This window comes from Cupressus sempervirens, chromosome 4 (assembly GCF_028749045.1).
Source record: "Cupressus sempervirens isolate cs-2001-9-10 chromosome 4, ASM2874904v1, whole genome shotgun sequence".
NCBI classification, from domain to species: Eukaryota; Viridiplantae; Streptophyta; class Pinopsida; order Cupressales; family Cupressaceae; genus Cupressus; species Cupressus sempervirens.
Window position 1 is genome coordinate 710878274 of NC_143121.1, and position 72089 is coordinate 710950362.

Sequence of the window (72089 nt, forward strand, 5' to 3'; positions counted from 1 at the left end):
AGCATATGTACTGGTTAGGTATTTTATTACTAAATTAGTGATGTTGTCAAATTCACCATTTCCATACCTCTTTCACAGCTACTGGGAGATGTCTTCCAACCACTTTTGTGAATTATGTAAAACAACAGAATTATGCAATTTTGAAGAACAGGTATGCCAATATAAAATGCATTATGAAGACATTGTTTTAAAGAAACTAATACAGCTAACTTCTTGTCTACAACTTATTTTAACAAATAGCCAACACAACATGCACACAGTTCTTTGAGTAAGCTGTGGAAATTGGTGGAAATCCCTTATCGGCTATAACTATAATTAAAGAACTAATGTTTGTCAAATGCTTTCAAGAGTCTCTATCCTAAGATTAAAATTTATTTTTTCACAATTTTCGATAGTCAACTACCGAGCCTTGGAACTCTCACTGGAACAAAATTATAAATGTACCAGCCATGACAACTAAAAAGGCTTCAATATCCTACTATCTTCAAAGGCATTTAAAATATCACAAAAGTTAGAATAGATCAACCTTGATCTTGGCACTCACCTCCAAGTACACAGATGACAAACTTGCCAGTCCATAGCATCTGAATCGGAAGAATTGCTGGCTGCAAAGAGCTCTCTACCAAGGACTTTCCTTCTATTACATTCTAATAACTGGATCTATCATCTTGCCTTTGCACTCACACTTATGTTTTATACTCAAATGTACCACATTAAGATCTTGAGCTTGACATTGAAATATGCCCTACAACTAGACGAACATACACAATGGTTGAACCACACGTCTCCATCTCTTCTTATTCTTCCTCAGGAAGATGAGGACGATGGAGAATGACACTTACAAAAGAAAACATTGTAAGAATTTGACAAGGCCCTTAAATTTGAAATTTATTTGGTTGAGGACTGAAATTGAGCCAAGGTTTTCAAAGCGAGAGGAGAAAATAGAGATATGGAACAGAATTGCAGGGGCTTTGCAAACTTAACAAATCTGGCCAGATGCCCTGGTATACCATGGATACATGTCATAATCCTCATTTTCTCCTTCCTCGGCTCGTCGTGCCCTCGTAAAGCACCCACGACAACTGTGTATGGGCTCCACGAAGAACCCCATTATTAACGAGATATATGCAAGGTGATGGGAGGTGTCATTGCTGGAACTTTCCAATTTTACAATCACACTTAAAATAGTAGGTGGAAAAAGTGTTCAATTTTTGTGCTTTTACCATGATTATATTATGTATTAATGAATCTCTTTGCAATACCCAATCGCAGGCTTTCATGCTTTGGTGGGTTTTACCTGGTACAAAATATATTATTCTTTTTCATTTGACAACATTTTAAGGTAGGAATCCTCAATAAGCTTCATAATAAGGAGGCCTGATGAGATCTGATCTTATGATTCTGAAGGGAATTCGAAAAGAATTCATGGAAGCCATTAAGAATGAGTAGGTACGAGAAATTAAATTTTAAGAATGAATAAAATAGATTTTGTGATATTCAAAGCCATTTTGATGATTTTTTTTTTAATCTCAACAGTTTCTTCCTCTAATAAAAGGAGTACAGCTGCTTCAGGGAATCAAAATTTTGTTATTTCTCATTTTGCAATATTTAAGATAAAATTCGTTTTCTTTTCTCGAAAGGTGTGCTTTCCTTTCAGCCTAACTGTGGGTATTCCTTTTAATGATAATATTATTATTATTATTATGTTATCATTATTTTTCCTATTCAAATTGTTAATTGTGGTTGCGGGATCAGTCATCTTTGAAAGTGCTCCATATTTTAAAATCCTCCTTTTACCTGGAATTTATATCTCATTATGTTTTCTAGCTTAATAATTTGATTTTGATTGAGGTCCTCTTGCTTGATTCAAAGAAAATGGTCATTTGTTATCGATGCACTTGAGGGAAGCCATAAAATTGTAGGGTTTCAATCAAGTTCTTTTTCTAGAAGAAACAGTCATACTATCATTTTAATATATTTATAGTCATACATATTAAATTTTTCATATTGAGAAATCTGATAATTTGTCATTCTTTACTTAAATGTTTTTTTTTTCAATTATGAATTATGGCGAGAATTTTTTCCACTTTCAATAAAAAAATATTTTTGAACCTCTATTAATAAAAGTTTCTCTTATTTTAGTAAGCTCGATGTGCATAGAAATATAATAGAGCAAACTTTCCATGTTCTTAACTTTTGAATTCCTTAACTTATATTCCATATAATTGATATTACATATATATTTTTATTTATTAAAATCTTATTTTTTCTCCTTTTTCTAATTTTAATTTTAAAGTTTTATCTAAGCTCAAGTATTTGGGTATTGTTTGAGAAATAGTAATATAAGAAGATAAATGGCTTGATATTTACTTTAAAAAGTAAATATTACTTTAAAATATAATTATTTGTATAAATATTAATATATTTGTACAAATATTATTATATTGTGAGGTGACAAATTACCTTTTATATTATACAATAGAATAAGTTTGAAAACATGATTAGTCAAACAATGATTAAAACTAATATTTTTTTATTAAAATCTCAAGAAATTTCTATTGTTCAATCATTGTATCTCTATATTTGAAAATTTTAACTAAACTATGTGGAAGTGTGGAAAACAAAAAAACTTATATTTCAAATTGAAGAAATTAAATTGTAGTATTTTTGTTCTTGTTCTAAGTGAAAAATGAATTAAATTAGTTATCTAATCTTAACTCACTCTTTCAAATTGAATATACTGAGAATTTAAAGATTGCACCTTTTTAATTAATTTATTATCTTAAAATAATATTATAACAATATGACCTATGACGAATTTAGACTATTTTCTAATTTAATAAAACCAAAGGAAAGAAGGAAATAACATATTACATTTTAAGACTACCCTCAAGAAGTAAGAACATGCACTTTGGAAGGTATCATAATGCATTTAATGATGAAATTGAAAAGAAGATTTATGTTTAATTTTTTTTTTTACCTAGATAAAACATGTAAAAATGAGTTCAAATCCTTACTTTACCATTGAAACCATCCACTAGATAGTGAAACCTCATTGCAAGATATAACATAACAAATTACTATTGTGTGCTTCTTCTGTCATGAAGGCTCTACATCTTTTAAGATACTATTCTCTTCAATTGAACATGATTCTTAGATGGATTGCTGGAATATCTATAAGTATGTATCATATGAGTATTATATTTGAGATTCTCTAATAAAAAAAATCGCATGTTTTATAGATTTAGATATGCATAGATGTTTTATAGATTTAGATATGCATAAATAAATTTTAACTTGTAAAAAAATTAAATTAAAAAACAGTATTTTACATGATATTTATAATTCATTTTGTTCTATTTTTAATGGACTATGCATTCATACTTTCTTTCTAAATATAGCTATTATAAATGATATATTATATTATTATAAACTAATTTTAAAATTAGTGTTTCACATTACATTTATTATCTATTTGATTCTATTTTTAATGCAATCCACATTGGTTCTATTTATATGTAATAATCTTATTGGATATTCACCAATTGGATTGGGGATGTTGTGACATGATGAGGTATTGCCTCTATTTATATTTGAATTCTTTTGATATTAATTGTTTATGATAGGTAAAATAAGAAATATTATCTTATGTAAAGTAAAAAGTTTGTATGGAAATTGATGTACCTAAGGATACATGTTTTACAATTTCTATAATTAATTGAAATAAGATTTTTATCTCAATTGACAAATATAAGTTTAAATGTATTGGTTTAATGTGGAGGATAAGATTTTTTTATAGTTGTTTTGTGTTTTTGTTTCTTTACCATTAAACAAATAAAGGTAGTTTACAAATTGATTTCTAGAATATAAAAATTGACTACACTTAGTCATATACTGTAAGTAAGGTTAAGAATAGTATTCTCGTGCCTACATTAACTCATTAAAGTTTTAATGTTATTTATACAATTCAATTGTCCTAGATATTATATTTAGATACCTAATTGGAACTAAGCAAGATACTTAAAAGTAAATATTACAACTATTGGTTAAAGTTTACTATCACCATACTCTTAATTGTGTTCTTGTTAGATACATTTCTAACATATTTTCTATTTTATTCTTCTCTCATGGAAGTTATTTTATTATAAATGTGGTATTAGAGTAGGAACACTCAAAGTGCAAGAGTCCACAAATATTTTAAATGAAGGGAATAAGGGAAAAGTGCTTGGGAGATAGGAAGTAGGTATTGTGAAGGTGTAGGACAAGGAGTAAACCATGAAGGAATAGTGAAAAAGGGGATTGGTAAAAAGTGAGATATTGTGAAAATAATATGGAGTGTGTGAATCTGTCATTTATAGGATAACATAAAAATTAAAACAATAAAGGATGGTGTGTTTGCTTTATAGGATAAATTAAAGATGAAATCATGAAAAACTATTGATATGTGTAGCCTATGCATTTGGAATGTTGAAAAGAAGTACTTGGAAGTGAAAGATGTTAAGATTTGAAGATAAGAAAAATATCTTAGAACTGAAGGCTTTGAAGTTTATATATGAAAAATTAGAAATGAGAACATGAGAATTAGATTCATCAAATTGAAGAATAAAAAGAAAATTCTAGATGTTAATTAATGTTTTCTAAGTTCATCCTATCAAGCTAAGATCTAATATTTTACTAGGACTTGCATAACAAGATGCAACATTAGAGGGATAGTAGTATATTGGAGGTACAAATGAGAATAGTAATAATAATTTAGAAAATCAAGATTTTGATCATAATAAGATCTACATATAGAACCATAGCTTAAATTACATCTTAATTCTAATACGACACACGTTATCTTTAACCATAACCCTAATTGAATAAGACACAACCACCAATAATAAATATTTTCTTAGAATATCATATTAGACATTAAAATTATCTCAACATCATCAAATTTTCATATGACATGTAGGAGTATCTAGAATCACAATTGTGAGAAACAATTTTTTTGTTTAGAGATGTCAAATTAGATATTGTGCATTTGAAAACTATTTCAAGTTCCCCTCCAAACCTTGACTTAGGGGACCAATCTATTCTACTTGAAAACATTTAGTGCGGAAGACAATTTGATGGCAACCAATGGACTCAAGACGCCCAATTTTCAATCATTCCCTTTCTGCTTAGCCATCACATGATGTTTTCTCTCGCAAGGTGTTCCTTTCAATCTAGATCACGATCCAATGACTAGAAGTTTTTGTCCCCAACTTGATATTCCAAAGACACAACCAAATTGGAAGAAAACACTTTCAAAACTCCATTTATTTATAACAATAAGTTCTTAATAAACAAACAAGAATTGCTTGATAGCCACTACACCAATGCCTAAGTCTCCTCTCATTTTATTGATGTCGGGAGGATACATATATTCCGTGAGAAGAGTTATTACTTCTTCTTTTTTTAATGTAAATCTTTAATTATGCTTTCAAATCAAACACCTACAGGCATATCCCTTGCACCTCCTTTGGGTGCAAGTGCTAGTTATATAATATTTTATCTTTCGTTTCAAAATTGTCTGCCTGTGGGAACAATTGCTAGTTATATTTCGCTTGTAACATGTAATATTGAACTTCCGGATGATTTGATGTGCAGATGGATCTTGTAGGCACATTAAAGTCCACATACATATAGAGCGATACAATTTGTTTGTGGGGCAAGGTACTCCACACAGAATGGTGTGCTGCACAGCATTTGGTTGGTTTTGTTCTTTTAAGATTTATACTTCCAACAGCATTTAGACGATCCTCTTTTGTTTTATCCATGTACTCAGAATTAATAGTAATGGGCGGCTAAGAAGAATCTTTGAAACTTGTCTCACTCAATTGCCTTTAATTTACAGACAGAAAAATCGATGCATTGATGCTTGTCTAGCATTGCTGGATGCATAATACATATTTTCCTATTGGTGATTTGAACTGTCACATGTCGTCTAGTTAAGAACTTGACATTCTGAAACAAATAACGGTAAGAATGTTGTGTTGTAAGCAAAGAAAGTAAGCGTCGCATGGTTTTTGTTACATCAACGAGGATGTATTTTTTAATGAGTTACCAAAAAAGATTTGACAAGGAAAAAACAGATAAATTGATGTAAATTTAAAATTCACTAAAACATTTTTTGATGATATACAAAAAGATTTCACTAAACGACCAGATGAACAAGAACCTTGATCCAACTTAAGAGTCGTTCACTTGAAATATGAAAAACTATCACAACATATATAATAAACATTACGTTGATTCAAACAGATGCAAACCATATTATATTAAATCTCAATAGTCACAATCCTGCCAAATACAATGCCTTACGAAGATTCAAAACCAACATTAAAGATAAGAAATCAAAACAAGTCACTGTAAGATTGGTTGCTTCATACTCGCAATCCACAATCATTTACCTATTGGATGACACAACCTTGAGCAAAACAAAATACCATAGAGCACAGATCCAAGTGCCTTAGTTTCCGAACCTGATATGCAGACTACAAGGATCTTGTCTCCTTCTTGCAGGATATTCACTTACATCAAAATTCAAAAAGCTTCTCACCAGAATCTCACCTTCAAGGGAAGCAAATTGTTACAATGCAATATGCATAGTCACCACTAGAAATCCAAACAGGTAAATCTACAGAACAACGCACACCAACTGGATCTGTTGGATAAAACTGAGCCTTTTTTTGGATCCACTTGGTACCGTGGCTTATGCTTACTAGAAATTTCCATGCCATTAGATGATTTATCTTCAACGTTGAATTAACCACTTGTAATGAAACATTATAAAACTTTGAAAGATTTTTAATACCTTCTAATAAAATGAGGGCTACTTCTAAACTCGTACAACCAACTTCACGAGACTTGCAAACAAGAAAACCAATCTCATTAAACAAAGTTGGTAATGAGATACACAAAATATCCATAATGGGCGGTCAGTCAAATACAAACTTGGTGATTCACAATAACATTACAAATGAGTTCCCAAATCAAAGGCTATTGCATGGTCCAGAGACCAATAATATTTGCACGGGCCCCTTAATATCTAATCTTCATCAAGAACAAAAGCAGACAGTTCTTTGTCTATGTGGTTGCCAAAGCATGATATAAAACATGTGATGTCTTGGAGTTTAAATCAAACAGGTGACATTTTGGAGGGCAGTTGCATCTGTCCTGACAAGCCTATAAATTTTCTGTTAGTCTGTAAACAATAGCAACCCAACTTAAACTTGTTGGCGGTCAGCCTAATCAAATTGATAAATGTGGTCAACAATCAACCACGCAAAAACTTCCTGAGGCTTCTTACAACTACCCACCTGGCAATGGCTTGTTGATATCTGTATTACGTTTTGGTTCAACCATGGATGGAGGGCCTTGCCAGCCAGCTGACTGGTAAGAAGCCATGTTCTGTGTTGGTTGTGTGGAGGCACTGTTAATATCTCCAGTGCTTTGGTTCATTGGACTACCTGGACCACCAGAAGACTCGCTCATAGTTCCACGAGAAATGGGACTAGCCATTGTAACTCCTCCAGAAGCAGCTGTTTTTCCCAGACCACATGAAGGCTCAGGATTGGCAGGCTTGGACTGAGGCTTCCGGCCATTTGGAATGAAGCTGCCTACAACCACCTGAATGCCAGGATCATTTGAATTAATTCATGTAAATATAATCGCAGAATTAGAAATAGCAAGAAATTGCCTTCAGAATATCCGAATAAAAGCAGCTTCTGGATTAGATTGTGTAAAACCTTAAAACAAATTTGTGCATCAACATTTTTAATCACACTAGTGATTTTTTTCAGGATGTTAGAGAGCAAGTAGAGATCAAAAAAATAACAGAGTGATCCAAAACATTAATGCTCAAAAAAAATTACACAATCTAATCCAGAAGCAGCTGTTATTCCTGTTGTATGGATTGTGGAAACTTGCTCTGTAAGAAATTGCCTTGTTGAATTTACCTGCACAGGACTAGCAGCCATTAACAAACCAGCTACTCCTCCACCTAAAACACGACCATCAGGACCTGCCAAAGAAACACTCAGGCCACCAGTCCTACTGCGTGTTCCACCATTCTCTGTAAGTAAAAATGAACCAGACAAGGAGAGTATTTCAAAGCGACCCTGCAGAAAATATAGAACATAAGGACATCGAATGGAGAGAATTTTATCAAAAATTCCTACATATCATCTTTGTATTATAGGTCGACTGCATAATATCTTTGAAAGAAAAAGATCAGATTTTATCAAATCAAAAAGTCCAACATATCCTTAATGCGCACAGAAAACTTAAGATGTACAAATGACAAAACTGACAAACAATTCAAATTATTCATAAAAAATACCCAAATACATAGAAGGTCAAATCAATCATCAAAGATTTATTGGTACATGTGATAAGTGACAATTCATATACATTTTATAAAAATGTACTCTGACAGCCATTTACAAATTGCCAAAGTATTATCCTAGGATACTCTATATGATATTATCAACGCTGGTTTGAGATGGGGGTACTTGGAGATGCCAGATTTATTTTTTATAATTAAAAAAATTTAGAAAAACTGAAAACGTTGAGTACACAAATGACAAATGTTATACAATCATTGTATCAAAGTTCCAAACTGATTACATATTGAAATTAGTTTGACAAGCAGCAAGCTAATATGCAGACAACAACAAAATTCAGGGATCTTATAACATCTACACTTCTATGCCATGACCCTCCATATCAAGGTCCTCACCTGTGATGTTCTCCAAATAGTCATCACTCTCAAACTCAAGTTCCCCTGCTGACAGAATTACAGGGCATAAATCAATAAAGTAATCCAATTCAACAAATCAATGGCTGCCACTTCTCCAGCAGGTGAAATTTGACTTCCTTATACTGAGAACCCTCATTGTTTCCAAGATCTACATGACAGAGAAGACAAAGTGAACTATGAATGTACAAAGATTGTCTGCTTTCTTTGACCCTAATTAGTTCCTCTTTAGTGAGTTAATGACCCCATAAGTACTCCAATTTCTCTCACAAGATAAAGAACTAGCTACTTGTGAAAATTATTGCCATGATTACAATTCAGGGGTTCCACCTCCATGGTCTCACCACCACCCTACAGGGTCTCTTTACTTTCCTGCCATATAAAGCTTCCACAGAAGCCAAAATACCTTGCCCACAATAAAAACTTATTCCATTGACTCTTCAAAATTGAAGCATCCTCAGTTTGGCCATCTATCTTTTTTATATCAACCCAAAATCCCTTCATTAACTCTCTATCCTGATGTGAAGCCCTCTTATTGGTAACTTGTATGTCATACCATATAGGATTAAAGGCATAGGTAGCACAATGAAGAGGCGAGTTAAATTTGTTTCATCTTCTATGTAACTTTTTCTCTATCAAAGGAGATAAAGAAAGATTTATTGCATTCGTTATCTTCTTGACTCATTTACACACACAATCTATTGCTTCATAAACTTCTCCCATGCATATCTTATCTAAATTGACGCATCTGATCATCTCATATATGGGCCTAATAAAGTCCACAACAAATTTAACGTCAGCTCAAAAATGGTTATCGAGGACCATACCTCTTATCTCAACTGCAGTATCTGATGTAGATCGTCTACAAGTAGCCCATGCATCACTAACAACCATGGAACACAAAGCTCCTTTGACATCAGAAATGTGGTTAAGAAGAAAAAAGTAGGAAGCAAAACGTGTATCAGCAGGTTTGAGAAGTTCCACCTTGACTAATTTACAATAAATGGCTTGTGTGGGGTGATTGTTACATATGAACATTTGCATTTTTCTGCCCTTCTCTATAAGATCCGAAATCCAAATGCAAATACACAAAATTCTGTGTCTCTTTTGAGTGTAGTCAATTGTATCTTACAGAATAAATTAAGGAATACATGCTCCAATTTCTCTTTGATGAAAATGAATTAACAACTTATAAGACAAAATTAGAGAATTCAGAATTATAAAATATAAATGAAACAGAGAATTTTTTGTTTCTAAAATTTATTTGTGATAAATTTTGATCAACCTTATGTTGCCTAAGTTGTCACAAAAGCTGCCCAAAGTGCAGAAAAACAGCAGTCTGTCTGTGTGTGTGCATGCACACGTGTGCAAGTATGTGTGTAAGTAGGCGCGTGCATGTGTGCGTGCATGCGTGCATGTGCGTGTGTGCGCATGCGCGTGTCTGCGTGTGCGTGCATGCGGAGGTGTTTGTGCATGTGTGCATGCAGGGCTGCATTTGTGTGTGCGTGCGTGCGTGCATGCGTGAGTGAGGCAGTGGGTGTGTGTCCTTGCGTGCGTGCGTGCATGTGTGCGGGGCTGTGTGTGCGTGCATGTGTGCGCGGGTGTGTGTTCATGCGTGCGTGCGTGCGTACAGGGGTGTGTGCGTGTGTGTCTGCGCGCATGTGTGTGCGTGTGTGTGCGTGCGCATCTGCATGTGTGCATGTGTGTGCTTGTGGACGTGTGCGTGTGCGTGTGTGTCTGTGCGTGTGTGTACGCGTGTGTGCATGTGCATGTGTGAGTGCGTGATTGTGCCTACGCACGCGCGCATGCAGGCGTGGGTGTGTGCGTGTGCGTGTGTGTGTGCTCGTGTGTGTGTGGGTGTGTGTGCGTGGGTGCGTGTGTGAGCGTGTGCGCATGTGTGCGTGTGAATGTGCGGGTGCGTGTGCGCATGCGCGTGTGCGGGTGTGCAGGTGTGCGTGTGCATGTGCGTGCGCATGCGTGTCTCTGTGTCCGTGTCCATGTGCATGGATGTGTGTGTGCGTGGGCCCTGGTGTGGGTGTGGGTGTGTGCGTGTGTGCGTGTGACTGTGCGTGCATGTGCACATGTGCGTGCGTGCAAGGGTGTGTGCGTGTGTGTGTATGCGCATGCGCATGCGTGTGAGTGTGCATGTGCGTGTGCGTGTGTGTGGGCGTGTGCATGTGTGTGAGTGTGTGCGTGTGCATGGGCGTGGGAGTGGGCGTGTGCATGTGCATGCGCATGTGTGTGTGTGTGAGAACAAACATCCGATGAGATCAATTGTTTGGATCTAGTTCTAGGCATTTAGAAGAGACAAGTAAACAAGTGCTGCTGTCAATTTCCTTAGGTGAAGAACAGGTGTACAGGGGTAAATGTAGTGGAGAAGAACATGTACTATATATAATATGCAGCAGAGAGTTTGCATACTTTTAACAGGTCATCAAACATAAAATATGATATATGTACCCATAAAAGGCATATTTCCTAACCATTTACCCAACCACGGTGCAGGATTGACAGTGTAGAGTAGCAGAATAGCAATAAATAATAATGAAGATTGAAGACACAGAGGAGCAGCACCAATTGATATATGTAACGGAGAGATAAAATAAGTCACAACAGAAAATACAATATGCATGCAGAAGAGAAGTAAAAGCAAAGCTTGATGGATGCACCAAGTATAACCAACGATTGAGTCTGAGAAGGACAAACTTATGCATTGATTGTTCCTGCAGTTGTGGAACCAGGCGTACCTGAAGATAATGGAGGGGATCAAAATATAATATGATATTTAGAACTTTGGTTGTAGGTGCAGCAATGAGATTTTGCATGTGCCAGTCTCTACAAAGGTGGGGCAGATGGGGGCAAATCAATGTTGCAGGGGGTGTACAATTATCAACGTGGGTGCATAAGAAAAGGCTGCTCTCATGCTGTACAATTGATATGAATATGAACATGATATGAAAGGATGGTGGTAAATCATTAGAAGATGGGCGGCAACCAAAGAGAGTGCACCACTTGAATATTGATAGAAGAGGCACAAGAAATGTGTATACACAAAGGTATAGATAGGTATATTAATATCCGTGTGTTACCAAAAGTAGATCAATAGAACTAAAAAACACATGGATTTAGATTACAAAAGTTGCAAGAAAAGAACCATCCTAGAAAAGCAAAACGAAGGAATGAAAATAGTAAATACTAAAAATAAAATCAAGTGGTGCAACACCTATACAAGTGGTTAAGAAACCAGTACGAATAGTCATGGGGGAGGAAAAAAATGGGAGCAAGGGCTGATTAAAAAAACTATCAAATATATTTATTGGGCCCTAAAACGAAAGAATTGCCAATGTCATCGTTGATCACTGTAAAAGAACTTGTACAAGATTTGGTAATGTTCATTGGGGATCATTGATGGTTAGGGAAGCAAAGCACTCCCCTTACAATATCTCCGAACATCCAAGGCCAATATAACTCTCATTGTGGTCATGAAATTTGTAATGTGCCTTTGTCCCTGTGTCCCAACGACCAATCAAGAAGTGGAGCCACTACATCAAGAGATGGCACAACCAGAACATTGAGGAGTAGACCCATGTTGTTGAGGGGCAGAATGCAGAGGCATCTAAGTAATAGTGGTATGTTGGAAGAAATGTCGTCTCATAAGTCTATCTGCCTTTATATTTGAAGTAGCAATATTCAAAAAGCATTTAGTGTTGTCAGTCTCCTAAATGGGTTGAAAGGAAGAGGTGATCAACATGGGGCCTCTTGGGCCCATAAGTACTCATTACAAAGATCTACATTAAAGGGAGAAGACTTACCAAAGTAAAGCGCCAAGCATCACTAGTTTGGATATCCAAAGAAACTAGAATTATGTTGCCTAAGTCCCTACAAAGGCAATGGTATCCAACCCCAAATCTCATAGTATGTGGAACATCTGAAAAATTATGTGTCTGCAATCTATACTTCCTAGAGGAAACAAAGACAACAAATCAAAACCAAGCAAAGAATATGATGATCAATCTCAACTCTTGGTTGGTGAGAGAACAACCTCAATTGAATAAGGGGAAACCTAAACCAATGAGACCAAATGGTATTGGAGATAGTGAGGACAATGAATGATAAGCCAATTGTAGGAAATGTTAGCTTGGGGTTGAGTAGGTGAAGGGGACAAAACCCGGGCGACCTAGTTGTTTTGTTTGTAGAAATACTCTCTAGCAACCAATGTGATGGCCTCCTTCAAGGGAAGGAATCAACTCGAAGTGCCCAATGTGTACTTAAAAGGAGGTAGTTTATCAATAGAGCAAAAAATAGATTGAAGGAAAAATTTACTCTCTAAATACTAACAATGTTGACAGGTAGTGGGGTCTAAATAAGGGATCATGTATAAAGATCAAAAAGCTAAATTTATGTATCTCTACCAACCTAAAACAAAACCTCCCATGGATCTCAATCAATGGATGTAGAAAGTAAAACCAATGATAGTCAAAAGGCTTATAGTAAATCGATTATGTTATAGTTATATTAAACGAGGAGATGAAAGCTCCATAATATAGATTTACAAAGACGTTTTTTCTAAAAGAAACAATCGTGAACTAAAAATGGAAATAGAAACTACCTAATAAACTAAAGACTAAGGTGACCATTAAAAAAATTATAATATTCTAATACCCTCCCTTAATGGTCATTGTCTAACTGTTGTCTTTTGGTCACAAATTTTGCAAAACATTATGCTGCTTAGATCCTCCTTGGATCTGCAAAATGTTGATGTGCAAGAAGCCAAAATCCATCTAGAAAAGAACAAAGAAAGGTGCCCCCTTCTTCAGCAAGCTTTGCAAAAAAGACAAGAGCCTACCACTTAGATGAGTCTGCCACTAACCCTCCTTGAATCAGCAAAACATCTTACTAGAAATCATCACAAAACATCCAACCTGATGTTGGATAATGGAGTTGTTCTTCCCTAGAGACAAGGACAAACACTAAGAGCAGTAAGAACGATTGGAGTAAAAGTCGGCAAACCCTCCAAACTTTGCGGATGAGCATGATCCCCAAAACGGACTGCAAAAAGCCATGATTTTTTAAGAAAAAATCAGAAAACCCAAACACGAGGTTTGAAGTGAAAATCGATCAAAACCAAACAACAAAATCCGAGACATGGATCAGAAAATACAAAGCTTCATTTGAGGAAAAATGGTAAAACCCAAGATATAATTTTTAAGGAGAAAATTATTTAACTTCCAGATAATTTGAGGGAGAAATTATAAACCAACAAAGACATCCCACGCAACTTTACAAATTACATAATCAGAAATTTTGAAGGAAAAAATTATGCAAACCCATCAGATAATTTTTTCACATAAAAAATTTATGATGATATCATGTTAAAAAAATGTGTATTTATAGAAGATTAATTACAATATGGAGATGAAGCTTATATAGAGAATAACTCAAAAGAAATGTAATCTTTCTAAAAGGCTGACAACAAGAAAATTTCCATATTATTTAGAATTAGAACTAACGAAAACTAAAACTTGCCTAAAAGACTAAAATCTAAAATATCTAAATGTGCATTAATATTAAATGCTTTATTACCCTCCAACATGATGTTGGTCAATAACATCATCCCTCCCATTTTCCTATGCATAAAAAATGAGGCAATATCAGGCTTTACAAAATTCTGATTTTCCTATCAAATATCAGTAGAAAAACCTTCAGCAAATAGCTGACACAAATCCCAAGAGAAATGCTGCACCAATTACAACACTTTGCTTTTTTTTGGAAAAAAATTGTAAAAGCCCTTTTGCAAACCTAAAACATCTTCAATTTTATATACAAAAATCCTCCAAAATCCTAACTGAAACTGAAACTCATTTGCACCATGACACATCCATTCAAAAAAACTTAATCACAGAAACCCAAAAAACAACAGCATGTGAAAAGCAGGAAATCCACAATTTTTAGAATGTCTTCACAAAAAATCTGCGAACACCAAAACTCTCAAACCAATACTCGAGAGTTCATAAAATCAAAAAAAAAGAAAAAAAAACTTCTGGAAAAGTTCCAAGTAGAAAGAGCTTCGATTTTTTAATAAAAAATTTGAAGAAAACATCCTAAGCTCTAATACCATGTTATGGTAAATCGGTGTCATAGTTGTATTAAACAAAGGACATGAAAGCTCCTTATATAGTTTTACAAAGACAATGTTTCTAAACGAAACAATCGTGAACTAAAGACGGAAATACGAACTACCTAATAAACTAAAGACTAACAAAGATGACTATTAAAGAAACATTATAATATTCTAATAAAGCATGAAGGTTGAGCGGCAAATTTGATGGACAAATGCACTGGGGAATAATTCTTTGCAATGGGCCATATACTACAACATGAGAGCCTGGGCCTTCTCAACATGAGTTCAATCAACAAACCCCAAATGCAGTCCCCAAGCTATACACCCATATAACAATTGTATTTGACAATGGTATCAAAAATATCTTAAAAGAGATACCTTGGAAATGGATCTCGAGACACTACTCCAAGAAAAAATGAGAGGTGTATCTGTTGCAATATTATAATCAAGAGGCAAGCTTCATGCTAAGGGATGGACCAGAAAATGGGATCCCCAAGCAGATGTACATCAATTTAATCTTCAAAGGTTACCTTTTAAGAAGAAAGAGTCTAGAAAGAAAGTTCTTGGAGATGTTGAGAATTGTGACCTTAATTTTACTAAGGTTGACCATAAGTTGGTGAAGCTCACAAAAATGAGCAAGAGCATCAAGTTGTCACCATAGGCTCTTAGCAAAACAAGGAAGGAGAACATCATTGAGAAAAAGTAGCATGGCTATATCACCCATGTAAAAGAAAACCATCATTAATGTTGATATGATGCCAAAGAAACTCAAACTTGTCAATATAGATGTCAAAGAGAGTTGGTGAGAAAGGAGGCCACTACTTGACTATTCAAAAATATTGATGAACTGTGAGAAGTATAAATATATAGTCTATGGAAAAGCAAGTTCCTTGGAATCAACTTAAATGTCTTCTTGACATTTATAAAGCAACAAAAGATTATGTAAGATTGATGATGACACTCCTCAATAACAACTAAGGGTGTGAAGATGTGATCAATAGTTTGGAAGTCTAGCATAAAGTCAACCTATACCCTAACTTTGAGATTTACTTCCTCCAACTTTTCTAGAAGTTGCATGTTTAACACCATGGCATAAAGTTTGGCAATCATACACCCAATCATAAAGATCATATGGATGTAATGTTGGACACATCACCAAGTGTATGAATAGGATGAATTACGGGTTGGGAAAGAGACTAAGAAAACCTGAACAACCAATAAGAAAAGCAAGGGATTCCACACTATATTTGAAGAATTCGGTTGGAAGACACTCACCAATCTACTACTTCTCTTGATGACACGAGTGAAGGAAACATTTGAGAATGTTCGTGGAAAAGACACAATGACAACATGTTGGTTAGGTGCATCATATAGAGAAGGAAAACTAAAAGGTGTATGTGGCAATTTGTACATAGGGAAGCAAATGTACAATCAGCAATTGATAGATGCCATAGAATAATGGTAAGCAACAATTTCACTATATAGGCAAAAATCTTCACCAGAAGAGTGTCCATGATATTTTCAAGCATGTTTGTTGAAGGGCACACATGTTATCACAAATAGATTGAGAAATAAAGTGCATCTATGTTACCACACAAGGAGTAATGGGATCTACACGTATAATACGGTCAATCAAAAGTAATCCGAACATGTAAACATCAAAGGCCAAATATATGGTAATCTATATAAGCTATGCACAATTATATTAGCTACACACCAAAAAGCACAAGTAACAAAGGCAAGTTTTGACAAGATGATAGTCCTTGCATAGGTTATTAAATGAAATCTGCATATTATTCCATATGATATAAATATTATAAAGGTCATGCACATTAATATTAAGGGTGCAATCTTGCATGACAAACATGTAACAAGATTATAAATTGCACCAAATTGCACATACAACCTAATTTAACCGAAGGTCAACTGCAAATACAGCATTTAATTTGATTGGAATATCATGCTCATGTGTTTCTTACATTTAAGTGTGCGTAAGTGTTTGCAATACTCTTTCCGAGTTCAAGATATGGATTTGGAGCAAAAGTCGGAATGAGTTGTCTATCTCATATCCAATCCTACATATTTGACAAACATAGTAGTGGATTACCCATGAATTCTTGCAAGATGGATTGCCTACCATACAAACATTCCATGCCACATTCCCACAAAAACACTTCACCTTCAAAGACACATTGTGACATGAGGTAGGACAGATGTAGAGTTGTTTGCAAAAAAGAGTTACAAGGTATGTATGTGGTTGTGCAAGGTTATTGGTTGGATATTGACAAGTAAACAATTGTAAATAGAAAAAGATGAGATTCAATGTCTGAATTGTTAGGGACTAGCATTCCTATGGTGCCTAATGTAATTCAAACACGATTTACTTTGTCAGATGTGCTCAAGCCTAAAAGGTCAAAGAAAGATATCGGTGAGTTGTGACGGTTTGTGCAATCTAGACAAGCACATTGTACACCAGCCAGAATGACAATGAAATGGAGAAAGCAAAACAATAATTGCATTAGTAAGGGTGGTAAGCTCACCTTGTGAATTCACTCATTTTTGTGTTGGTATAGCAAGGTACTTCAAAAAGGAATGCATAATTCAGTAAAGGGAGTACTTAAGTTATAGTTAGCATTCAGAAAGAGCAATCTCTAATTAGGACTTTCAAACAATGTGTTAAATAAAGATTAACACCTACTTTAGATGTATCCACAAAAACTTGTTTGCACATAAAGCAATGTAATGTTCTATGTTTAGTGAAACCACATGCATGGGCTTTCTAGCAAGTAAAGCAATGTTCTTTACGTAAAATGTTAGATGAGAAATTATAGTAAAAATAGGAGTTTCTATAATCATGCCTCTAATAAGTAAGAGGCTATCTATTGGTAGTTGTCGAAAATCATTTCATATTTAGTAACAAATTTGGGGGGAAATGGCAATGTGTAGTGCAAGAGACTCAACACCAACATTGGAGAGGCATATGTAGGAAAAATTCAAAAACAAGTTTCTTGAACAATTGTCTGAACTACCACCAAGAAAAGAATTTGATTTCTTCAGTCAACGTCTTACCTAGTTTTGAGCCACAAACTAAGGCTTCATATAAAATGACCAACACTAAGTTGTATTAATTGAAAGTTCATCTTAGGGAGTTGCCAAATAAAGTTGAATTAGGCCAAGTCTGTCACAATGAGGAGCACCAATTATTTTTGTACAAAAGAAAGATGGCATACTTCATATGTGCATCAATTACAAGATGCTTAAGAAGATGACCAAAAAGAATAAGTACACTACCTAGGATCAATAACCTCTTTCATCTAATAAAGGAAGTATAAGATCAGATTATGATTCATTAGAAAGTAAAGAAGAGGACATTTCCAAAACTACTTTTAGAATCCAATATGGGCGTTCTGAGCTCATCTTACTTCTTTTTGGGCTCACAAATACTCTAGCAACATTCATGAAATTTGATGAATAGTATATTCAAATACTACCTAGATGGCTTTGTCATACTTTTCATTGATGACATTCTAATCTATTTCAAAAATGAAAAGGATCATGAAGAGCTTTAAAGTTTAGTGTTGCAACACTCGGTAGAAGTATCGACCCTTTGAAATGTCCAAATAGTATTTCTATCAAAGGGGTATCATCTGGGACATATTATTCCATTTTAGGGGATTTTAGAAGACCCAACTAAATTTAAGTAATATAGGAAAGGTCAACTTCCAAGTAATGTTTACAAAAGTTCACAATTTCATGGATCTAGCAAGATATTATACTAGTTGTGTAGAGAGATCTTCAAAGATTGCAAGTCCCATTAATATTCTATGGGAGAAGGGCAAAAGGTTTGAATGGACAAACGAATGATAGCAAGCATTTCAAACATTGAGGTGCAAGCTCACAGCTGCACCAATTTTAATTGTACCTAATCTAAATAGGGAGTTCCCTAATATACTAATGCTTCAGATGGAGCTTTGGGTGAATGCAAAATGAGTGGGTAGAGGCACATGAGCCTAGGAAACTGAAATAGTATGAGATGAATTATGCACCACACAACTTAGAATTAGCAGCCACTAGCTATTATGGAAACATTATCTCATCAAGAAATAATTTGTACTCAAATTGATCGCTTGAGTCTCCAATAGTTGTTCGCACAACCTAACCATAATGCTCATCAAAAGCAATTGTTAGAGTTTGTGAGGGAATGTCTTGACATTTAAAAAATCAAAGGGAGGGGAAATAGAGCTTGTATTTCTATTATCACATCTCTTCACTTAACTTTCAAGCAACAAGTACTTCACAAACTGCAAAATGATGAACACTATACCAAGATTAAAACAACCTTAGAGGAAAATGCCACTGACCCTCAATTTGAGAGATACACATTTGAGCCAGATGACATATTAAAGTTTTAGGGAAAGACGTACGTTTCTAAGCAAGCTAGACTAGAGAAGGCATATAGTATTCCTTATTTAGGGCACCCAGGAGTGAAAAAGCCCTGGCTGATTTAAAGTCATTATGCTTTTTACTTAGACTAGAAAGGGAGATAAACTGAATTTGTAGCCAGATGTATGGAATTCATAACAGATAAGGCTAAGCATGTTTATCCAACAGGCCATTTGTAGCCACGTGGCATAGCAAAACATATATGTCAAGTCAGCAGCATGGTTTTTATCCAATGGGGACCAATGTGGAAGGCTAAGCATAATATTATTCTGGAGATGATAGATAAACACACCAAAATAGCAAATTTTATTCCTGAAAATCTAACTGTGGCTTTGATCCAAGCAAAGAAATTTGTTCAGTAAACATTCAGTTTGGCTGGGGTACAATAGAAGACCATACTTGATCATGATGCCCATATGACATCCAAGTTTTGGAAAACATTTACTGCTAGGAACGTGATTAAATTTTAGCACAGCATACCATCCCCACATGGACTGCTAAACAAAATAGGTAAACCAAATTGTGGAGGATCTACATAGAAGTATTACACGACAGAAATATAAGTGTAAAGAAGATCTTCCTTTAGTTGACCTTGCCCAAAAATCCATATCAATCCTCTCTTGGAATGGCACCTTTTGAGCATTTAAATGGCAGAAAATGTCAAAACTCCTTTTAACTAGGGTGCAATCAAAGACAAAATGGTCTACCCTGATATGCATAGCAGATGGATGACCAGATGATGGAAGGAAGCTTTTGACAAGCAAAAAATCTACACAGATTAAAGCATTCCTACATTTGTACTAAGTCTATCATCTTCCCAAAGGAAGAGATGTTACTTGTAGGCATTAGGTTAATTTTGTCTTCAAGCATTCACCATTTCTGGAGAATAATACACATTGGTGGGGGAGAGGGGGAGGGGGTTGCTACATAATCGCTTTTTCCTTCCCATGGAAGAAAATCAAATGTACTCTTCTGATAGATATAGCCCTTGGTGGCTCTTGAGTCCTCAATTCATCACTTATTCATGTTCATCTAGATCATTTCTCTTTTTGGAGAGGAGTTTTGTCCCACTAGGTTTTTTTCGTTTATGAGAGATTCATTTGTAAATGAGTACCTAACATAGCCTACTATCTAAGACCCATAATCATCATCATCATGCACCATTTGCATTTGTTTGCCTTCTCCCTGAGTTGCACTTAAAGGGGTATGTTGGTGTGAGCAGAAGTGTTTCCTATCCACTTTACACTTTTCTAGTGTGAACTAGGTGCATTATCTAAGTAGTCATTAGTTAGGCCCTCTTCACACATGTTGACATATTAAGTTCACTTGGGTTATAGGACTAGCCTCTAGAACACATGTCATGATCTTGTGTAATCCTACCAATCTACCTTGCCTATATAAGAAAGCAATGTTTTTTCTTGTTACTCTCTTGATGAAGGCATCTTTTGGTTTTGCAAGTCATCCTAAAGGATTAATTCCATTTACAACTCTAACAATCAATATCTGGCCACACTATGAGCTCCAAAAGAGAAGCTGCTAAAGCCCCATTATAGAATTATCACATTAGTCCTACGAGGAAGTCCCTAGCAGTATATTTAATCCAAAATAATTGGATACAAAATCTTGGTAAACATAGGTCTTCAAATTAAAACAAAACTGACTTGACAATGGCCAGTATCGACATGGTGTAATAGTTAAGTTGTGGTGTTGGTCTTGCCATCGGGACTCAAACCCCATTGGCATATTATTGTTGAATGTTAATATCAGGGATGAGATCCCCTGTTTGTGACCTCACTGACTCATAGCTCAGAGTCAAAAGTGTTTACCATTTGAACATAATCCTGACTTGACTATGGCAACTTCCAGGATGCTTTATATGGAATCCTCACTAATTTTGGCTTCCCACAGAAAGTATGGTCAGATTCAGCTGACTGGCAACAACTTCAAGTTAGCAACAAGTCTTGTGAACCTTGATTAGAAATGTCAAAGGTGTAAAGGTGTGAAAGGCTATTTCTAATTGTATCAATATATACTGGGCATTGTGAAAGGAAGTCATCACTTGAAATTCACAGCAGCACCGATAAAGATATTGTCAAACAACAGAAACAATAGCCAAAGAAATATCAACAATCTTATCAGTGATATTTCATCATAAGTTATCTAAAAATACAAGTTACCGAGTTACTTGATTGTGATCCCACAAAAACAAAGTAAAACATGATTGATCCATGAAGCAAACAACAAAATTATTTTGCGATTCACATACAAAATAAGAACAAAGATATCATGACTCAAAATGGCACTTTTATGGTCTGCAGAGAAGAGGAGTTGCCCTCTGGTAGAATGCGGAATGTTTTCACATATTAACCTTTCATATTATAAACCATGTTTTCACTTGTAACTTGCCTACCGGTATTTCCGTTAACATATTTTAAGAAGTCACAAATTTAAACAATTACGAACTGAAATTGAAAGAAAAAAAACAGAATATGTTATTGGCTAACAAACCTCGTATGTCACAGTACCACCAGAGATGGCAGACTGTCGAAGAGTCACGTTGGAGATTGCACCATTTGCTGAAAGTATGCATACTGCACGGGGCCCTTGTTGTGAAAATGACATTATCTTTGATGCAACATCCTGAATTCATCCAAATTATTCCTCTGAGTTCATATTTAGTGGTTAAGAAACATTGTAGTACTTTTTAGTTTTTTATCAATCAAACAACTCTTTTTACATACCAATTTACTACTATATCCACAAATAAGGTGTCAATCAGAATTATTTATGGTTTTGTTAGAAATTAGATATCTTGTAAACCTTGTCCAGATGTCAATTTATTATTTTATCTGCAATGAAGATGATCAGACATAATTATAACCAGTCAAATTTGTCAATTACATCTGATATATATAATTTCTGATCTAACGCTTCAAAGGGCACAATTTCAAAACCATCCATAAAAGACCTATACAAATAGATTCAATTGCTGTTGTCACATATATTACAGACGTGAATTGACATTAAGTATTTAGCAGCAGACTATCTTACAGCTAGCATTGATATCTTAATATATCAATATAAAAGATGTTGGGAGATATCAATCTTGATGCACCTATCTAACCTATGTTGTAACTTCAATATGGCAATCTTTCGACTGATATCTTTTTCTTCTACATAGAGATGTGTTTAAGATGTCTATAACAGTTTAATAAATTATGTACGCCCAATTCTTTCAATAGTTTTACATGCTATTTTGTTCATTAATATGCATAGTTTGTTCAATTACTTCAAATTATTATTTCAAAAGCTGCATTTTTACCCAGCGAATGGTCATTTTAATAGTGAAAGTTTGATCAAAAAGTTGAATGAAACAAATCATTTCAATAATTTTACTTACTATTTTATATATTAAATAGCATTGCATTTTCACTAGTTTTATTAATTTGAGAATTAAGAGTTATTTTATTTTTCTATATGAATATTAAACTTTAATAGCTATTTCAACTATTGTAAGAACCCTCGTGAACAAAAAGATAACAATTGGATGAGAAAAGATGCATCCATTTTATTTGCTTAAGAACTATTTTATTTTAATTCATAACTACTTCTACATACACACATGATCACATAAATTTAACTGTTGTATAAAATTCGGTTTTTTATCTTAGATTATATATTTTAGTTTTTTCGTTGAAGAGCTATTTTACCATAATAGATGTTTTGTGTTTCTAGGTAACTTCTAATTCTACATTTAGAAGATATATTGAAAAGTGTACAAAATATTATATGTTTATACGCAAAAAAATGAATACTTTCATTTGTGGGCATAAATATTTTAATATATATTCAATCAAAAAGTATTATAATATTTTTTTTTTTTGTGAATGCTATTATACCAAAGTTACCGATGTTGGTTCAGATGCTGATGTGGGTGCGGGGTGCTGATGCACGAATTTTTTTTTTTGGGGGAGGGGGGTGATTTTGGATGTATGTATGTATGTGTGTATGCAAAGAAATGCAAGAAATATACAAAATTAAACCATTGCATGGCATGATACTTCACCATTGATACTTCAAATTGAAATAACCAATTAGTAAATTACACAAGTTCGAGATTCCAATGCAATTTGAATTACAAAATGAAAACATAGTTCATGATTCAATGTTGATCAATCAAGAATCAAGGCTAAAGATTCACAAATCAAATTCAGTCAATCAGAATCATAAGGATTCTCAAAAAAATCCACATTCTAATCATCTTCTTGTGCTGCAAGAGTTGCAAGTTCATTTGAACCAAACATGGTTCCACTTGTACTAGATGCACGTGCCATGATGTTATCAACATCATCATTTGTCATTATAGTAAGATCCTAAAATGTTGCATCCAAGTTTGCACATTCAAGGGCTACATCCCAAAAGCTTCGTTGACCCTTCCTTGTATCCATTCTCCTTACATGACAAAAGATGCAAGTTGGTAGGTATATAAACCAAGTCCTCAACTTTCTTTGAGCCCAACTGGTTGCGCTTCACTGAATGGATATAGGAGTATGTACTCCAATTCCGTTCAACAGAAAAAGAAATTGCAACCTGGATAGTGTTCATAAAATTAAACATACAAATGAAAAGCAAATTAAAGAATGCTAAACACTAAATTGTAGAATACAACTCTTAAACAAAATTAAATAAAAGCTTAATTGTGAGTGGAGCTGGTTGCAAGAGCTTGTAGATTCTTGAATGGTTGACGATACATGTACCACCATGTGATAGCTCCCATGCCATTTTGATCTTTTATTGCATATGGAGTAAGTTTTGCTCCCGAAGCAAATAAGCCAAATTTTAGCCTCACCTTTTTGTGCATTTCTTCATGTTGGAAGAGTCTTGCAAATGCATTGTAGCACCCAGTAGCAACTTCTTCATCCGCATATTCTCCAACTCTATCCAACATAGCAAGAATTTCTTGGTTATAGTACCTTGGAGATAAGGCATATGAAAGGAGGTGCAATGGGGTAGTCATCTTCTCCCAACGAGGATGACTAATTGCTTCCACCTTATTGCACAAGGCTTCACATTCTGTGGGATCATTCACATGTGCTTGTAGGGAAAGCTTTACCTTTTCTACCATGGTGTCCATGCCATTATACACATCCCCCACACAAGGTGCATCTAAACTAGCAAAGTGTAGCATAGTCATAATATGCTCGATGAAATCAAATACAGATTGCACATGAGTCAACCAAGTGTCATCCAAGACCAAAGCCTTGACCTTTTGGGCTCCCTGAATTTGAAGCCTTCCATATACCCCATTGGCTAGAAATAATCATTTGGCTCAATGCCCCTTGCACCTTGAGGAGTCGTCTCATAACAATAGTATGCAATGTAAATCTAGCCTTGGCAACCTAAGCAAGTTAGCAATATGACTAAATATTAAGCAAAGTTATATACAAGTAATAATTTGATAATTGAACATAAATATAAAAACTTATTCAGAATAAATAAATAAATGAAACTAACTAATTACAATTTAAATTTACCTTCAACTCCAACTTGGAGAATGATCTGAATATGGATTGTGCCATGTGGTGGTTTGTCACAAACATTTGTATCTCCTCTCCCTCTTGGTATATTTGCTTCACCCAATCTATTTGAGTGCCAATTTGTTGCATGACCAAGTTGAGAGTGTACAGTGCATGATGTCCAAAAAATATGGTCATATCGAGACTCAACCAAAGCACCTACACCCCTACAATTTTTGGCATTATCTATGACCACTTTGACCACATTATCACTACCCACCTTCTTTATTGCCTCAAAGAGAATTCTAGAAATGACTTGTGAATCCTTAACTTCTCCTTCACAATCAACCGCCCTCAAAAACATTACACCTTTGGGGGACATTGCAATCACATTAATCAGTGGTTGGTTTCTTGTATCTTTCCATCCATCAGACACAACATTTATACTAGAAGTTTTCCAAGAAGTTCTAATTGGTTGAAGAGCTTTTATCTATAGAAATATTTTCTTTTTGCAAAAGAGTAGTAGACACCTTTTCAAACCCAGGACTAGTGTAATCAGCCGACGCTTTAAAGATGGTTTTGATCATTTCCTTCCAATATGGCGATCTTACCAAGTTGAAAGCAAGGCCATTAGCATAAAGGCATCATGCAATTGCTTCAATAGCAAGCTCTCTTGCCTCCATTTTGAATGCTTGATCCAATGGAACTCTTTTGCAGGTAATAACTTCTTCCTCTTCCTCTCCCACTTGCAAGAATGGATGTTTGGAGGATGCAATATGATCGGTGGGCACATTCACTTTGCTCTTTGTGGATGAAGGTTTATACAAACTTGTTTTTTATTTGCTCAATAAACAATCAGAAACTTCTTGTTCTTTTATAAATCCTATTGATTGCGCATCCTTTTTCCATCTTTGCTTCCCTTGCATAATCCTATTCCTTTACCAATACGGCCCATAAAATAAGCTATGACCCGAGAATATGAGTTGATGAATGGGTTACCATGACATACATTGAATTTCCAAATGTATGACCCACCTCCTGATACTTGTGATAATCTTGTTGTATGTCTCCATAATGGAGATGCTACATCAATATTGAAGTTATCACATCGTTCACCTTGTCCTGTTGCTAAACTTTGACCACTAGTAGTGACCATTCTTCCACAATACAAACTATGAATCCAATAAGAAAATTAAAAAAATCAATCAGAAATTATTAAATAAACTATGAACATCAAACATACAAGTGCAAAAATATCTTTAAAAAAAAAGGAAAAAACTTGAAAAAAATCTTCCAAAACTTGAAAAATTCATCATCTCAAAAAAAAATTATTAAAAGATCTCATGAAGGGGATCAAATGCTTACCTTAGATGCTTAGAGGTCCTTTGCAGAAGCTATTAGACACCCTACAGATGATCCTCTTCAATAATAATGACCTCACTTTCAAAATGCCAAAATGGAGACCAAATGAGAAGAGAACCTTGCTAAAAACAAATTGAGAAGATCAAGCAATGAATGGCTTCTTTTACAGACGTTTTAGAGTTTAGGAGCAAAAATAGAATTAAAAAAATCAATTAACACATGTTTTTTAAAGTCACTTAAGTGACTGGGTATCATAGTTACACCGCTCTGCAAGACAGGGGGACGGCAAGACAAGTTTCTAAGATGAGGGGACAGAGGGGCCTTGATTTGGGGACGAGTGGGGAACGGCGGGGGGACGGCGGTGGGGGACGAGGGGTGGCAAGGGAGTAGGTGTGTATATACTATACATATGGTACTTAAAATGTTAGTTATGAAAAGATGTACTACAATTATACAATATAACTTGATATAATCATATAAAGATGTAAAAAAACAGTAAACTTAAACGATAAAAAATTGAACATTGAACACTGCATTGAAGTTTTGAATTGGAACATCATGATTCATTATCAGATGACAAGCAAACAATGAACATTAGCAAATATTAGTCTATATATCAATCTTCAGATCAATAGTATGAGTATCTAAATTCTACTATCTAAAAGTAATCAATGATCATATGAGTCATGAGTCATGAGTCATGAGTCATGAGTCATGAGTCATGAGTCATGAGTCATGAGTCATGAAATAAAGATGATTACAATAAGTATCATGTGCCATGAATCATGATATCAAAATAAGTATATAATATTATAATGCAAACAAAAACTACAAGTCTCCCTGCACCCACAATAAAGGAGACTTCGTCGAATCCCCCAGCACCCACACAGGAGACGTCTCACCGTCTCTGGTAGAGGTAGCGCTCTAAGTGGCACTGCCCGAAACGCCGAGACGTAGTCCCCACGTCTCGAGGACGTCCCCATCTCTGAGACGGCTCAATTTTATTTTTTTATTTTTTTTGGGGGGGGGGAGGGGGGAGGCGTCCCCGTGTTACATTGTTGGGCATTGAAAAAGTCACAAGTGCCCTCCAAATGTGCCCGGATGTTGTCTGGGTGCTCTCTGGGTGCTCTTGGAAGCATCCCAAGCGCATCACAAGAAGAATTTACATAAGATTAAGAATCAAAAAACCTTTCAAAAAAAACCTTCTAAACGACTATCATTATATTTATGTCCTATGGATCAATAATCCCTAAAGAACGTTAAAACTAATTGCAACTCACAAAATTACATTTACAAAAAGACTCCCAAAGAAGAAACCTATCCAACTCGGTGCCTCTATTACAATTTCTAGTATAGTGGAAAATAACTGCTATAGCCCAATATAACTAGAGAATGAAATAAGCAAGAAACCTATTTCAATTTGTGCATCTAGTGCAACTTCTAGCATAGTAGCAAATAACTCTTATAACCTCACATAGCTAGAGAACAAAAGCAACATACAATGACATGATAAATGCCCTAAATGCTTGAGTATCAGCAATATGCTTTAGAGCTATCAAGACCCAAAATGAGCATTTTACAATTGACGCAACTTCATTTTTCTTCCAAATAGGCAGTGCTTCCAAATCCATTTTAAGAAAATACTATATAATATCCGTATGAAATTCAAGAAAGATATTGTTGTTTGTTGTTGTAACCCTGGTAGAGTGAAAAATCTTATTCGTAAAAGGATCATAGGTTAACATTATCTTCAGGGTTCATGCTTGATCTTTTAATATCACAAGTTAGTTATGAAAAGAAGAGAGAAAGTTGAAAGTGGTGAAGCTGCTTCCTAGCCAGTGTAAATATCCCCTGGTAAGGTTGGACATGATTATTATGTATTTAATCCAAACTTAACTCCTAAGAATATAACAATATTTCCAAATATCCAATCATATTACTATTTGGCTTAAGGAAGGAAGGTGTAGGTGCTATCCAAGTTGCCTAGAAACCAACAATGGATTCCCTCAAAGTTTACAGGTCCAAGTCCGTATTATGAAGGCTTATGGAATGCTGACCCCTACCCACTCTTGGGATAATGTCCATTAGCTTGGATTTATACATGCCCCTCCTTGGCAACATCACACGCTTCCCTCTATAAGTTAAATAATAATAGGATTAGGAAAATAGTTTTATATGCAATTCTATTTATATATATTGAATATGTATGTAAATATTAATTATGCCTAATCTCTTATTAACAGGAATTGCATTTATTTGTGCATACCTGATAAGAAATAATATATTTATCTTCACAGGCTATGCTTTTCTTATACAGACCGAAACCCTTGAATTTATATTCTGCAATGTTACAGTATTATACTGTTACCCTGTGACTTGCGCTATTATTACTCCACTGTTCTTATCTAATATTCCTCCTAATTTCTCCATTCTGAACAATAACCATTATATTTTAGATTCCTTCCTGTCCTTATGTTTGATCCGTAATCCATATTTTTTCTGAACTATATATATATTCAGATTTATTATTATTAACAAATGCCTCCATAAATATATACACATATATACTTCTGATTATTTAAGATGGACTGGCATATGAACTCTGGCCATACATTGGCCCTTAGCACAATTAGTTGTGAGAATATATATATCCTATGTGCTCTGGCTGTCTGACTTGTTGCCAGATGATATTTTTATATTCTCTGCTCTTTGATCAGACCGCTATATTTCTTTTTACCCTCTATATTTCCCACCTTTCAATTGGTGTTTGAGGCTTCATTTATATTTCCATTTCTTAAAGGTTATTACTCTTTGACTAATCATATCTTCTCATTTCTAGTAATCACATCCCTTCAAGATTAATGTAAATTGGTTTATTATACTAATAACACTCTTCCTAATTACTGGCAACTTCAGTTGATAATTAATCTTCTAAGAGTGACATCTCTTGGGAATTTTGTTTTAAGATATGATTGCTTCTGATGATCCTCTTTAATATTTTAATATTATTATTTGCTAGTTACTATAGTCTCTGTTTATTTGCTGAGTCGTAACATCTTTATTAGTAATACTGTCAACAAGTATCTGTCACTTCCAACAACAATATTAATTTTAATATTCATTCTGAGCTTTGATTCATATCTATTGCTTTTATAATATTATTATTAATTTATTGTAATAATAGTATTGATTTGATGATTATTACTGATTTGATTAATATTATAATATTATTTATTAGATGTGCAAATATTGATTAATAACATTATTGATATTAATATTACTAGTATCAATTCAATTAGTACTAATATTTAATATTAAATTTTATTTCTGGAAGGGGATATCACAGCCAGATACAAATTGTGAATATAAATAGTTTTTCCTTGGTTGTAGCACCCTTTGACTCCACATTTTAAGATTTTATGCAGATTATGTAGATGTTATTATTATGCATAAAGGGTTCAAAACAAACATTATTATTAACATTCTTTGGCAAATTAGCCTTCTCCCTATAGTCTAATCTAATCCTTTCATAAAGGTAAAGATTGAGCAATCTACATTTTGTCATGTAGATTGCTCAATCTTTCAAGTTTGGTTTACCACATGGCAAATGTTAATTTTAAATTTTATCCTAGGTCTCTGAATCCATGACTTCACTTGACAAAAAAGAAATCTAAAGCAGCATGCGTTCCTAATGTATTCATCTCTTTTACAAAAATTAGATTTAGTTGTTTAAATTTGAACTTGTTGGTCTGCACTAATTTACATTGTCAAAACCCAGGCCAGGATCATGTCAACATAAAGCAAGTTCACAACAAAATCTCTTCAACAAAGAAAGATAACAAAATCATATCTCATGCTCAACAATGAACACAATACCCATGCCTCTACTATGTAAAGTACAAAATTGTTGAGATAATTGGATTTAATTACTACAATGAAACATTCAACTTTAAAATCAGATCTGATTAAATGTCTGTAATAAACCATAAATCAACAATGATATTATATTATGCAAATCAAAATCAATTACCCATAAAACGTAAGAGCATTAATATGTGTTGATGCGAGTATTGTATCACTTACATAACATATTAGGATTTGAATATTCAATATGGGATATCAAACATGCAACTCCTCTCTCGAGAAGTTAATGCTCATGAGACATGAGTATAACTCCAATGTTCCTTACACCGTTGGATACTCGCTTAGTTTTATCGATGTGATTCGTTGGTAATCACGTAGGCAGCCTTACGCAAATTGTTGAGGATTGCTGCAGTGGCAGAGCAGAAAAATGCTACCAGAGGCAATATCGTTGAAATGCAATAAGAAACTAATGTTATGTTTTATGTTTGTTTTAATTTTTTATGTTTTCAATAATGTCTACGCCAGTATCAAATTCTTCGTTACTGGGGTGACAGTTTTTTTTGAGAGTCCAAAAGACGTCGGTGGCAGTTTTTTTGGTGAATGTCCAGAAGACATTTTTTTTCTCTTCTTGGACAAAAGACGTTTTTTTTTAACTCTTTCTGGATGGGAAGAAACGGTTTCATTTATTTGCTCCGGTTGAAAAGAGGGAAAGTCGGGTTTTTAGAGGGAGGCTTGTCTTGCAGATAGAAGAGCAAAAAGGATTGGAGAAAAAAAAAGAGAAAGTTTCTATGTTTGTTGATTCCCGTTTTTTTTTCTAGAGTATGAATTCATTATTGGTTTTTTTCCTAGCTTGGTGATCATTTCGGCTTTTCCTTTCCAAGGATCGATCCACGTAACAAGAAAATGAATCTCAGTTTTGGACGAGCCGAGAGACAGGTTTATTTCTTTTCATCAGACCGGCTGAATGTTGATACGGTTTTATATTGATATGCTATTCTTTATTGTAAGGATTGAATGTATGAACCGGTTGAATTTTGATTTTTCTTACCCGTTTTCTGTCTTTAGTAGCCGTACGGGTTTGCATGTTAGAATGGAGTATTCGGTGATTTGTTCATCAGAATTGGATAGTTAGGTTTTGATCCATGTTTTTTTTATAGTAGAAAAAAAAAAGGATATAACTACGGTATCAAGAGGTCCATGAAGTTTGTGTCGCAGATTTTCACTAAAAGTACATATACATAAAGAGATGCAATTTTTAAAGCATTGAGCTTGGTTTCTAGTCTGATCCTAGCGGTGCATGCGTCCCTTGAAGCAACCCAGTTGAGTGAGTTATTCCTCCTGAGTTTTCCGAGGTGTGGCTCTGCATCAAGGATGACTTGGACTTTGGTGGGATGAAGGTGATGGTGGCTCAGTTTGTGAAATGTGCGGGTGGCAGATAATGTTGATGGTAGTGATGATGGAGGGTGTGTCTGTCGATGATGATGTTGATGGGAAAACAATGGTGGTGGAAGGTGAATAATGTGCTCTGATATTTGACTAACTTCCTTCTCTAAGCTTCGACTACCCAGCGACTCACTATTCTACTCCTATTCCTATGAATGGAAGGTTAGCAAATGGACGGGGATCGAACCTAATGAGAGCTGACCAGAGACCTCACTTCCACAGGTGCAATGATTCAAAGGAATAATAAACTAGTTTACCACACAAGGCTTCCCAACCAGCCGCTAGGATGCTAGTGGTCTAGTATTGATCCCTACCAAACATTTACCAATGCTACCATACAACTATTCATCCACTTTAACCTCACTTAAACAACTTCAAATAAAATTTGCTCCAACAACTTGAAAGGAAATCTAACTAAGTGGAAGTAGAATACATGCAATAATACCCAGTGTTCTTAATCACCATGCAAATCGGAACAATGAAAAAGAGAGCAATTTTGGTATTATCTTCACAACAATTTCTCCAACACTTAACAAATGAGAGCAAATGGCCTTATATAGGGGCCAAAAATACAACGGACGGTGGAGATCAAAACAAGATCAACGATCCAAATTGGAGCCTCAAAACCTTAATTAGGGTTGCCACCCCATCGGCCAATGAGAAGCTGCCACCTCATCAATGGACCAATGAAAAAAGTGCAAAAGGTGGCAACCAATGAGAAGGCACCAAAATGGTGGCCAATCAAAAATAGACACTTGTCCTATTCTAGAAGAAAGAGAGAAATTTGCCACTTGGGCTTCCATCAAATGATCTTCTAATATAACTCTTCCCTTTTCTTTCATTTTCTTAGCTAAGGCAATGAACTTAGCTAGCCTCTCGTTAACTTCTTCCATAGGAGGACAACGTGTGTGCTCCGCCCTAAGTTCCACTAACTTCGCCACACTGCTTGCTGCTTGTAGTATCTTTTCGTGATCCTTCTCATATTCCGTTGCAAATCCAATAAAAGCACTGAGAGAGGAAAGGGTGCCCAAATGTCTTTTCTTGATAGCAACCTTTCCCAACTCATCCAACCTCGATCCAAAATCAATCTCATTGATATCCTCTTCTCTGATATCCCCAAAATCAAGTGCCACCCCAACGTCGCTCATCATGGTTGAAATAGAAGTGTTGATGCTTGGTTTGTGTCGTGCAATCTCATTATGTATTTCTTCAAGTGTTCTAAATCTGGTAGTCAATGCAACAAACCAAGATTCAACTATACTCAATCCTCTCTCATCAACCAACCTGGCCCTCTTCAAATATGCCTCTTGTAGCCCAATGAATGCCTGTAGCCTAGGAATAGCCAAATCTTTGATGGGAAGGAAATCTTTCCACTCCTCTTCGAATAATTTGAACTTTTCTCTAACAGCCACTAATGACTGGAATGTCAAGATGAAGGAAGGTAAGAAATTTTGCCCATCCTAGATTGTATCATAGATCCAATCCCTGACTTCATGTAGCTGAGCTGATATCTCTTCTAAATTGCTCCCGCTGTCTTGAGGAAGAGCTGCCTAGTGCAGCTGTTGGATGGGTTGGCAATCTCTCCAATACTTGTTCTCGACCTCCAACTTTGCTATTCTTTCATTTGCCTTCCTCAACCTTTCTCTGATTGATGCTATACCTTCCTAGACCTCCTCACACTCCATATCATATGTATTCCTTCCCAATTTATGTTCCACTATCTCATATTCCTAGGCCACAATCTCATCCACTGCCTTGTTGACTGTTGGAATAGCAATTTGAACCTTTCGGTGACCATTACTATCGCTCCTAATTAGCCTTGCCACCGTTTTTGCCATTTGTTTTTGGTTCTCGCTATCACCCTTTTCCATTAACCCTTGGATGTCCTCAACTGTATGGGCCATTAACACCTCGCCTCTTGGCATAAGCATTTGCCTTAACCATAGTGGTGCAGTGCATCTCCCCAAATCTGGATTCGGTTCGACTAACAAAGCATCACCGTCGGCCTCAGGTGCCTGACTTGTTGCCTCAATGTCGATTGGCCCATCTTCTTCTCTACTAGTTTCTGCCATATCATTTCCTTGTTGGTTTTCCGAGAGAGGGGAGTACTTGGTGCTCTCACTATAGCCACTTGATTCCGAATCAAAGCTCACCTCCACCGTGGCTCCTTTATCACTTGAATTGACCTCTTGGCTTCTAGCCTCAATTATACTCTCTCTTGATGTCGCTACGTGTTGTCTCTTGGTTGGAGGTTTCGAATGTTCTTTGCCCTTCTCTACCTCCAAAACTTTCTTCTTGCCGTTTCTAACCATCTCCTATTGCCGGCTACTTCCTTCATTCCTCTGTCCGACTGATTCTATTTGTCTCTCCTTTGGCCTCATCATTTCATAGGTAAGGGGAATCCTTTGCCTTTGCAACTTCCTTAGTCTTTCATTATACCACGACTCAATATGTAAATCTACGACTCTCGTAACTGCCTCCAAGGAAGGATCCTGATGGTCATCCCAATCCACTAGATTCAATTATGTTCCTTCTACTGTATCATAGTCTTCTCTCAACACATTTCCATCATCTTCCAATTGATCCGGAATATCAAGGCCTCTCCATCTGATAGCCCTCATCATGTTCACCAACAGCCTTGAGAAAGCTAGCTTTCTCACATGAAAGTCATCTTTGGCGTTGGCCCAAAAATCTTCTATGGTGGTAACATGCTTGAATTCATTTCCATGAGATACCTTGATAAGACCCTTAGGATCAAATCCTTGCCTTGCTCTGTACCATCCTAGATGATACCATTCCAATTCCTTCTCCGTAGCTTCAAAGGAGACCCAATTTGGGCAACTATCATTGCCAATTATGATTGAGAAGGTAACGCCTATTTTCCCTTCATTTCTCATCATTCTATCATAGTGCTCAAGTTGCCTAGCCAATTCCATTACAACTACCTTGTCGAGTGGGTATCTTGGAAGCCTCTTGGGACAAATTGTACTTCATGCCACTCTAATGTATGTAAAGTGAGGAAATTGGATGAACCAACTCCCATACTTATTAATTCTTGCTTCCGCTTCTGGCGAAAGTCTCTTAGCAGGTGTGCCTTGTAATACCCTTTCTGTCTTCATGGCGAAGGCATCACAAAATATCTTGTAATCCTTGTTGTTGTGCAAATGGAGCTCGCATTCATGTACCAAATATTGCCCCAGTCCACTACCAACTTCTCCTAAGGCCTTAAGTCTCGGACTCTTGTACAATCTAGCAATTAGGTAGAACAGATAGGAGCCCATGTAGAATTGCCTTTGGTTTTGTACGATTCTGAGTTGCAATATTAAGTTCTCGCTTATGATCTTAGCCCAATCAAACCTTCTTTTCCCCTTTTCAATCTCATCAATGAAGAAGTAAATCCAGTTTTCAAATTGCATCCCTTGAGCTAGGCCCATGATCCGACTGAGAAGAACAACGAGATCACCATATTCTGGTTTGAAATCTACCATTGTGAACCTTGATGATCTACTAACACCTTTCTTTCCTTCATGAATCCAATTCTACTTTAGGTGAGTGAAATAGGCCTCTTGGTTATCTTGAAATGATTTGGTTGCTTAATCCATCATCACAACCGTCATGCCCTTGTACTGGGGAATGTTGAATGTTTCTTCGATTGCTTGTTCGCCAATGTTGGCCAACACTCTCTTCCCTTCATCAAAAATGATGGATTTACTATTTAGATCAAATCTGGATGCACATTCCATGATCAATTCCAAACACGGCAATGTAGGGAAAAGTTGTCGCATGTACGATTCCACTTTTGTATATCCTCTTTGTCAAGGGGGATTGACCTTCCTTCAGTCTTTCCTTCATCCGTATCATGTCCACTGTACCGATATTGGTGTCAATTATTCTCTTCATTTTCGAGAAGAAGGGCGTTTTGGGCATCATATCCTCTTTGTCTTTCTTAGTGTTTGTCCGCTTGGGATTCTTACTTGCACTAACATCCTCCATGCTCGTCACCTTATTACGGGATGGTAGAGTGGTGGACCAGAAGGCAAGTAGAACCAAGGGAAACAATCCTTAGACTAGAATGAAAGAAGGATGTCAGCTTAAGGACCCCTTGCAACTCTACATGATGAAAATTCACCTTAACCAATAATCTTACAGCGACTTTTCGGAATTAGGACTAGACCTCTAAGAACTTCAAACCCCTTTGCAAATCAGAAATTTAAACATTTAAAGCTATCCTCCACTTGTCCACAAAGCAAAAATCAGACTTTCTCATGTATCCTCTTTCCCAACAAAATCACCTAAGTCTGATATGAGAAGTGCAGCCCTTAAATGGAGAAAATCAGACCTTCACACAAATCGCTCATGGCACACAAATCAGGTCTGCTCTAGCAAAAATCGCCAAATAATGGAGGAAATCTGCCCTTTGCCAAGTCTTCCAACAATGAGAAATCTGTCCCAAGAGAAAAATCACCAAGGAGTGGAGAAATCTGCCTTGAAGCTAAATTGCCAATCACCAAAAATCTGCTCCTCAATGAAAATTTGTCTAAGCATGGGGAGGAAGAAATGAAATGTGAGGAAGAAATGAGAGAGAGGCCTCCTCTTATACCCAACTTCCCTCTCCCTCTAAGCCAGCTGACTTGGTCCTAGAAGAGAGAAAAAAATAAAATTAAAACAAAATTGAGGCCCACAATTAAGTACTTAGCTCAAAAAATTAATTTTGCCAAAAGGAAAATTGCACTTTTAAATTGCCATTTAGCTCTAAATTGCAAAAAGTAATTAAATGATGCCTTGGAGAAGCTAAATATTTCCATTTAATGAGGATTTAGTAATTAATACGTCATTAAAATTGGATTTTGGCTAACCAAAAGCCATTTTTTCAATATTAAATTACTAATTTCATTAAACACTAAAAAGTTTTCAAGGCAATTTTAATCCAATTAAAGCCAAATTTTGCAATTTTTTCTCCAAATCGATTTTGTTATGCCAATTAGAAAATTTTCGACAAAAAATAAAATAAAATTGCTTCTAGAGCCAAAAATCGATTTTTGCAATTTAGCCCAATTTCTACAAAATTAAAATTTTCACCAAAGAAAAATTTGAGATTTTCCAAAACTTAAGTGTAACCAATTTTTTTCCTTTTGAAAGGTTATTCAAATTTACACAATTATATCCGGATTTTCAAAAGAAAACATCTAAGTACAAATTTACAATTTTATCCTGCCAAATATTGCTCTTTAAAATTTTGTCCGGCCTAAGGATGAAACTGGTGGCTCTGGAAAATCAAGTGACACCGGTGAAAATAAGCTAAGTCTCCCCACATTTGTCCTAAAGGTGCCAAGGCTTAAAATTTTCAAAACTCAAAAAATTTTGGACAACCCAAAAATTTGCTAAGGCAATCAAAAAGGGGGTCCCCAAAGAATTTGGGACGATGGTGTGAGAACCTCACAACAATATGCATGAGAAAAACCTTATAAGTTACAAACCCACCATCAAATACAATACCATCTTGTATTAATATCAATCCACCAAAATTGCAACAAAGTAATACCCCAACCAAGAATATAGAATCTTCATCCCCGTCCCCCCCCCCCAAAAATGAATTTTGAGTTAATTCATTAATTGACTATCTTAAAATATTAATTTCCTAAGTTACCATTCACTTTGTGGGACCTCTTGGTGAGGTGGCATCCTACATGGCAGGCGATGAGACAGCATATTCCTTATTTTCTAGGAAGTTTGCACCCACTTGGAAGATGCTAAGATATTGGATGTATTGTCATATATTTCTATTTGGTGTGGAAATTGATTTGGCAGTTTCCTATGTCAACCAAAGAGTCTTGGTTGGCAATTTCTTTTGTGCATTGGAGTTGTATTCCTAGTCATGGTAATTTCTATGTTGTACTTGCATTGCATTTGGAAATATGATCGTTATGGATGAGATAGGAGTTGTTGCCTTGAAAGTTTCTATGCGCAACATGTCATGGTATTAGCAAGTTTCTTACATTATGACACAACTTACCTCTTTTGTGTTGACGATGGTTTTGAAAACCATGAGCACTTACCTCTTATGTTGAGCTCTATATATGTTGGTCCCTTTGTTATTTTACATGTGGTGAGAAAGTAGAGGAGTTCATTACACGGGGTATGTTGTAGGATATTCTCTAGGATGGAACAAGATGTAAATCTCCATGTGAAGACTTAGAGCCCAAAAAAATTATTGTACCTTGTTGCTGAATAATGCATTGGCTTGATGTTTTGGACTGTGGGGTTTTTCACTTGGAAGGGTTTTCCCCATATTTAACATCCCCACATATAGCTATGTTTTCCATTATGTCTCATTTCTTCTAGTTTCATGATTCTAGATATTAAATCTATATGTCATAATGCTGCTGAAATTTTTAGATCTATATATTGCAATCACTTTCCTTTAAGGTTTTAATTGTAGGAAATCAACTATGTTTGTTTCCATTTTTATGGCATAGTAGTATGTATTTGTATTAGTTTGTTAGAACTGAAGAAATCATTGCATACGGGATGTGCATACTGATCTCAGATGGCTTTCGAGGATGCCCTCATGTCCCTTCAAAAACCACCATAACAATATCATGGGTGCAAAAGTGGTCCCCAAATACTAGGGTCAACATTCCCACAACCCAGTACGAAAATTCAACCTCTATGATAAAATGTGACTCCCAAGCATGTACCTTCGACCACCATCATCATAATTGGAAAATATAACTCCCAAGAAACCGCCATGAAGAATTAATTACATCTTACAACCATTAATAATGAAAGATACTCCAATAACTCCCAAATTGGACCTTTCCAATACAACACCTAGTTCATGTCCCATTGCTAATTTGAAACAATATTGAATATTTCCATCACTAGAGGATTAAAAAAATGTGCATGTTCCCACCCTCACATCAGCATTCGGTATTGCCCAATCCATGAACTTTGTTAATACATATTTTGTTAACTATTTATGAGCGAATGATGACACCAAAATACCTAGAACTTGCAACATGCATAGCATACCTAATCAAAACATTCTCCAACCTTGTATTTATAAGGAAACGTGAAAAAAACTAAGTGCTAGGGAGTGAAGGACTGACAACCTCCCTACAGCAAGTGGTCATCTTGAACAAATCTCTATGGACTTGTCCTTGAACTAGGCACACCTAATCCAATGCCAAAATGGAGAATCAAGAATGATGTCCTTTGATGGACTCATAGTACTGTAGATTTTAACAGTGTTCTATCTCACATATCAAGTGCCCAAACACCCTTTAGTTCAAAATTTGGGAGATCTTTTGGTGAGCCACAACACTCTCCATTTAAAAATGATTCAATCCTAGACAGCCTTGTGCCCCTTGATGATTGTATAACCTCTCATAAGATGATGATACATAGAGTAGCTTGATTATTTGGCAGGTTTTGATAGTTGTGATGATATTGAGGTCTTCTTTTTATGTTCCTTCTCCTCCACTAGAGATATTTCTTAGTTCTTTGGCTTCTATGACTCCTATTAGAGATTTAGAAGCTTCATCTTCTCTATTTCAAGTCAACATCTTGAAGCTTTTCCAACATTGGTAGATTTATGTCCAAGCATCAAACATCTTGTGTGGACACACCACCATGGGATGGTCACTTTACTTGGATCACATGCACTGAGATCGCATCATCTCAATCACATGGTTCTTTGTAGGAGGTCCATCTATTACATCCCAAATTTTGCCCTAAATTTTAAATTTAACTTAGTCATTGATTTAACGAATCAATATCATGTGAAGTGAGTTAGTTAATTATAACCGTTGTATCATTTTATTTCTTCCTGATCATGTGAAGTGAGTTAGTTAATTATAGCCGTTGTATTATTTTATTTCTTCTTGATCATGTGAAATGATTTAGTTGAAATATATATGTTGTATTAATTGATAATGAGATATTTTCATGAACATGTGAAATGAGTTAGTTATTTTGACGTTGATGAAATCTCTAACAGTCACTAGATGATTTTGAATTAACAATTAATAAACCTTGAATTGATGTCTTGGCGAGGATGTTATTTTGAATTATTACAGGAAGAAGACTGAAGAGAGGGGAAGCATTGCTAAAAGGGATCATCAAAAGGGGATGGTCAAATAGTCCAGTCATCTGAATCGACAAGTTTGACCTAAGAACACTCTAGCAAGGATACTAGATTTGATAACATCATGCATTATGGAACACACATGAGCTATTAAAAGAACAATATAATAATCAATTAAAAATTTAAAACTAGAATTCATACCTTTGAAGAAATTATTAATGAATTCATTATTTAATTATTATTATTCATACTTAAATTCGAACATATGTACATAAAAATAAGGTGACACCAATAAATTATAAGCTATAATTTAATGATGCCATTTTACCAATATGTACACATGAACGTATTTAAAATAAACAATAATAATAAAATAATAAAATCAAACATTCCAACTTCTTATTCTTTTCCTCACTTTTCCTTCTTTTTAAAAATTCGAATTGTTTTTGCATTCGAAAAGTCTCTTTGTAACCGATGGCAGCCGAAGAGCCAAACACACTTTTTTTAATAGTCTCTCGATTGAGTTTCAGGATATCTTTTACCTTTCATCCTTCTTAGCCATTCAGACTGGTTCTGAATTCTAAGAGTAGAAAGACTGTATAACAAATCCGATTGAAACCATCATTATCTGTCTATTCCCATACAACCTTCACACACACACCTGCAGTTTACCAAGCAAGGGGCGGAGCTCACTTCTTCCGGCTAGAAAGAATCCGCACAAGTAGTCACGTAAGAAACTCCCGAGTTTGCTTCCCTGTATTTTTTTTTTTTTGTAATCTTTCTATTTGCCAAGTCTATCATGGATTAAAAAGAGCATAAAGACCAAGTTCTGTAGCCATCAACCATAAATGTAATCTTCCTCATTAATACACCAGTCGGGTATTCTATGAATGATAAATCCCTTGTTCTGATATCAATACATTACTGACCGAACTCAAGGGAATGATAAACATATTATCAACTATGGTCTCTATCATTTATATATGTCATTGATGTTATTAAATCAAGATTGTGTATCAATCATGCATATCTCAGCTCAGGATTTATTGCATTCAGAAATGAAAATGATATCATGACACCGAGGAATTCACCAGGCGATGATGCCATTATCGATGAAGAGGTGTAAATCAATGCTGTGAATATAAACTCGCGAGCACCTGGGAATCACCGGCATGATAGCCTGAAAATGGTGAGGAGGTGTAGAGAGTCTACACAAATAAGAATGGAATCAGATCAAGTAAATAAAATACTAAAACTATAATAGCTCATGCACGTCCCAATTATGCAAAATGTTGTCAAGACAAGTGGTGGAGATTGGATTTGTAGACCCAACTTGAAATCCTTGGCCAGGGTAGAGATTAGGCAGATATGTCGAACATGTGATCTTTGTTGATTGTCCAGACACTTCAATTATTTTAGAGAATAACTGTTGGAACTTCAACCCACCTAATTACTCTGATGGTTGGGCTTATGAACGTCCCAAGCCTGATCCCAAGGTTGGGAGGGCCGTTCTATTGATTTAGAATATGTGGGAATAAGTAATGGTCCGCGGTTGAGAGGTTACGCCTATGTCAATGCTTCTCCTCTCACTGATGCCGAGGCTTGGACAACGAGTTAAAAGAATTCTTTCATTTATATTGTATGTTTCTTTCACTTTTAACCCCTGAATGAATAGATGGTTATTTTCACTTCAAGATAGAGAAAAACATCTACTTTATGTTAATAAGCTTTTCAATTGATATAATTAGCCATTACTTTATTTTCAGTCGAATATTTCGTAGTTAAAATGTTGGCAATACTTAAATATCTCTTTTGTTTCTCGTAAATATGTAAGATTGATTTAAAAGAGTTTCTTTCAGTTATAATTAAATCAATGTCATGTGAAATGAATTCAGTTACTTGTGAAATTAGTTTAATTTGAGATTGTATAATTTGGTTAGGAAAATTTGTATGTTACACCATCATAGTCTTCCAAATGTGGCACATTGCAATAAGTGCAAGCTTGTTTTATGTCTTACAGATTTGATAGACATATTTGAATGGATTGCTTAATAATAGTATTGATTGTGACACTGTGTTCTATCTCATATATCAGTGCTCACACACTCTCTTTCAGTCAAAATTTGAGAGATCTTTGGAGACACGCATTACTCCCCATTCCTAGATGACAGAAAATCTAGAGGCCCTTATAAGATTATAATGCAAAAGAGCAGCCTGATTATTTGGTAGGTATTGACAGTTGTGATGACATTCAGGCTCCAATTGATGCTCCTTCTCCTCCCATAAAGATATGCATTGGTTGTTTGGCTTCTATGACTCTTAATCCAGTTTCAAAAGTGTCATCTTCTTTATCTTCAATTCAATATCTTAAAGCCAAACTCTCTTGCTTCCCAATATTGGCAAGCTCATATTCAGATGTTTAAATTCAAACATCATCATGGGATGGCCAATTTAGTTGGATGATTGTTTGATGACATACATTGAGATCACAGCATCTCTGCTGCCTGTTGCTTTGAGTGATGCTTTGCAGTAAGTACATTATAGTCTTCCAGATTTGGTATCAGGATCATATGAACATAAGCCAAGGTTTTGTTGATCCATGACGATCAAGGAAACATCATCCATCAGCTAAAAGCCAATAAGTTCATCTTAAAAAACAAACAGGCTTTTTTCCTATTGAAAGCCAAAACCACTGAGGTAGTCTTTGGCCCTGTAAGGTGATTACATCTGTGCTAGGGGCAGCATTGCTTACAACAATTGTGATTTTGCAGGATACTAATTATATCTGTGATATGGGCAGGTGTACTTATGACAACTGCAGTTTCATCCTGCAAGTGGTAGTTTTGTCTAAATCTGACAACAAGCTGTGAAAGAGCCAAACGTTTCTTCCACATTCCAACCAACTGAGGTCACCCGGTACATGAAAGCACGGCTCCATTGCACGTTAAAGTAAAAGAGAAAGTTCAAATGAAATATAAACAAGTGTAGCAAAAGTCTATAGAGTTAATGCAGTTGTTTGTATGTTGAGGCAGCTCTGAGGTAACAAAGAGTTGGAATGAAGTTTAACAAAAATGTATTGTTGTAACTTGCAAGCATTCCATGTTGTGCTCTTACCAATAAGCCTGATTTGGAGGAGAAAAGATCAATACAATTCCAAATTGGCTTTCCCCACACTAGGCTTTACAGTGTTAAAATTATTTTTTTGCATATTGGTCTGTGAATTTGAACTGTGTGATTGGTGTCTAATGTTTTTTTTCCAGCAAATAAATCATAGTAAATATTTTGTTAACTACATTCAGTTTGAGGTCATCATAAAATGATACTTGATTCAATTAAGAACAGTACTGAAGATATAAATAGTTTCTGGCAGGTAAGAATGTGAGAAATCACAAATCATATTGATAAGGTCCAAAAAAATAAGATGTGCAATTATACAACGTGAATATTTCTAAAAGAAACTGGTATGGAGAAGTGCAGAAGATTGCAAGAGAAAGTGAAGAGACGCTTGGACAAAGAGCTGGCACAGTCGAATCAAGCTAAAGTATGTGATGAAATCTAGAAATAACCTAATCAAGCAGCAACAGCTTATATCAAATGACCATACACCCACAGATATAGAAGTTCATGCTCTTGTCAAGAAACTTGTAATGCAACAGAAGGCATTGAAGAAGACTAATACCAAAGAAGATTTCATGGATGCAAACAAGCAATCCAAAAAAGACAAATAAAAGGATATAGTAAAAGATTTAAGAAACCAAACAACCCCTTTCGAAGTTGGCACAAAAGTTAAAATTAATATTTTTCAAGGTCAGATGCATAGTGGACAAATGGAGGCTTACTTTACTGGGCCATAAAGCTAGCGAGACATAGAAAGACTCTTTTACACTTCTCAAAATGGACGTCATGCTCTAACTTGGTTAAAAGGTTATATAATTTCTTCAGAAAAGAAGTTAGTTGTAACTAATTGAAATGAATGCAAAGAGTTACAGAAACAAATTATCTACTTGGACACAAAATGGATCAAAAGAATGCATGAAAATTTCTTAGACATGATAATGGTAAAAAATGGAAGGATTACACTACATATTTTTGTAGACAGGCTAATTGATAGACATACTTAGATTTGGGAGATCACAACTTCACCAACAAAATGAATCATCTCCATCCACACTTAAGGGAACAATTCATCTCCACTAACCACCCAAAAAGTCTCAATGACAGAGGTGTACAAGAATACAGCATTAAAGAAGAAGAGGAAAGGTGAGAGAATTCTCTTAAGAAAATCAGTCATCAAATCAAACGCCTTAAAGGCCAAAAAGCAGCCATCCAAATCATTTGCAGAGAGTAGGTGGAAAGAAAAGATAAATGTCACCATGTTGAATGTTTGCAAAAATCCAAAGAATAATTGCAATAATTGTTTAAGGATAAGCATGCTAAGGAAAAACGTTGAAAGTTACATCCCAAATCACATCCTAAGATCCATGGAAAAGAGTACAATAAGAAATACATGTCACGTGGAATGGAAGGAAGTGGCAGTAGAGGAGATGTAGATGAAGCACCAGGTTGCATCACTACCAGTGCAGCTAAGACAAAGCAAAAAGGGGAAGATATGACCAAGCTTTTCCCAAATCAAAAACACAAATGTAAATGCAGTTATTGACAATGGCATATGCTCCAAATTAGTTTTGGGTGAAGAAGTTAAAACAGATGTGTTTGGAAGTTATTGCGTTTCAAGGATGGCATCCACATCAGGAGAGAAAACAAGTACAAATTGGTCAAAGATGAAGTCAGATGTATCATGAATGCACATGAAGAAAAAGGCCCAAGCTTGCCATGGTAAGCACCAGCCAAGCCGAAGGACTCGTGCAAGCAAACAAGAAATATTGCTTGTGTCGTTTTGAAAAATGGGAAAGATGATGAGCTATAACTTTTTAAAGATTGACTAAAATAACAAGATGCTCAGATATGTGGATAAGTTTTTACATTGTTAACAAAAAGGAGGTAGAACTAGAGAGTCAGAGATCCATTTGTTGCCCAAATATCCTCTACCCAAGATTGCCTCATACAAGCCTTGTCCAAGTAATCATTGTTGGAGAGATGAAACAAACAGAAAACTTCAAATTTATTGCAGAAAGGGAAAATTCACTCAGGTACTTTACTAATTTGGCTCACCTATCGTCATCATACATAAGGATGGCTCTTGGAAGGTGTGCAAAGAAAATGATCCCCATCAAGAACAAGAATTACCTCGCCATGATAAATGACTTGTCAAACCAATTTCGGCATGTCATGCATTTCATGTAATAAGATCTAGAATCAAACAAACACAAGATTAAATGAAGGCATATATATGGAAGGTAGCACTCAAAATGACACAAGGTTTTTGTGTGATTAGTTCTTCCTTATGGTCTGTGCAATGCACCAATTACTTTGATGGAAATGGAAATGGAATCATTTTCTAGAATCAAACGAACACAAGTTTGAATAAAGGCATATGGAAGGCAACGCTCAAAACAAAACAAGGCTTGTGTGTGATTAGTTCTTCCTTTTGGTCTGTGCAATGCACCAGTTACTTTACTGGAAAGGGAAATGGAATCATTTTATAGTCCACAAGGTTGGGCAACCTCGCTTCTGGATAGCTTATAGCATGTGTAACTACCTCATACTTCCACTAAGGTTGGAGGTACCTAATTGTGCTTCAAGACAAGGCATATAAATCCTACCCCCTGCATCAATACAGGACATAATTGTCCTACCAAATGCAGGTTAAAACTTGCAGGTTCTCTTTCAAGAGCATAAGTTTTTCACCAACAAGCCAACTTATGAGATTGATCAATGATATGTTTAAATTTCCAAGGCAATGTGTGCGTGTGATGCAGTTCCAAGGTGGAGATATTCCAAAATGAGATGTCCAACCTTGCAGCAAACAACACGGAAGCAATAACACAGATTTGAGAGAGATACAATGCAGATTCAAGCTTTTATTCAACCAGGTACTTCGTGCATGTTGAGTTGTAAGGCCTTCCTGTTTATGGCCAATACAAACAAAATAAACTTAGATCTTAATTCGATCCTTCTGCTTCGAGCTATCATCCCTCAGGATGCCCCTAACTTGACATTTATCTTCTCCTTACAAACCAACGATGGCAAACCCTAGATTTAAACACGAAGCCACCATAGGTCAGTATTCAAGATGTTACATATCCCAAGACAAACGTGTCAGACCGATCGACCTAAATTTAGAAAAAATTACATCAATTATAGAAACTTCCAAAAACGATTCAACCAACAAGTCAGCCACACACGAATCCACCTCGAGATCTACATTAATCAGCTTCATCGATCAGAAACTTCCAGCGCAATCCACACTCAACAAATCAGTGAATGCAACCAGTGCACCAGTGACATGAAGAACAATCAGTGAACACAACAGAACCGGTGATAAGAAGAACGATCAGTGACCACATAACTGGGTGAACCAATGAACACACTGAATGGTCAACCGGTGAGATCACAACCAACCAAACTGGCAAGCAAAACTGAATCAAAATAAGTTGCGATCAGGGAGATAGGAACTACAGAGAGTCCTCAACCAGATTCCATGATAGCAAACAAAATCTCTCAAGGATACACAACCGCTGCAACAATCTTTCTAACTGGAAAACAAGAACAAAATGAAAACAAATGTTTTTGGTTGAAGCAAGATTCTCAAGAACCCAAGATGCTCCTGCATTAATGTATGCATGCGTGAATTTAAACTTCCCGATTCTCTTTCAAGAGCATAATTTTTTCACCAAAAAGCCAACTTATGAGATTGATGAATGAGATATCAAAGTTCCAAGAGAATGTGTGTGTGTGTGTGTGCATGTGGATGTGTAACTGTGTGCATATGTGCAAGTTTATTTCCTGGAATTTAGGGACAGCTAAGGGACAACTTTATGAGTCTCAACGTGTGTTTACCATTTTAAACAAACTAAAAGAAGCTAAAATTGAATAACATCAAACATTAATGATAGCACAAAGAGCATCTCAACAAAACCCTACCATCTCCCTCAAATCCTTAGTTCCTATCAAAAAGCATCCTTTTTGTCACTTTCCCTAACAACACAATCATTATTTGTAACTAAAATATAGTCTTCCAAAGCCGCAATTGAACACGAACAAATCATCTTCAAACCATATCTCCATTAGAAAATTTCCTCTAAACCATCTGCCAAAACACGAATTTTTAAAAAAACTTTCTAATAGAACACTTATTTTCATCCATCCCTCCAAACCTGGAAATGGTTTCCTTTGTGTAGAACCTATTTCTCTTTGACTAGCTATCCCATCTACATAATTTGTCAAGTCTTAATGACTTTGTTGTAACCTTGCTGCCTCCATGAATAATAACTAAAACATTTTTTCTTAAAAATTGCATGCCACATTCACCATTGGTCTTACACCATTGAGATATCAAACATCGATGTTCTCAAGGCAGCAAAGCACCTACTTCATTGGTCTTACAATGGAGGAATGTCCACTGCAAAGTACAGTTAGAAACTCTCCCAACTTTTGTTGTTGAAGTGGCATAGGAAGAAGACATTTCATCCATCCCTGTACCCTCCTTTCATCCCCAAGATGTCATGCACAGACTCGGATTACACAAGACATATTTTTACTGCTACTTGTGAATCACATTTAACGCATTTAAAGTAAGTTTTGCTAGTATTGCAAGAAAAAAGCCTTCATCTAATGTAATGAAATGCAAGCTTGCAAAGCAATCACTAGTCAATTTAGAAAACGTAGATGGAGGAGGATTAAGAGTAGATCTTTGTCTAACAAAAGTTGAGCTATTACAAATTGGTCCACACCAAAGGGCACAACAAAGACATGGAGCTTTGTTGGGAAGTCGAGTAGATGAAGAATTTTAATGCCTCCTCCTTCGCTATTGCAAGTGTTGTCCATTGAAGTAGGAAACATGAATATGTTATTTTGATGCTTCAAAAAACAAAATTACTCATACACCTATTCTTGCTCATCCTAACTTGCAAGAGCCATTCAAAGTCAAAATGGATACTGTCGAGTTTTAAAACATCTGAAATGTTCCAGAATGTTAAGAAAATGTATTCATCAGAAATGCAAAATAAATGTTCAAGAGGAACAAATAAGAGGAGTTGTTTCAGGAACACTCTCTCTTAAAGTCAACCAAAACAGGAAAATGCAAAAATGGTTACAGACGTGAGAACCCACTGAATATTTATACAAGTTTATGGAACAAAATTTAATCAGAGTTCCTGAAGACTTAATACATGTAAAAGGTTAGAGTTAGTGTGAGTACATGTAAAAGGTTTGAGCTTGAGTGTATCAAATCTGGATTTATTTATGATGCATAATCTACCATTTATAACTATTGAAACAGGCATCGAGTAAAAGACATATTGATTCTAATAAACCAATATACCTTTTAAGAAAATTAGAGTAAAAAGTTCACGTAACATATATCAAATCGTTTATTTTACAGAGTCAGAAATTTTCAAATTTGAGACATTTGAACCTGTAGGAATCAAATAGTTGACCAAATAACTCAAAAGGCATAGTTTCCATTTAGAATGTTTCCTTCTCATCTCTTCAAACATGGTAAGGAAAGAGGAGCAATATATAAATGTTCAACCCTAAGCATGTTCAAGAAAGCAATTTGTAGATGCTTGTCTCTTTCCTCCAGGCTTGCGATTTCTATTTCACAGTAGTATTTGATGATAGAATGGAAAGACATGGATCACATAATAGATGCAAAACAAGGAAAAATAAAATACATTTAATGTGTAGGCGTTGATCCTGATAAAGCCATACAAAAATTTACATGTTTCGACACAAACCAAGAGCAATAATTATATAACGGTCATTAGAAAACAATGAACAATCTAACTCAAAATTTTAAAACATCACAATGATCTACATGAAGTCAATCTCAAAATATAGTTTATTTTAAATTAATATAGCATATTTAGATGCTAGAATATGAATTCATATTTCAAAGCAAGTTGAGGATGCATAGAGTCCAAACATGTACCCATCAAACTCAAAGACATTTCATGTTACTAAAAATTATATAACTTGCTGTCAAAACTACCAGAACTCAAAATAATTGAATGGAAATAACCAGTTAACATTTGAAGAAATCACATACCTCTCCCGACGCTATGGTGATGACATGTGGAGTGAATCCCACTCCCGCTGAGCCTGCCATCCATTCCCCTGGTAAGCATAAATTTTTGCAGAAGAAAGCATATAAGGAGAGAGCATGAGAGTACATCTCTAAATGGAGGCAAACCTGTCTTAGAGGGAGTAGTATCAAACAACAAGAAAGAATCATCATACCATCACCCAGAATGCAGTTACAAACATTCCTGTTAGCCGATTAACCAACATACTAAAATTTAACCAACCAAAAAAAAGGATTGTAAGAAGTAAATCAATGGTTGTATATTTCCCAAAGTGAAAAATCAGTTTCAAAATAAACTGGAGTACAGAACATAAAAAAATCAAAAATTACCACCTCAACATTTAACAAAGATTAGATCTAATAAGTACAAACTTCAAAGTTAGAGGCATGACAATTGTCATCTTACAAAGCTGACACCTTAGATTTCCTAAATCTACTAAAGAGTTGTGTTTAAAAGTTGCATGCCATAACTTGTCACACATTGATGTCTATCAATGATTCAGCAGCGGTACCTACAGTTTCCATATTTTTCAAACCAAAAAAAGACTTAAAAGAAAGTGTCCCAGCACAAATGTAAATTTTTAATAAGCATGAAATGACAAGAAAGTATTTAAAATGTACCTAGAGCAGCCAATTGCTGCTTTTTTCCTGACCCCGGTGGCCGCCCTCTACCCCGTTTCTCAGATGGTGAGAAGTTTGAGGTCGAAGAGAAAGGGGTTAAAGCTAATGACATACTCCCGTCAGGCCCATACTTCCTGGGCCTGCCTCTCTTTCTTTTCCCCGGCTCCATTCTCTGCACGCCTGCACTCATGCTTGCATTCATTCCATGTGTCACAATTGCTGTGGATGGATCTGTTTGGTATAGAGGAGAGCTAGAATTGTTTGGATTCGACGCAATTGTGACACTTACACTTGAGTGAGGCCGCATTACAGGAGCCATCCCTGCATGCAAGGCACCACTCACATGACCCACTCTCTGAGAAACAGCAGGAAAGGAATCAGAACCTGTTGTTGTGGCAGAAGGCGGAGGCAAGCCCATTGATTCTCTCCCTTCCATGCATAGATGTCAAATACCCAACTTCCAGTCTCTGAAATACTTGAATGCCTTTAAAAGGCCTTGCCAGCTGCAGACGAACTAGAGTCAAAAAGGAACTTCTTAAAAATACTGTCTGTAGACCACAACTGAGATTCCAAGCTCTGATACCAGCATGAACAGACTCCACGAAATAAAATACAATCCAGTTTTAAGCTTCAACAGTTTACAAAACAATTTTCCCGTTCAAAAGATACCCATCAAAATACCAAACAGCAGGGTAGAAACAAAATGACCGAGTTTGAACACCGATATGTCAAAGCTACCAGAGCACCACCAAAAGGCAACGCCACAATCGAATAAAATAGAGTACTGTCAAAATGTCGAATCACATTATCATCATAATGCCCATCAGCATAGCACTACCAAAGTTGCCCAAAATCACCACCACCAAATACCCAAAAGTATCATCTCTAAAAAATCAAACTGTCCAAGCCACACAACACTACAAATATGTGCAACCGTATAAACACCACCAAACTGCCTAACCACAGCAGAAAACCAGATGATACCTAAAATTTACTTATTCCCATAAACCCCACTTCAACCTCAAACTAGAAATTCATTCCAACCTCTAATCATCTCATTCCAAACCATGATCCTTCCTCTTCCTCCTCCCACTCGTACCTCATCCAAAACAAAATGCCACTAATCCACTCCAGCTGCAGTGTATTATCTCTTGGATGCGCCTATACAGCTAGCTGGTTCAAATCCCAGGGCACTGTAGGGTAAAACTTTGTGCTAGAAATTAAACGGAAAGGAAGCACCAAAAATCCAAGGTCCAAGATAAGACCATGTGTATCGCAAACTAAATGCATTTACAGTAAGGCCAAGGGCCCTGATCAAAAATGGTGTTCCAGGAACAACAATTTTTTCTCAATTTCTTTTTCAAATTCTCGACACTGCCCCACGGTCATATGAAATAAGTAAACTGGAAAATAAGATCTTTTAAAAACAAACCAGGCCTTACTTGTCAGTATATGCAGTTAGAAGCAGAAAATAGCAGCCTCTAGAACTGAAACAGCAGCAGTGGAGCTCCTTTTGAATATGGATGAGCTCCTATCTCTCACCATCATGTAACCAACAGCTAAGGACATGAGACATTGCTGTGCACACTGGCTTTTTTCAGAAACTGCTCGAAGAAACAGGCAAAAAATGTTGTTTTGGGCGATGGAAATTAAATAAACAAAATAAATACATAATTTCTAACGCCTCCACTGTTTATCCTTTTTTGGCTTTCCAATACATTTTCTTCTTTATTTAAAATTGCCTTGTGCGATGTGTGTTTGTATTTTCATTTTTATTATTTTATTTTTTATTTCCCAAAAGAGGTAAGAGATATTTTATAATGTTGCTTTTACTTTTTGACCTTTTTAGGCCTTTAAGGTCCCCTCCAAAACCTCTCAAAGCAACCCATAGCTTTGCAGCTTTGCCTTGATGTTGATGGGAAACCTTGATGATGATGATGATGTAGTAGACCCCAAATGGTTTCCCTTTGTACTTCCATTTTAGAGTGGGGTATGTATTGGGAAGGTTCATTAATGTTACCAAGTTTAACGAAGAGAAGGACATTTTATAGTTAAGTTGTTTTATATGGGTAAAATTTCTAATATCGTTGTTGAATATTGTTGTTATTTAAGTATCAATATTTATTAGTGGATATGGTAAGATGTCACATATTTGTCTCGATTATGAGACAAAATTTTCTTGAAGAAGAAAGAAGAGAAAGAACATAACAGATACCTGAATCTTGTTAGAATAAGTGTATCGTAATATTATGTCATAGCAATAAGGATGATGAATATTTATATCTAACTATTTAGTTTTCAATAAAGTTATCTTTATAGATGACCCCATAATATGTGCTTTGTTTGTCTCGTTGAGTTTTAGAAAACGTGCCCTTTTGCATATGCAATGTAAGCATGATGTCACTTTAGAAATATATTATATAAAGTAACATATATGTAATCTTATATATTTACATTAAATTTCTATTAATGAAAATTGAATTGAAGGAGAAATGTATTTTGATTTATATCTTAAATTATATTAAGTAAGGAATGCATTTTTTTTAATTTATTTATTATGAAAATATTCATTTTAAAACATATATTATCGTGAATTTATATATGTAAATTTGTATTTTAAAATAATAAAATTAATTGCATTCATATTAATGGACTAATCAATAAACATTCCACATATTTTAGTTATTCCTTGGAATATGCTTTCTAAAGAATTTTTAACAAGTATTTTTTATGAAAATATTAGAGATTATCTAGGTTGGCCGAAGTGAGGGTTGTTGTCGACTCTTTTTCGACACTTTTGTATATGGGGTACCTTACTCTTTTTGGGGTCAAGGATAGATAACAAGATAGAAGTAATGTTGATATTAGATGACATCCTCTTTGGGTTGTAAGAAGTTGATTGTCGAGGTTAATTTTGAAGTCATTTTACTAGTTTAGCTAAAGTTTAGCTAGTTGTGAAATTATCTCCTACTTATTAGTTGTTTTACTAGTTTAGCTAAAGTTTCTTTGAAAGATTGGAAGCTCAATAATATTCATGCAAATTTACCTCATGGGAAGGAATTTGAAGACCTCATTTATGTTTGTAATTTCATATAATGTAATTATGTAGTCAAATCTCTAACATCGACATCTAACAATCTCTCCTCTTAAAAATTGGTGATACCTTAAAGGGGACTGAATTATGTCTTTGCTAGATACTAATGTACTCTTCCTTCTAAAACAAGTCCATTACTCCCAATTTATGTTGTTCATTATGTTTAAATAAGTATTGCAAATTAAGTTTCAACAATATTGTTAGCTTAGTCATTACCATCTATATACTTAGGTTTACTTCTATATACTTAGGTTTACTTGGTAGAATAGGTTATCTCAAGTTAAGTGAAATGGTTTTTGTCTAATATTTATTCATTACAAAAAATAGAAAAGGCGAGTGTTTGTGCAATCCAATTAATTAAAATCAATGTGTACTATATTTTATCGCATTCAAGACTAATTCAACTCAATCCCTCCTTCAGCCTCTAAAGACTATTTGAGGGTGAAGAATGTAGAAAATATAAAGATTAAAGATAAGATATTTCCATGATTCATGATAATAAGTTTAGAGTTTATGAATCAGATTGTGTTGAATATTTTTTATCTATAGATTACCATATTTTAACAATTTATGTTCTCTATTTGAGGATCTTACCCTAGAGATTATTAAGGAGCCAAGTGTACCCAAGAGATTATTGAGGAGCCAAGTGTGATGTAGTTATATGTTTTTTTTCTCTTAATTTAAATACATTTTTATAGCATTTTGGTTTTATCTTCATAGTGATATATTTCAAAGATATAACCACATTTCCTAATCAAGATATTTGTGTTTCTATTTATTCTAATATGACATGATAATTTGTGTCATCTTCTACCTTGTCAACACAGTTGACGATTTATTTTTCCACAAGGTCATTAAATGGGGGGATCATTCATGCAATACTTTCGTTGATTCATTAGGCTAGCAAACTTTGAAGTATGATAATTATTGTTTAATATAAAGGCATTCATTGTTCTATTTCTTTTTGTGGGTATTTGTTTGTGAATTGATATGTGAATAATGAGTAATGAACTCCCCTTTGAGTCGTAGCATGGTTAGTCTTCTCAAGACTTATTAAACGTGAAAATCTTTTTAAATCAATGTTATTAGCACAAAATGTCCATAAATCCCTACTTTAGCCACTATTAAAGAAATTTTGGAAGTACATAAGATGAACAATAGTAGAGCCTTACAAACTAGAGCTTCAATAATGGAGGATTTTATCAATAAACTACGAGCTAAAATGCCTTACTCACGAATAAAAGATTAGAGTTTAAGCTACATTTGTCATCAAGAAAATAATAATACTTTGTAAGAGATGTTAGAAATTGATTTTGTTCCTAATCATGACCAAAGTAAGGAACCTAGCGATGTTTCATTGGTAAATTCAATCCTTGTAAAGGAAACACGTTGAAATAGTGACTTATTATCAAGATTTAGTGGTATAAATAAATATTATGTGGGTCATTTTACAAAATGGATGCTTGAAGGATTCAAGTTTGTTTACCTTATCATTGGTTTTCAAAGGTAGTCTCTTAAACTATTAATTTGGCTTTGTATATGATTAGTGATGGTTTGGATGATTTTTTTTATAAGGGTTAGCTCATCTAGATAATTTTAAGCATTTTTTATGGGTCCATGGTTATACCCAAAATAATATGATAAGATGTTAAAATGTCTTCTTAGCTCTAGTCAATAATTTATTTTCATTTTAAAAATAAACTTTTCTATTATTTACATAAGAAATTTAAATATTAAGGGCTTGTGTCCTTCAAATTACCTATAAAAAGGTGAAATAAAATAAAAAATATTTATCAAGGTTATCAGGGTTTCACAATCCATACCAATGTATTATTTTTTCTAGGTTCGACTATGTAGCAATTTTTTAACATTTTGTCGAGGCTCATTATGGATACCATTGGTTCCCCTACCTACAAGTCAGCATCCTTCCTTGCTAAATTGTTGGCCCCTCTTGTAGGTAATGTTGACTCATGTGTCAAAAAATCTAGTCATTTTGTCCAATTCATCAAAGATGTTAGGTATGACAATAGTGACATTTTGGTTGGTTTTGACATGGTCTCCCTCTTTGCCAAGGTTCTTGTTCTTGATGATATCAACATTTTCAAGCATCAAGTTAATGTTGAGGTTGCCAATCTGAGGTGACAGTTATGAGAAAGTTGAGGGTGTGGTCATGAGCTCTCCCCTCTCTCCTTTGATTATGAACTAATACCTGGAAAATTTTGAAAATTGCCTTGCGATCTTTCTTGCTTAAGCCCAAGTAGTGGAAGTGTTATGTGGATGGCACCAATTTTCGTTGGTCTTGTGGTCTCAATAGGATAGAAAAGTTTTCCAAATATGTTGAGTGTGATAATTTATTACCTTTCCTTGATATCATGATCCACAAAAAAAATTGATGACTCTCTCACTCGTGGATTTTTTTTGCAAATCTACTCACACAAACTTATATCTGCATGCCTCCTCTCACTACCACCCTAGCCAACAAGTGGGCATCCTCAAAATCCTCACTTTGAGAGCCTATCAAATTTGTGACAAAGATAACTTGGATCATGAACTCGCCCAGATTCATCATGCATTCAGGTGTAATGGTCATTCTGGAAAGCAAATCTCTAAAGCTTTCTGCCAAACTAGATCCTTCTGCCATTCCATCCCCGTGCCCTCTCCCTCTCTTCTTGAGGCTAGCCCTTTTATCTCACTCCCCTATGCAATAGGTATCTCCCACAAGATCTCTAAGATTTTGATCAAAGAAGGTGTTCAGGTTGCTTTCAAGCCCTTGATCACTTTTGGATTCATGGGTCTATAAAGTTATGTGTTCTCATGGTGCGTCCCAATAAGTAAAATTGGGTGTTCCTTTAGCATCAAGATTAAAGATCATGTTGCGAACATCAAGCATGAGTGTATTTTTAATTCATTCCCAATGGAGCATTCTTATTCCATCAAGCACCATATATGCTTAAAGAGCCCTCAATTTATGTTTAGGAAGGATAACTTCTTCAAGAGGAAACTTATGTAGCTGATCAAAACCAATAATAACCCCTACAACCTTATTAGAGATAATGGATGGAGCTTAAGTAATTCCCAAAAACCTTTATTGTCTTCACTTAGGCATGTCCCTCATCCTAGTTGTCCCCCCTTCTTTACCTTCCTTGCCCCCTTTGGTCAGCTTCTTTCCCACTCCATAGTATGACTCTCTCTCTCTCTCTCTCTCTCTCTCTCTCTCTCTCTCTCTCTCTCTCTCTCTCTCTCTCTCTCTCTCTCTCTCTCTCTCTCTCTCTCTGAGTAGACCCTTTCTTCTTTTTACTTTTCGCTCTTGTCGTTTTAGTCTTCACGTTTGTCTTTTTTATTGGTTGTTTTCAGTTCCTCTTTCTCTCTCTCAATAGACCCTTTCTCCTTTTTACTTTTCGCTCTTGTTGTTTTAGTCTTCATGTTTGTCTTTTTTATTGGTTGTTTTCAGTTCATCATGTCATGTTCATTTTGTCTTTGTTTCTTTTTGTGTTAGCACTTATTGTTGATTATTATTCTTTTTTTTGGTAAGTAGATGTTCTTTTTTGTCGATTTTATTGTCTTTTGTTTGTTATTCTTTGTTCATTTGCATTGATATTTTAACCTATTTTATTGGTGGCACTTTTGTTTGGCTCTTCAGGTTAGACTACATACACATACACATACACACACATACATATACAACATTTTTTATAATTTTTATTTTAGGTTTATTAGATTTGTAGGTTTTTAAATGTGTCTATTTTTTGTGACCTATTTTATTGGTGACTTTTTTGTTTGATTTTTTTGTACTAGATTTTATACACACATACATATATTCTTATTTGCTTGCATATAATATATCTATAAGTATTTATTAATATTGATATATTTATTATATTTTATTAATACTTAGGTTCCTTTTTATTTATTTTTGTGGTATTTATATTGTCTCATATGTTTGCCAACTTAGATTTAATTTTCTCTTTGTTTGATGTTGATCTTGTTTTCTTATTTTGGGTCTTATTTCTATTTTATTTTATTTGTGTTTGTTTTGATCTTGTGATTTTATTTTTATCTTTTTCCTTTTTTTATTCTTGTTTGTGTGCAATCTATAATTACTTTGGGTCTCTTTCTTGCATCCTAACCATGAATCATGTAGTGTGATAGGAAATATTGATGTTAAAAACATGCTACACAATTGAACCAAGAAAAAGGAATGTATAAGTTTTTATTATCATAAAACATAACAATTATATAAATATTTTTTATGATATCCTAAAAATTCACATATTAAAATAATTATAACTACAAATCAACTATAGAATACTTATCTATTAAAATATATCATAAAACTAGTATTGATTGTACTCTCATATCACAAATGGTGATATAAAATAAAACACAATCTAATTGAAAAATAATAATTTGATCTAATCTGATGGATTTTAAAATCCACTTTGAATTATACAAAATTATTATCGTATTGTATCAAAATGATACATTACAAAATTATTATATACAATTTTCTTTTAAAATATTAAAATATTGTTTGTACATGTAATTTACTATGAGACAATTATTTTTAAAGTTATTTATGAGATGTAATCTAGGAATGTAAAGTTAGAAGAAATTATTTTATTGTTTAATTATAATTCATACAATATACATTCAATATTTTTAAATATCTTGTATTTACAACATGAAAATTTCATAACAGTGATACAGATACAATGATTTTTTAAATTTTACTTATGCAATTAGTTTTACATCATATTTTGGATCATAATGCTTGACCCATTTTCTTCTATAACTCCAACTCTTTATGATAATGGGACATAAAGTATGATCCAATATTTTAAAGAAATTTTTTATTAATCATAGTAAATAAATATAATTATGTAGTACATTTTTTTAAAGTGTGATTGTGTAACACTCTTATTTTACTACTATTTAACATAAAAAAGAACATTTTAAATTATTTTTTTGGAAAATGAATAGAACCTCTACTAAGCCAAACAAAAATCTCAAGAAATAACTTGAATTAAATACAAACAAATATTTCATATTTGTATAAATAAAAATGTGTCTCTAAATCTTATTTTAAAATTTAAGATCAATTATTTTTAATTTCATATCTAATTTAATACAAGCTAGCTATTATCTTCTACTTGATAAAAAATAGAGGAATTCAAATTCTTAACTAATCATAATGAAAATGTCTAAAACTAAAATATTATTTTTTGAAAAAAACAAAACAAAGTAGAGCCTAAAACTAAACACATGCAATGACTATTAACTTTATAGATTGCCTCGACAAAAATAAATACCCTTAAAATGTGCTTAATTCGATGCACTTTGAGAAGACAGAAAAAAATCATGTTTGTCAAAAGTGATTTGGAATTTGAAATGGGATTTTTGCCCTTTTCCCTCTCATTATAAAGAGCATAGCAACAAGGACCCACGTTCAAAGGTGTAAACAAGTTTTAAGGCCCACGTCACACAAAGGAAATCCTCAACTCAAGTACGAGTATGATTATGACTCCCCCCATTTGTATTTCTATAGTTATTTATGCCTTGGGTTCCACTCATTATAGTTGGTTGTCTCTACTTTTATCTCAAATAGATTAACCCTTAACCCTTAGCTTACATATGAGTGTAGTAAGGTAAAACCTTAACCCTTAGGTTGCATATGAGTGAAATAAGCCCATGCTTTTTGTGTGGCATGCATATGCATAAGGATTCTCTTATCCCACAATGATTAGATATGGTTGGAAGTAGTGCTAGTATAGAAGTTGGACTAGGTGAAGTACATGTGGAAGTTGGATCATGGTATGGTACAACTAACATGTTAAAAGAGGTCAAAAGAGAATATTTGGTTTTGTAGTTGTGAATGTTTTATGTCTTTTCGTCATGAAATTTTTGAATATTATGACATGTTACAATGAATCTTGTTAAAGAAGATTAAAAGGAAATATTTATGTTCATAATGAATGTTTAAGTACATATTTATTTATTTTTCTAAATGGTCAAATAAGATTAAATATTGAGTTTAATGAAATTGTACGATAGATTTGTTAAAGGAGTTTAAAAGAGAATGTGTACCTTCTCCGTATCGAATATTTAAGTACATATGTTTCTTTTTTAAAAGATTAAATAAGATTTACAATATTAAAAATATTATATTCAGATTCAGTTATAGGTGTAATTATAAGAGTTATCTTTAATGAGTATAATTATAAGACTTATCTACATTAAAGGGAACAAGTTAAGATTCCCTTTCATAATATTTCACTCAATAAGTGTTTAATTTATAATTTGTAGTTTCTTTGAAAATGACATTTTATCTAATGAAAATATTGGAGATCTTATTGGTACCAATTTAAAGGTTTAAATGCATACGTTTAAGTCATAAAGGATGTAAAAAAATATTTGATTTTGTCAAAGTGAAAATCTTGATGTCTTGTACTTTTAGATGTCAAAATCTCTGTGATGTTAAGTTTTATCCCAAATTCTTCCTCATTCAGTGGGACAAAGTTTATAAATAAAAAAATATTTGTTTGTATTGCAACAAGAAGCAAATGGATTCTCACAGGAGATGTTACATTTAACATATATAAAATATATTCAAATAAATTTTAAAAAATTAAAGCTTTTAATATAAATATATCTATGAAAATAATTTAAATTTTATACTATTTTAAATTTTTCCAATCTTCTTTTATAAGTAATTTAGGTGACTTACTTTACATATAATTGTAATTTATTGAGAAACATTATAAAAGTAATAATAAATATATAAAAGTTTCTTTAAATGAGATTGATTAAATATAATAATAAAATAAAGTTTAAAAATAAAAACAAATCAACGTTCAATCATTTTTGAACATTATTTCAGGGACTTATAAATTTCACCCATTTGCTAGAATATTAGAGGCGTAACATAATAGTTAGTACTTACCTCTAATTTATTTAGTTTATAAGATTGCATGGATATAACAATTGTAGATGATTATAATTAAAATATGATAATGCTAATATTAAATGTAACATCGATTTTTTTTAGTTTATATTGAAAAATATAAAAATATTCTTGTTAATGGGGTTAGGAAAGCTGATAATTACAATTATTTAGAACATGGTAGTTTGAACACATTATTTGGGTGGGTCAAGACCACTTCTAATGGGGCATCCAAAAAAATTTGGAAGTAAGTGGAGTAGTATGTGTGATTAGGGGTCATAATAGAATTATCTAGTAATAAAAAATAGCTAGTTTAAGAGCCACTTCCAATAATGAGGGGGGGTGTAGAGAATAATTGATATGATTTGAATGTGGAAGACCCAATATGTCCAGGTGCATCTGGAAGAGGACTTGCTAATAAGTTTTAATTTTATTTTCCATAAATTGACTCCAAATTAGAAACTACATAAATAGGTAAAACTAATTTGGGATTCCTCAAGAAAACTCAAAATCTCATGTATATATAGGGAAGGAAATTTGAAGGTTGATGAATCAACAAAAAAATAGCCACATAACAAGATTAGATAAAAAATGGAAAATTGAGTCAGCATTAAGGTGCATTAGGAGAGAAAGGGTGATAACAACATGTGAACAAGAGCTCTGGGAGAGCTTGAGTCCTTGCCTTGTGCAATAGTCAGAAGGTACATGAGGCAAGTGACATTGCCATTTTGTTGGAAGGTGTCAACTATTCAATTTCCACTAACATTACCAAATTGTCAGTGATTTGTGTATAAAAAAAAGAGGGCACACAATTGTGTTAAGGATCTATATTTAAGTGTACACTATAATATAACTAGGCAATAATTTATAAAGCAATTTGTGGTTGAGGAGGAATGCCTTAGACATGGATTGCATGACTAGATAGGCATGTGATGTTATTAGCAATTGTATCGTTGGAGCCAATCAAATATAAGTAACAACTTATATTGTTATGAGATTACTTCAAGAAACAAAATTCTCATTTTTTGCATTGAATCTTGGCTAAATATAAAATAATAATTACGAGACATATAATGGTGATTGTAAGAATTGTGCTTTGGCTAATCTCGTATATATTTATAGCTGTAAGAATTTGGCTTAGGCCATAATTCACCCAAGAACTAAAGAACTCAACACAAGCACAGTAGACCAAAATAGATAGAGTATGATCAGAATGACGATATTCATTCAATAACTGGTTTCAAGAGTACACTAGGAGTGCCTGAATATAAAGGCCTCAAGAGAGCTTCTAGAATGCATAGAAGTTAGCATCATGATATGTCATACTGAAATGTCCCTTTTCTGATTTTATATGATATTACAAGCCTCTAATCAGATCTTTAATATCAAACAACCAATCTTTCAAAGATCCACCAATTTCTCAATAAACCCCAAATCGGGTATGCCGGAAATAGTGCCAAAAACTTCACAGCTTCACATATTATTAGTAAATCTGAAAGTGGACATATTTATAGAAATTTCAGCAGCATAACAGCCTACAAAATGACATTTTCAGATATGTATAACATTTACACAACAGCTCCCAAATGGAGGATAAAAATAATGCTCGTCGGGCTCCCGAAAACAACATAGAATAGCCCGAAAACACCACAGAAACACTAATAATCTATCACAGAAGTATAATCATGACCAAATACATATATTCAACTCTATTTTAACATCTAAAAGTTTGACATACAGCAGCAACCCAAACTGATATGAAATACTCAACTGGAAACACCAAACTCTTACAAAAACACACCCGAAAACTCACAAATATGCACTGTTCAGCACAAAGGCAAACTCTGCATGAGCATGCACATGGAATGGCTTCAAACTCATGTCCTTAGCCTTCCTCAAAACCTACAAACTCCCATTCTTGGGTCTCCTTCTCCATAGGTTTGGCAGCCTCTGAAGAATAACAAAGAAAAGAGCAAAAATCAAGTTCTGGAATGAGCCCAAAATGCCTCCAAACCCCTTAAAAGAGGGCATAACCCTAACTCACGTCCAAGAGGGGTTAATAAAACATATTTTAATAATAATTTTCATTTATTAGTCCATTAGCTTCCAAAGTTTATCCCCTTTTTCCGAAACTTCACCTTTTTGGGCCTGCCTGCCTTAGCAAAGATTATTATTATTAATTATTTGAAAAGGGGACATGACAAGTCCTCCCCTTCCAAATATTGTTTGTCCTCAAGCAATGGCTGAACAATAGACCAATCAATCCACCTGGATCCCAAATGTAGTCATGAACTATACTATTGTCAATTAACATAGGCTCCTGCAATATCCTCTGCAATATAACCAAGAGGAATCCATAATCAAACTGACAATTACTGCTCAACCAAACTCCAAAGTCACAACTTCCACAGTCAGAAACCCATGAGACACAAACTCTTAGAACATCAAAACTCAAGTAAAGTGGACAAATCAAATTGCCAACATAGTAAATACCATCAATGCATCCCACTGGCCTATACGGAATGTACAATCCAACTCTGCAACAATGGTGAATGCTCCCGAATGAAACTATACCAAGTATGGAGAATCCACACACTGTACAACTCCTGCAGTCAACACGACTTTGCAGATCACCGACCACTATCTCATAACCATAACTCCCATGCACCCCTGATGGTGAAAAGCCATCACAAGATAAATAGCAAGAAATGGAACCCAAACCAAGTTTGTCTGCCATCAACTCCTCAACACAAGGATCAAATGCTAACTGATGTACATACCCTGCAATATAATGTTGATAAAAAAAACCAACCTCAGTCAACAGCTCACCATGAACAAGTGATACAACCCACTGTGACTGATCACCAGCTAAGTCAGGAGATGTCATAGCCAAAGGAGTAGAATCAATAACAACACCCGCTGAAGCATCACTCTGAAACTCCTGCTCTAAGTCATGTATTATCAAGCTGTCAACTGCAGGACCTATCACCATGTCATGCCCATCACAACTCTCATCCCGAGGCATCAAACTATCCCATAACTGATGATAAGCATTAGGAACCAAAGTACATCTCTGTATCATCATCTCATCAACATGGTCATCAAAGGTGAATTGATGAGCATACCTCACAATTTAATGTTGATAGAATGTGCCAATCTCAGTCAGTGGCTCAGACTGCAATCCAGATGTAACTAACTGTAATTGATCACTAACCAAGTTGAAACTGACTACTACCTCTGAAGACATCGCCAAGGGAGTAGTATTACTAGCAGGAACCATGCCAACTGTTGGCTCACCAACATCACACATGGTCTTTGATACATCATCTCTAGTCTTCGTGCCATTAGCACTAGAGGTCACCACCATGTTAGGCATACCACAACAATCTGTTGTAGCACCCAACTCAACTAAACCTAACTCTAGTGGGGACAAACCCGATATGCCAATGTTAGTATCAAGGATGGATGCATCCCCATCTCCACTATCTTTGACAATCTCGACCATGGACATCCTTGGATCACCAAACACCATAGCTTATGACTGTATAGAATCTGGTAAAGACTATAGTTGCTCTAACTCCATGGTCACCTTAGCCAAATGAAACTGTGACTCCTTGAAAGCCAACTGTGTACTCTCAAGAATCTCAGAAGTCACCTCAAGCTGCTGAGTAAGCTCACTCACCTCATCTTCCTTGGCCAACAATGCATCGTATGATGTACTGCCCCACTCCATAAGATAATCTCTATTGGCTACCAACTGCATATAATCCTGTCTTAGAATCTGGATAGCCTCCCATAAAGAGTGGAACTCTGTCAAGGAAAGATAACTGCCTCCCTGCTCATCACTAGTAGGAGAACCCCATCCATAAACTGCTAACAATTAACAAGCACCATCAAAATGCTGGCAAGCAATAGCAATGTCTCGCTCACTAACTCTCAATTGATTAGACACATGATGGCACTGGCTAGACTGTCTCCTACAAACCTCCTCTGATGCACTGTCTAAAGGAGTATCCTCAAAGTTACTAGTCTCTAGAGCATTACCATCCATATCCTGTGAATCAACTCCAAAGCTCATATCAACATATGAAGTATCAAAAACTGTAGCATTGATGTCTAACTCCTCTGTACCAAAAGAAACTGCCAAGGAAACTAAGTCTTCAAAACTACCCACTGCATCCTCCTGGATGTCATCAATGCCAATATGATCCTGGGACTCATCTGTACACACTGCCAAATATGAAAGATCATCAACACATTCCAGCAAGTATGGTCAACTGGATATATGAACAAAGCCCAACATCGGTGTATAAAAACTAATACCAGCATCGGACAAGCTGCTGGCACAAGAAGACAACACCGTGCAATCTGCTAATCAAATCCATGATAGCACCCAAACAAACACTGCTACCAAAAAGTGTTAAAGATCTCCAGTCAACTGAATCCCAAACGCCAATATAACAATCTCGAGTCCATATCTGTAAACTAGAATCAGCTGGTAACTCAAGAAAACTCCTCACCTGAGTAATATGACCAATACCAACTAACTCCACATACCTATCATGATGAGATAATGAAGTCACAATATTGTCTTTGTTCACTTTCAGCCGGCTGGACAAATCATGTGAAGTACTACCAACCTCAACCTCATGTGTCGAAGCATCTAACTGTGCTTGGTACTCTTTCTCAGAAAATTCATGAATGCTCAATGTCTTCTCATCTCTACCAGGTATCTCACCATCATGCACAACAACATCCTCATAATCATCATCTGAACCCACTACGTTGTAGTCAATACCTGTTGTAACTATACCATCCTGAATACTTGTGACATCACCCTTTGATGACCTGGATACAATTGTCTCAATTTGAGTATCAAGTTGACCATTACTATCAATCTGCATAATATCCTTTCTCACTACCTCCTATGGCGGAGTAGAATCTGAGACCTCAGCCTGGCTATAAGCTAGTTTCTCAAACTCCTCATGCAAGTTCTTGGTAATTGTGTCATCTTCCCTGTGAGAAAATATGCCAAATAGAAATCCAGTCAACTTATCCACCTTAGCTGGGTTGGACAACATGTCATTCATTATACGGTGGTGCTCAACCAACTGTTCAGACATGTCATGGCTTATTTTCCTAAGTTTATCTTGAATGTCTAAATAACCATCCTTTCTACTATTCTGACTCTGGATATCAATTGTCCAAGATCGTGTCCTCTGAGACTCTGTACTATACCTGTCCATTCTGGATAAAGTAGAGTGTAACCCCAATAGGTTATAACTTCTTCAAACACCAAGATCTAACATGCAATTGATTAGAAGTAGCATGCAACCATAGATTTTGACATGCAGTTGATTAGAAGCAACATGCAACCACCAAATTCACCAAGAACTAACATGCAAATTATTAGAAGTAGCATGCATGCGACCATAGATTTTGACATGCAACTGATTAGAAGCAACATGCAACCACCAAATTCACCAAGAACTAACATGCAAATGATTAGAAGTAGCATGCAACCATAAATTTTGACATGCAAGATTTGGGTAGTTGTCAAAACTGACATGCAAACTTCTACAAACCCTCAAGCTGGCAAGATCATAGCTCTAATACCATTGAAATGTCCCTTTTCTGATTTTATATGATATTTCAAGCCTCTAATTAGATCTTTAAGATCAAACAACCAATCTTTCAAAGATCCACCAATTTCTCAATAAACCCCAAATCGGGTATGCCGAAAATAGTGCCAAAAACTTCACAGCTTCACATATTATTAGTAAATTTGAAAGTGGACATATTTATAAAAATTTCAGCAGCATAACAGCCTAAAAAATGAAATTTTCAGATCTATATAACATTTACACAACAGCTCCCAAACGGAGGATAAAAACAATGCTCATCGGGCTCCCGAAAACAACATAGAATAGCCTGGAAACACCACAGAAACACTAATAATCTATCACAGAAGTATAATCATGACCAAATAAATATATTCAGCTCTATTTTAACATCTAAAAGTCTGACATACAACAGCAACCCAAACTGATATGAAATACTCAACTGGAAACACCAAACTCTTACAAAAACACACCTGAAAACTCACAAATTTGCACTGTTCAGCACAAAGGCAAACTCTGCATGAGCATGCACATGGAATGGCTTCAAACTCTCGTCCTTAGCCTTCCTAAAAACCTACAAACTCCCTTTCTTGGGTCTCCTTCTCCACAAGTTTGGCCGCCTCTGAAGAATAACAAAGAAAAGAGCAAAAATCAAGTTCTGGAATGAGCCCAAAATGCCTCCAAACCCCTTAAAAGAGGGCATAACCCTAACTCACGTCCAAGTGGGGTTAATAAAACATATTTTAATAATAATTTCATTTATTAGTCCATTAGCTTCCAAATTTTATGCCCTTTTTTCGAAACTTCACCTTTTTGGGCCTGCCTGCCTTAGCAAAGATTATTATTTTTAATTATTTGAAAAGGGGACATGACACATACAACCAAGCACATGTCCACCAGATATGGGTTATCCTTCATTGAGCATAGGATTAAGTACGATGATGTGAGGATAAGCCTGCAATGGTGTAGCACGCAAATCAGTAGTGTAGACAACATGTGCTAAATGAGGAATGCAGATAATTGTGTTGTCAACATGACAACTCAGTGAATGATGCATACTCCTGTGTTGTAGACACTATGTGCATAATTAGAGTTGCGTAACTCAATGAGAGTTCACAAACTCCTAAGTGTCTCACCTAAAATAATAATTAAATAATGCATTGACCTAAGTAAAACTTAAGTAAGTGTAATAAGTAAATACTTATTTACACCAACACCCCCCCTTAAGTGCAACTTAGGGGAATGCCCTTAAGCTTACGAAATCTAGGATGAAATGCAATATGGGTCCCGGCTACTAGGCCATGTTAGGTACCCATGTACATAATGATATGCAATCTCCCATAAAGTGGGGAAAGAGGGAAAACCTCGTGGGAAAAACCCTCCCCCAAAAAGAGAGATAAATAAGGATGCATGGATGGATGGAGTAATCAAGACCCCCCCATTATGACATACATCGAGTATATACATAAGAGAATGATGAGAAGAGGAAGAGAGACAGGATGGGCTGCCCCCCCCCACCCCCCAAAGAAGAATGCCAAACAGTGAATGATCCGATGAAGAAGCTGATCCAAGACTGCAGAATGGTGTTCCTCCCCTTAGGAAGAAATAATGCCAAGGGTACAAATGAGACACTTCCGCTATGTGTGGAAAGAATCCCATGGATAAGTGAGGTCTCTGAAACCTGCTCAACTGGCTGAAGAACCTATCCCAAAGAACTGTTTGTCTCTGCAACTGAGGAAGAACCCTGCTGCAACTGTTGATCATAAGTATCCACAATCACTTCAACCTATGACGATTGATCATGTAGAGAATGAACAAGAGAGTCTGGAACCCTCGTGACAACTGAAGAAGTTAATTCTAAATCAAGAAGAAGAGGCAGATCATGAATAATGTCCCCCAAATCTGTCACTGAATCTATATCTGGAAGACTGGATGTACCCTGTTGTTTTGGACCTATCACTATGGCGATGTATGCATGTGGACTAAACTGATGAAGTGACCTCTCACTATATCTGTCGATAGAACTCCATGTGTCTGAAGCTGTTGAAGCAATATCGCTGCAATCACTATCAATATCCACACTGTATGATGTGCGAAGAGGAGTAGAGGACAAGCTTGGTGAACTTTCCTCAAAATGTACATCCTTCTCCACAAATATCTAATGAGTCTTTGGATCTAGAAGTCTGTATGCCTTCACACTGTCTTCATAACCAATGAAAGTACAAGGCCAAGATGACTGTGCCTTGCATCCCCTGGAAGATCTCTTTGCCCATGCAGGACAACCAAAGACTTTGAAGTGTGTCACAATAGGTTTTCTGCCGCACCATGCCTCAAAAGGAGTTTTTCCATGTAAGGCTGGACGAGGAGAACGATTAAGAATGTGAGTGGCACTAGAGATTGCTTCAACTTCTAATGATGGATCTAGAGACTTGGTATGAATCATGCAACTTGCCATAAACTTAAGAGTTCTAATCCTTAGTGTTGCAACATCTGTCTTATGCAGATTGAATGCTGGTGGAGTCTGAAGATCAATTCCCTCATGTTTGAAAAAGTCCTTAAGTCTTCTGTTCACATCCATGTTTCCATTGTCCATGCAGAGTACTTTGATGGCCTTTTTGGATTTCCGTTCTACATGAGTTTTGAAGTCTAGAAACTTGTCCAACACTTCATTCTTACTATGCAAAAAGTAGACCCAAGTGAACCTTGAAAAGTTATCAACAAAAGTGAGTATGTAGCGACCCTGGTTGAATGGAAAAGGACCAGCTAATACCATGTGAACCATTTGAAAAACACCTGTTGCTCTAGAAGACTTCCCTCTTTGTAACTTCCCCTCTAGATGCATATCCACTTAATCTATTGAATACTCACCCTTAGAAAAGTTGATTTGAGGTAGACCTTTCACCATGTGGTATGTGCAAAGTTGTTGAAGGTAGCAGTAGTCAAGATGACCATACCACTCATGCCATAATTGCATGTTTGAATTTCATTGAGTTAACAAGGCTTTTGAAGAAGAATTGGATACAAAATGTGAGAAAGAGTACAACCTCTTGTGAGCATTCACTTTCCCCACTGCAACCAAGGAATCATCTTTAAGACTGTGCACTTGAACTGAGTCGGGAAGGAACTCAACTCTATGTCCATCTCCAAGGTGAGTGGTTTGGTAGATTGAGAGGAGATTTGAACTTAGGTTTGGAACATAAAGAACCTCTTGAAACTCTCCATTGTCCATCTCCACGTTTCCTTTCCCTTCAACTTCCATTTTGCTATCATTCCCCATGAAGATGTGTGATACCTTGGACTGGTTCATTGAAGAAAAATCCTCCTTTGAAGAACCCATATGATATGAGGCACCTGAGTCAAATATCCATTCCTTTGAAGAGTTTGCATTTGCCATGAATGCTTTTCCTTTGCCCTTTGAATCTGAAGATGATCCTTTCTCCTTGTAAGCCTTAGGCAATAGAACATTATGTTTCTTCATGATGTTGGTCAATTCATCAATCTTTTTAAGATAACACTCATGCTCTTCATGACCCGATTTCTTGCAATAAGCACACTTCTTCTTCTCCTTATTGTTGTCCCCCTTCTTGTTGGAATTCGAGGACTTGCCTTGTTGATTGGATTGAGGTGTTGTCTTTTCTGCATCCTCAGATTTGCTCTTCCATTTCTTCTTACCCTTTCCTTTATTTGAAGATTGTCCAACTGAAGTTTGAGAACCCTCATTGGCCACCAATGCTTTGGACTGAGGTGATTTGAGAATCCCCATTGATCTCAACTTCTTTTCTTCATCATCCAACAATTTTGCATATTCATCAAAAGTGACTTTCTTGTAGGCAGACCCTAAGGTAGTCTTTGAGGTGTTAAAAGAAGATACAAATGTGGAATATTCTGATGGCAGCTCGTTATGTATGAGATAGATCAATCTATCATCTTTGATAGAACTCCCACAATCAGTAAGCTTTGTCCTGAATTCATTCACCTTGATGATGAAGTCTTGTATTGAGTCATATGACTTAGGATCTAAGGATACAAGCTCATCTTCTATTTTGAACACATCCTCTTCAGACACTTTAGCATAAAGGCTTTCGAGGGTATCCCAAGCTTCCTTGGATGTAGTACATTTCTTGATTTGATACATGATTTTATCATCTACCCCCAAACGTATATCACCTAGGGCTTTCCTATCCATGGCTACCCAATCTGAAATTTCACTTGTTGATACATTATCACCTGTTGGTTTAGAAAGAGTACCATCCACATATTGTGAAACTCCATTATGCATTAAGTGATACCACATTTTGATTGACCATATAGCATAGTTATGAGGGGTTAATTTAGGAAACTTAAAGTTGCCTGTAATGTAGAAAATGAAAGAAAAGTGCACAAAAGAGGAACACAACACCAAGAACACCCCCCTTTTCACTAAATCAAGAAACCCCCCCAAAATAGATGCTTTGGGCACTTTATCAGTACTGCGATTACAATGGGCCACTTGCCAATTTTGGTCTTCGTGGACTTTTGATTTTTCCTATTACAACCTCTTAATGGATTACAAATTTGAAAGTTTACAATGTGCTACAATTTTGAAGCATTACAAAGCAAAGAAAGGCCCTATTGTTGAAAGTGTCAATTTTGTCCACAAAACCCTACAATCTGATGCCAAATCAAGAAATTAGACAAAAAAATGCAGTTTCAAAAAAAATGGAACCTGTTTTCGACTCCAGATGTGCCCGTACAGAGCTTTTGAAGTTGCAAAATGCAGGATTATCCAGGTACAGTCACCAAAAAATTCAATTTCTGAACAATCCGTACATGAAAACCAAAAAATAGCTAGACCACTGAAAAATTTAGAAAATTCTACCCAATTTCAAAAAAAATTGCACTTGATTTGGAGTTTGGATGACCAAGTTATGGCCCTTTGAAGTCGGATTGCAAAAATGAAAATGAATCTGGAGAGGGGTTGCATCAGCGAATCACGAGGTTAAATTTGACGATCATACGACCATCACAACAGTTATAATTTATCCTGGAACAACGTCTTGACAGGCATCAAATTTAGGATAGCGAACTTGATGACGTCAGCAAAACATGGCCCTTTGCTGATGTCATGATGACATCATCATGTACGATATTGTACAGACATCCACGTGGTAGGGTGACTGGGCTGTTCGTACTGACTAACATTGCGATGACTTAGCAAATGAGGTGGCATGTCAATCACTGCTGACTGGGATTGACTGTATGCATAGTCACTGCGTGTGTCCTAGCCGAATCGAAGTTAGTTCCACCATGTGTCTCGCACGGATTGATGGAGTGTTTGTGTGGGCAATACAAAATACACCGCATGTCCTGTGATCCTACTGATGAAATATTCTGAGCACTACCGGAATGTGCAAACTCTGTGACAGGGATTTGAAGTCGCAGTTGACAATATTTCGTGGGTATTATCCCATATTCACAGTGTTGAATGTGGACAATTGTTTAAAAGCTAATATCCACGCCTATTGTAACAGACTCTGAAGCTTATGCCCGATATTGTGGGGTTGGTTGCCAGTTTCTAGATGCTGATGGAAAATTTGTGGTCGGGCTGCTGGGATGAATGGATCTGGCGGCTTCCCTACTACGCAAGTTGAAATTTGGCTGCGACTTATCTAGAGGTGCCAACACAGTAAAATTAAACCTTGCAAATTAATAAATAATATACCAACCAATAACAGAGCCGAGCTGGGGTATGACTACCCAGTTCGACAATTTTTTTTTCTCTACCTCTTATTGATTTTGAAAAATAAATTCAAAAATTATAGAGAAATATAGATTCGAAAATGAATTAAATAGATCTGAAATGCAAATAATCAGATCAATTAAAACGATCATACCCAATTGCAAATCAGTGCCCCCGGGTGCCGGTTTGCAAAATTTTTTTGCCTCATGATCAACTTTCAGCAAATATAGGCAAATTTATAGTCGATCTTCACCAAATAGACGCTCCGAACACAATGGTGAGGTCAGATTTGACTCTAGATGCTCCCAATTTTTGTAGATCCTCCAGATTCGTGTCGAGGTGCTGAAGCATGAACGGTCTCGAACGGCTTACGTGTAGAGAATCTCCCTCAGCTCTGATACCATGTAAGAATTTGGCTTAGGCCAGAATTCACCCAAGAACTAAAGAACTCAACACAAGCACACAGTAGACCAAAATAGACAGAGTATGATCAAAATGACGGTATTCATTCAATAACTAGTTTCAAGAGTACACTAGGAGTGCCTGAATATAAAGGCCTTAGGAGAGCTTCTAGAATGCATAGAAGTTAGCATCATGATATGTCATACAACCAGGTACATGTCCACTAGATATGGGTTATCCTCCATTGAGCACGGGATTAAGTGCGATGATGTGAGGATAAGCCTACAATGGTGTAGCACGCAAATCAGTGGTGTAGACAACATGTGCTAAATGAGGAGTGCGGATAACTGTGTTGTCAACATGACAACTCAGTGAATGATGCATACTCCTATGTTGTAGACACCATGTGCATAATTAGAGTTGCGTAACTCAATGAGAGTTCACAAACTCTTAAGTGTCTCACCTAAAATAATAATAAAATAATGCAAAATAATTAAATAATGCATTAACCTAAGTAAAACTTAAGTAAGTGTAATAAGTAAATACTTATTTACACAAACAATAGCAATATAGGAGCATGAACCTAAAGTAGACAAATAAACTATATTAAAGAAAACAATAAATTATTTGAAATATATGATACTTCCAATAATAAGGAATAATAACAGAAAATAAAAGTAAGAGATATTCTACACAAGTCAAATTGTAATGTTGCTGTCATGATTTAGCTATGTAGTTTTTTCTACTTAAAATTTATTGACTCATTTCTCGTGAGTAGTGGGTTCACAAGTACTTGTCTCTATTAACACTCATTGCATTACATTATGCTCATAGGGGTGAAGCATCGAACCTTCCTCACATGTCCTA

The 72089-nt window shown here is 35.3% G+C and overlaps 1 protein-coding gene across 3 annotated transcripts; it reads right to left on the reverse strand.

Annotated features, from left to right (window-relative positions):
- Positions 1 to 6894: 6894 nt before the first annotated feature.
- Positions 6895 to 51176, reverse strand: LOC149563255 (AT-hook motif nuclear-localized protein 10-like). 3 transcript variants are annotated; one of them, XM_089826611.1, is made up of 6 exons: positions 49447 to 51176; positions 48790 to 48857; positions 21858 to 21989; positions 7986 to 8147; positions 7347 to 7656; positions 6895 to 7212 (listed from the first exon to the last, which is right to left on the reverse strand). In XM_089826611.1, the coding sequence occupies exons 1-6, from the start codon at positions 49880 to 49882 to the stop codon at positions 7166 to 7168; spliced, it is 1155 nt and encodes a 384-aa protein (XP_089682737.1). In that variant the 5' UTR covers positions 49883 to 51176; the 3' UTR covers positions 6895 to 7165. The 3 variants fall into 3 exon arrangements, with proteins under 3 accessions (XP_089682737.1, XP_089682738.1, XP_089682739.1); XM_089826612.1 differs by having other exon boundaries at positions 48790 to 48842; positions 49447 to 51068; XM_089826613.1 differs by having other exon boundaries at positions 7205 to 7656; positions 49447 to 50965.
- Positions 51177 to 72089: the final 20913 nt, after the last annotated feature.

Bases quoted from the DNA above. Each gene is read 5' to 3' on its own strand.
- LOC149563255 (XM_089826611.1), bottom strand. From the start codon at position 49,882: ATGGAAGGGAGAGAATCAATGGGCTTGCCTCCGCCTTCTGCCACAACA. The intron at 48,858-49,446 runs GTACATTTTAAA...TATGCTTACCAG, and splicing joins GCAGCAATTGGCTGCTCTAG to GGGAATGGATGGCAGGCTCA. The intron at 8,148-21,857 runs GTTTGTTAGCCA...TATTTTCTGCAG, and splicing joins GTGGTACTGTGACATACGAG to GGTCGCTTTGAAATACTCTC.